We start from the raw sequence: 72,089 nt of genomic DNA on the forward strand, positions 1-72,089 counted from the left end.
AAATTTCATTCTTTTCATCATTTTGTACGGGGTATTTATACAAGGGTATACACATTTTTGACCCCAGCTATATGTAGATATCCAGTCAGTAAACATGACCAACATGAGTGATAGTGTTACTGAATCACACTTTACAAGTTACTACTAGCTTCTGTTTTGACTTCTGTAACTTTGCTGGAACAAATCTATTTCCTGGTATCTTATTTAATTACACTTTCATATTAGATTCTCCAGCAGTACTTGGAAAGTCAGAATAGGTGATAGAATTTTTAAAGTAAATCATGTGCTTTTATTTTCTTAATCCTTCAGTTATTTCCTGAGTTGCGTTCCATTTTTTTCATATTACACAATGAAAAAAAATGGGGGAGTGGTTTGATGTGGGATTTCTGGGAATTTCCAACTAACTCACCATCTTATAGGCACAACCTTCTTGGGGATTTTCCACCTAGCAATTGGTGCATATGATGTTTGTGATTGGCTGTTAAACTGTGAAGCACTAAGACAACAGGAAGGTCAACCTTACTTTCACTATAGACTGCAAAAACCTGCACTGAGAGCAACACTGTGACTACGCCTAGGTTAAAAAATGAAGCTGTTTTCTTTGTTTGTAGTCTGCATTCTGTCAATCTGTGCACAAGCGAAAGTATGTAAGTATAAATACAATGTCTTGTACTTATGTTTTGTCATTTTAGTAGGCACAACATTGTAAACTTAAAGAATTATTGAATTACATTAAAAGGTCTAATCACAAACAAGTTCAAATGAAATTTACAGCTTGTCAGAAGCTGTACAGAGGTTATTATGTTTATTACTAGTTTATAAGCAAAAAAAAAAAAAAAGGAAAGAAACGAAACTAAACACTAAATGTTCTGTTGAGTACCTTAGAGAAAATACTTCCTTGCTTTCACGATCTGCACTAGTAAGAAACTACAAACTGTATCCATGCCTGGGGTAAAAAAAAAAAAAAAAAAAAAAAAGACACTGAGAAATTATGGTGGAAGTATAGATAACATGTATATTGTTCAAAAAAAGTTTCTAATTTTTAATGTACTCAAGTATTAAATGTAAAACTTTTTACTGTTGTTATGTTAAGTAATGTCATGTTTTCGTGTTAAAACTAAAAAAAAAAATAAACAAAAATCTATGTAGGTTTGCTGGTCAGTCACATGAATAATGCTATGCAGTTTGCTAATTAATTAATCAGAAATACAATATACTGCAAATGACCAATATTTACCATTAGCTAGACTTTGACTCATTTTATACAATTCTTTGCTTATTCTAGCATGATGAAATGTTCTACTGAGGTAGGGTCAGGGGTGCTCATCCTCAAGTCCCACACTGCTATCTGTCTTCAAACAACATGGATAACTGTAGCTCTATTTATATTCTGTAGCATGAGAAGGTCACCGCAGATTATAAAATTGGCACAATTCTTGATAGGTTTTTTCCCCCACATTGATAATCTTGATTGGATGCTAAACTGTCATTGTCTGAATGTGAAGAGACTTCAGGGATTTGTAACAATTACTTTGAAGGTCTAAATTAAACTGTAAATAAGAAAGCATGCCAGTATTTCAGTAACACTTAATAATAATAATAATAATAATAATAATAATAATAATAATAATAATAATAATAATAAAGAAACACCTAAAATATCACAAAATAATACTTAAGTATAGTAACAAACTGCAATTACTGAATTATTTTCCACTCCTGAACCATGCAGTATGTATGGAGCATTGATTGAATGCTAAATCACCCATCTCTTGTTTATTTTCACTAGCCTCACCTAAAGTCCAAGTGTACAGTTATGGCCCTGGTGAATTTGGCAAGGACAATTACCTGATCTGCCATGTGAGTGGTTTCCATCCTCCAGACATCAGCATTGAGCTTCTGATGGACGGAACGGAGATTCCTAAAGCCCACCAGACAGACTTGGCCTTCACTAAGGGCTGGATGTTCCATCTCATCAAGAGTGCGCCTTTTAACCCCCAAAAGGGCAAAGAGTACTCATGCAAAGTCAGACACATACAAAAAACTCAGATCTTTGTTTGGCGTAAGTATTAGGTCTCACATATTCCTACAAACAACGATTTGTATTTATGCAAATTTATACACATGTACACAAATATTTGTATTTATGTATTTAAACAAAGTACATAAGTTTGTAATTGGACTTAATTCATTAAAAGATTTAAAATGTATTTTTTCTTTTAATTACTTTTTTATTTATTTTTTTGACTTTTTTATAATGATAATTACTTATCATTACTTTTTTTAATTATTATTTTATATTAAATAATAAATGACTCACAGGTCTTCTCTCCTGGTATGTTCTGGTATCTCCACAAGGATTTTTCTTACTGGGTTTTTTCCTTCAGACTAAACAGTATTGTTTTGTTTTGGTGCTTTTTCTCCAGAGGAAAAAAGCATGACACTGATTTTATCCACATAAAGTTCTATAAATGCTATTTAACCTGTGTCTGTAAGACTTACATTTTTCTTTCTTTCTTTTTTTTTTTTCTTGTTTCAGAACCTGATATGTAAAAGTGAACATGGATGACAGATGGTAGGTAATTTTGTTGTATGAGATGTGTGGAAATCTGAAGTTCTTCAGAGAAAACAAATATATATATATATATATATATATATATATATATATATATATATATATATATATATATATATATATATATATATATATACACACACACACACACACACACACACACACACACATACATCATGTTCCGTTGTAACATCCTAACCATAAGAGGATTTTAACTGCTTGTTTTCTTGTTTGCAGGGGAATGTTAAGGATATTATTCAGTGAATTCAGCTGAAATGGGGCTCAAGCACTGCGAGGCTATGACAGGCTGGAGGCTGGTGTTAGAGACAGTTTCACATTTTCGAACAACACTTTTAACAGTTCATTTACAGTGTTTGCTGATATTAAGTTTCAGATGGTCACTTGAAGGGTTACAGTTTTTCCTACTCATTTATCCTATCCTCTTGCACTGAAAAAAGAGTTGTTGTATATAAATGAATATTCATGCACTCAGGATGAATGACTTTATTCAACGTACTTTAAATAAGTCTTGTGTTTGTTTGTTTTTTGGCCTGAACAAGCCTAAACTCAAAGATATGTAAACATCCCATCAGTTTTGTGTGTTTGGGTAGCATCAAAATACTGCACTAACTCTGTGTCGCCTATAGAGGGAGGTATTTATTGATTTATTTATTATTATTATTTTTTAAAATTAGCCATGTATTTTCTCGGTAAATAATGTTAAATATTGACTACAGTTTACACATTTGTGTGGAATAAATTTGTAAAATATGTACACTATTAGACTTACATGAGAGTAATATGTAGGCTAATCATTAAACTGCCTTGGTTTGTAATTGTTCATTATTGTACATGTTAGGCACTGGTGAGGGAACATGACTGTCAAATAAAATCGGCTTCTTTTGACAGTGCTCATGTGATTTTTAAAAAAAATTTAAAAATTAAAAATAAAATAATTTTAAATATTCAAATATTCGAATATCATAATTGAGTGTTTTTTTTTTGTTGTTGCCAAATTACCACACGTCGATCAAAGTAACCCTTAAACTGTACTCCTCAAAACTACGAGAAGATACGTTTATTGTCACTGTACAAGTACAACGAGATATTGCAGGGTTGAGGCTGGTCAGTACCTGGATGGGAGACCTCCTGTGGAAAACTAAGGTTGCTGCTGGAAGTGGTATTAGTGAGGTCAGCAGGGGGCGCTCACCTTGTGGTCTGTGTAGCAGACTGTTTTACGGATGAGACGTTAAACCGAGGTCCTGAGTCTCAGTGGTCATTAAAAATCCCAGGTCAATTATCGTAAATCCCCTATTTGCCCTTCTTTATCATGGCCCTCTAATAATCCCCATCTCTGAATTGGCTACATCACTCTCTTCTCCACTAATAGCTGGTGTGTGGTGGATACGGATGCTCTATGGCTGCAGTCACATCATCCAGGTGGATGCTACACATTCGTGGTGGCTGATGAGATTCCCTCCCCATACTATGCAAAGCGTTTTTGAGTTTCTAGAAAAACTCGCTATATAAATGTACGTAATTATTATTATTATTGTGTAATTATATTGTATAGTATTCCACCAGCATTTGAATAAGTTTTTATTTGTATCCTTTATTATATATATATATATATATATATATATATATATATATATATATATATATATATATATATATATATATAAAATAAAGGATACAAATAAAAACTTATTCAAATGCTGGTGGAATACTATAGGCCTATAATAATACAAGGTCAGGAAGATGGTGGCAAAAGAATTCTGACATCTGGATTTTAAGATCGTGTTGTTTCTTTTTATTGTAAAAAAAAAAAAGGTGTTAATAATAAGCTCTTAAAATAGCAATTATACCATTGAAATTGCATATTATGTAAAAATGTGACTAGAAGCAAAATGCTTCCTAATACGTACAAGAATGGGCTAGTATTGCTAACTAACAACACAGAGCTTTTTGATTAAACAAACCTTACCAAACCTTATCCACACCTATAAGTTTCAGAAGTGCAGATGTGAGAATGCTGATTCACTGTGGAAGTTGGGTTACAATTGTAGTAACCCTCTGGCACCTCATTTACTTTGGGTTGCACACTACTTTCTATTTCTTACCCAAAGTCTTTGGTACAGTCATTTTCAGTTTATTTCTGGTGTATTTTGTTTCTGATATTCATTTAATCCAGCTATTTTTAGGTGCACCGTACTGTGTTCAAGTATATGAGTCTTGGTAATACTAGGCCTACTGTTTTTCAAACACTACCTTACTTATAACCACAAAACAAGGTTGTAAACAAACCCAAATTGTTTCTTTATTTTTTTCCAGAATTCCTTATGACTTTATGAGGTGGGTTTTAATTATGAGGCAGCTCCTTGGTAGTTTTCAGTCATCCAAAATGAAACAGTCTAAACAAGGTGACACATAGACATCTTTGGAACAAACTAATTATAATTATATTATAACTATTAAAGTATAAGATATTTTACAGTAACAGTTGTAATGATAAATATTTCTTATTGAACAGTCACTCATTATCAACAGTATATAAAGAAAGGTATATTTTAGCTACCTAGCTAACTTAGCCAAATGCTTTTGGGGTTTCAGTAGCTTGATAGGTTTGTTACCTAACTACCTAAGTTTTGGCTTGCATCATTTACAGATCATTATCACGCGTCATAGTTTCCTAAGAAGCATTTAAAACTGAAGAGACCTTATAAGTTGGACCATGGGTGTTCATCTGTCTTCATTGTCTCAGACACTGTAGTATAGTCTTACAGCAGGAAACTACTTTATTTTCTAAAATCCAAAATATTTCATCATCTAAGAATCTTAAAGCTCTTAAGACAATAAACTTGTTTCACCTTTTTAATTTATTTCAATAAAGTTTTCTGTTTAAAAAAACTTTTTTTTAAATTTATGTGTATGTGTATATATGTATGTATACACACACACACACACACACACACACATATATATATATATATATATATATATATATATATATATATATATATATGTGTGTGTGTGTGTGTGTGTGTGTGTGTATACATATATATATACATGAATACACACACATGTATAAATATATATATATATATATATATATATATATATATACGCGTGTGTGTGTGTATGCTTTCATTATCATTTCATTGTATGTAAATTTTACATTTTTGCTATATATTTGTATTGTCTATATCTTGGCATTATTTTAAAAAAGGCAATAGCAAGTGCGTCACTGTAGTTTTGCGGAAATGGGCGGGGCTTGGGTATTTCCAAATTTTTGCAACAAGTCCAAGATTCCATTGTTAGACGAGCACGCAGTGTTAAACCACAACACAATACAGATTTCGGCGCTTTCTGTAAAACATGTCTGGGAAACTGGAGCCGTCCACGTACCTTTTCGATGTGCCGCCGCTGTTAATGGAGACATTTTGTAAAGTGATGGACAGCGGCTTGGACAGCCTCGGATGGAGAGGTTTGGGTAAGGAAGGCGTGCAGTGCGCGCGCGCTCTCAGACGGTCAGTTGAACGCAGTCGGTTTTATCTGTTGTGATACGTGATGATCGCATGTGCTGTGATCCCTATCTGTCCAGCGGCTCGGATTCTGCCCAGCTGGCTGGAGGTCAGGTGCTCGGAGATGTACGCAGCTGCCGGGAAGAGCCCGACTCATGAGCTGCTCTGGTCCTGGGCTCAGCAGAACAAAACTGTGGCGGACCTGATGAGGGTTTTGGAAGAGATGGGACACTATCGAGCACTCGATCTGTTCCGTTCTCACGGTGCGTACACTTTATCTATGGATGCGTGTGTGCAAACACGGGAAAAATGGAACACGTGGTCCGATTTAAGAAAATATAGTTTGTATAGTTGACATCAAAACATTGCTTATGCTAAACTTAATGTAAACAGGTTTCTAATGACTAGATTGAATTACACTCACTGTGCAATTTCACACTCATCTAATCAGACAATCATGTGGCAGTAGCACAATGCACAATATAGGCAGATGTGCAGATACAGGTCAAGAGCTTCAGGTAATGTTCACATCAAACATCAGAATGAAGCAAAAGTGTGATCTCTGTGACTTTGATTGTAGCATGATTGTTGGTAGCAGGTTGAGCATTTCAGAAACTGCTGAAACTTGCTTCTGTCAGCCAAGAACAGGAATCTGAGGCCATCATGGGCACAGACTGTACAGTTGAAGACTGGGAAAGCATAGCCTGGTCTGATGAATCTTGATTTCTACTGAGGTACACAGAAGGTAGGGTCAGAATTTGGTACCAACAGCATGAATCCATGGACAAAACCTGCCTTGTCTCAACAGTCCAGGCTGGTGGAGGTGGCGTAATGATGTGGGGAATGTTTTCTTGACACGCTTTGAGCCTGTTAAAACCAATCATTCATCGCTTGAATGTCACAGCCTATTTGAGTATTACTACAGACATCGTCCATGTATGCATGCACAAGGGGCGGACTTTACCATTAGGCAAAGGTCGGCAATTTCCTTGAGCCCCAAGCTACCAAGGGCCCCCACAATGCCGCATAAACTTATAGTTAAGAAAGGTTTATGGTTAAGAACAGGTTTATGGTTAAGAACAGGACACACTAATCACTATAGTAACACTCACACATACGCTAGAGCAGGGGTTCTCAAATTTTCTGCAGCCATGGGCCCATTTAACTGTTAACTAATTTCCATTAACCCTATCAACAAGATTTATTTTACAAACATAATTAAACTACTCAAATATAATTATCATTGGTTAAATGCGTACAATCATATCTTTATCTATTTATTGCAGCCGTAGAGCTTTTTATTCCTGAACTTCTATTGCAAGAGCACATCAGGATCAAGCAGACATTACTTATAATCCCATTTGGTTTTGAGTTTGAGTAAGGTTTGGGTTAAATGGTTTAAATTCAGGTGACCAGTCACACAGAATGCATTTACATTACAGATTAATAGGCATAGGTGTTGTGTAAAAGATGATTGGTTGGTGTACAGTACAATATGGATTTGACTGGACATTTTAAATCTAGTTAATAAATCATGAAAAAAATAATTTTTCAAGGTTTGTTGTAAATCCTCCTCTGTTACTGTTCTAGCTATACACCGGTCCCCTTATTGATTTCTGTGTGTGTATTTCTGAAGGTGTTACTAGGCCAAGGGTGCTTCATTTTTACTTTATTGTGATTAGTTATTGTTATTTATTTATAATAATTACAGTACTAATTTAGCTGTGAGCGAGAGAGAGAGAGAGAGAGAGAGAGAGAGAGAGAGAGAGACGTAGAGCATGTGTTCTTTTTGTGTTCAGCATAAAACAGTTCTGAGGTTTTCCCTGAACTATTCTATATCTTACACATCAGTGGTATATGACCAATTAACACAAACAGTGGTTTTCAACAAGTTTCCCTTTACTGAGATATGAAGACTGGTATATTTGAATAGTACAACATTTTCTTATGTCTGTCTTTCTAAAACATTTACTGTTAAAAGTAATGGCGGTAGCATTCACATTATATAGTCGTTTGTTACATTGTAACATTGTAAGTATGACGTGTAAAGGTGCAACAATGGGATGAAATATTTGTATGTGGTAATCACAAATATACTACACATACAGTGGATAGAAATTATATTGAAAAATGCTGGAGTATTCCTTTATAACTGGTCTTAAGGTCTTAGGAAAGTATGGGTGAGTATACGTCTAGTGTTCGTGTAGTGATGTTATTGATAATACGATATTTATGTGTGTTCCTCTTGCAGGCTTACTGCTTCAGTGATAAATGTGCATGTCTTATCACTGATGCATTAATTACTGTGTGGGTGTGAACCCACTGGTCTTTTCATCAGACACACTATTTAGGTGCAGGACAGGGTTGAGGAATCTGACATAGTATGTGCAATGCAACAGATGGACTATAGTCAGTAATTCCACATCTACAAAGTGACGTACAGTACTGTGCAAAAGGTTTAGGCACCTTATTATTATTAATTTTTTTTAGTACAAACTTTGTTATAGTACAAAAAAACATTTTAGATTCCCAAACATTAGTTTTCAGCACAAAATTAATGTTACAGAAAAATGTTTGTATGTCAGTAAATAAAGCAGCATATTAAGTAAGATCCACTTTTCAGACAATAAACACAATGAAGGCTGCTGGGTTTTGCTGCAAATATAAGAAGCAGGTGAAACAGTCAGAAGTCTCCAGAAGAGCCATGACTGCTTCTGCAACATGCTCAATAAACCTTACAGCTCATTTCCTCCTAAAACTGCTCAAATTCTACCTGAGACTACAAATTTTTATTTATATTTTTTTGTCACACCAAATATTGACTTTGTTTCATTTACTACTGTTTGCTGGTCTTTACAGTATTTTTTTAAATGTAGAAACATTTAATTCCATTATTTTATAAGGCATCTTTGCTCTACAGCATTTCTTTGCCTAAAACATTTACACAGTACTGTATATAGTTGGTGTATTTGATAAAATAAGTATACTGTATGTGTGTAAGCATGTATGACTGAATACCTCAGTGTGAAAAAGAGAATAAATGTTGGAGGTAACCACAGGAAACAAGGCTGATTTAGTTTCCTTCGACCCCTCTTTGTTATGGCAACACTTTTATTCTTTGTTTGTGTTTCACTTCAATGTTGAATCTATAGGTACATTTCCTCTTTCTGTTTTTGCTGTCAGTCTGTCAACATGTTTGCAGACATAGTATGTCAGTTGTGTTTGTGATTGCTGTATTATTCTTGTTGAGTTGTTGTTTTTTTGACACTTGAGAAATTGAAGGTAATCTGAGCCTTTTTTTTCCACTGAAAATTTCCCATAGGGAGATTTCCATGCTGACTTATCATTTGCTCAACTAAAGTGCGGTTTAAAGCTAGATATCCTGTTCATATTGTATCCATGTGGCTGATATTGTCATATTGAAAAAAAAAATAATAATCAAACAAAAAGTTTCTCAAAACCATATGAATTAGCATTATTGGGCCAAAGTAGAGCTGCATTTAGTACCTAAGCACCGGAAATGGCATAGTGACAATACTGATTTGTTTGCATGTTTTTTCTAGACTCACACAAAGACACATCATATCCCTCTTCAGCCCAGAACATTTCTAAGGTAGTGATGTATTTGCAGTTCTACACATATCACTGTGTGTATTTTCAGGAAGTTGCAGCACATTTTCAAAAACTGTTAACTCAGACATGCACATGAGTGACATGCATGGTCTTATTTTATTCAGCCTCGACCTCACAATGAAGAACCAAACCTGGGTTCAGATCCTCACCATGAGTGTGTGTTTGATAAAGGTAAAATTCTGCATTTTATTAATTTTATTAACACCTTAAAGCATCATCTTTTGAAATGTTGCTCATAATCGCTCTGCTTATTACTCTAATAAGTAACTATAATTAAAATGACAGATGTGCTCAGATGAATTATAAGAGTGAGGAAGTAAAGTATAGATCTGCTGACAAGCCAATGTTTGAAAGAACAAACAAGTTGACATATGAGAGGTGTTTAATCCCTAGACCTTTCTTCCTCTTCCCATCATAGGCACACGACAGAAGGTTGTGATTACTTACTCAGAAGTCATAGAGGGAACTAGGAACTTCCATCACGATTTGAAAATAGGAGAAAGCACGTTTGCAGAGGTTTACCGGGGAAGACGAGGAAATGAAAGCTTTGCTGTGAAGGTTTTCAAGCAGGTGCTGTGGACTACCATTCTGACAACATGTGGGATATTTTATTTGGATACTCAGATGATTCAAGGACGCTGATTGTCTTGATTTTATAATTAGCATTTCATTTAGATGTGTGATGCCATATAATAATTATGTACTGAACATACTGTAAGTAAGAACAGCATTTATCAATACATTTATTACTATTAAGCATCTGGCTTCCTATCTTCTAAGTAAGATGTATTATTCAAAGAGACATAATACTCATCCCACATGGTGAAAGCATTCGTTCCGTTATTGCATATAGAAGAATATAAAAATAAACGGAATATATGGATTTAATGTTATGCCTCTTACTTTGAATATAGGGGAGCAAGCAGTCTTGGAAGGCTTTGTGGGAAAAGTTCAAAACAGAAATCGAAGTTCTACAGTTGTAAGTTAAGCCGGTGTTAATTTACTATACATTACACTCTAATTAGTTGAAGTGGGTTTCTGGTTGTGTTACAATAATCCCTTTTTTATTTTTATTCCTCATTCTCAGCTATGATCATCCCAACATCCTGGAGCTTTGGGGTAGTTTTTCAGAGGATGAGCGCTACTGTTTGGTCTGTCCGTTCATGTCTAATGGATCTCTGTTTCATAGACTGCATAATGAGGTAAATCAGTTATTAAACAAAGTTAATAACAGTGTGTATGTTGCTGTATCCATATTATGCGACTGACGTATGTGTCACTGTGGCCATATTCCTGATGAAGCTAGATGGACATTACTAGACAAAAAGCAGCCATTTTTTAAAACAATTATGTCTATATGTATCCAGTGTACAGATGTCATGTTGTAGTGGAGTACTATTTTGATTTACAATTTTAGTACACTCAGTAAAAACTGTAGCTTGTCACTGGGTGGTTCATTCAGTTGGGAAACTACATGATGATATTTCGACTGCTTGTGTATTTTTAATAATTACCTGATTTGTGCAGGTCAACAGCCACCTGTCTCTTTTGTTTTGATGATCCAAAACACACTGCCAACACGACAAAGGACTTTATCGGGGGAAAAAGTGGAAGGTTTTACTCTAAAACCTTCCACTTTTCCCCCCGATAAAGTCCTTTGTCGTGTTGGCAGTGTGTTTTGGACCATTGTCTTGCTGTTCCTCCCAATTAGAATGGATGCATTTCTCTGTAAATTGTCAGACAGGATGTTTCTGTAGACTTCTGAATTCATTCTGCTGCTACCATCATGAGTCTAAAATTTAGACCAAGTCAATCCCCAGATGTTAACGCAATTGAGCATGCATTTCACCTCCTAAAGAGGAGACTGAAGGGAGAAACCCCCAAAACAAACAACAACTGAAACAGGCTGCGGTACAAGCCAGGAAAAGCACTGTAAAAGAAAAATGCAACAGTGTGATGATGTCAGTGAGTCACCAGCTTGATGCAGTTATTACAAACAAGGGATAGGCAACCACATATTAAATGTTAATTTACACTAAGATTATCTGTTCCGATACTTTTTCTCACCTAAAAATTGGTGCCATGTTCTAAGTTGTTAAAAGCATCTAGATGTAAATATCAGGAAATGAAAGCTGAAATTCAGTATATAGCAAAAACAAAAGAAATGACCTTGCTGTTCCAAAACTATTGGAAGAATACGTGGGTCCTCAGTGACTTGCTTCAGTACTGTTTTTAACATGACCTCATTGATTTCCCTTCATGATTTGAAAGTGTAACACCCATGCCAAATAAAGTGCACACTTGAAAATAGGAAGTATGGTACTAAGCACAAATGTGCATAAAGTGATTTCCTTAGTGGCGCACACTAGTATGCTAAATATAGCCCAGTTTGAACATAGTAAGTCAATGCTTATAAAATATTTGACAAATATTAATCCTTTCAAAACAGTCAATTTCTCTGTCTTGAAACGGATCAGGGATTCCTAAAGAGGAAATTGTGAGTGCGGGGAGATAAGGGCCTGTTAAAAACCGTACTGAAACAGAGTGCAAGGATATGGTGTAAGGTTGAACTTTTGCCTTTAATTAACTTTAAAGCTGCACTGCATTCACATTCGTAGGTATGATAAGCAATAATTATATTTATTACTTTTTATCTGAGAGTGTATGTCTCTTTGGATGTGGTCAGCATGTCAACAGTATAGGGGACTTCGGTGATATATTAAGCATTAAAGTCTCTCATTTCACACAGGAAACCGAGAGGCCTTTGATGTGGCAGGAGAGACTTGACATTATAAAAGGTACAGCAAAGGCTGTACATCATTTGCATACCACCCAGCCTTGCAAGGTTATCTGTGGAAACATCTCAAGGTATTATTGAATGCTTAGTACAGCACCATCAGGTTGCATACACTGCTGCAGCTATTATACCATGTTACAAGTTTCAGTTCAACCCTGCAACTGTGTTCTGCAGTTCAAATATTCTACTGGATGAACATTTGCAGCCCAAGCTGTCTAATTTTGGAATGGCTCGTCTCAGACCCCACACAGTTAACCAGAGCTGGACCATCACCATGGACACAGGCCCCCGCAGCAACATGGCCTACTTACCAGAGGAGTATATACGTGATGGCAAACTATCTGTCAAATTAGACATTTACAGCCTTGGTATGGTGAGTTGGTGACCACACACACACACACACACACACACACACACACACTCACACACACACACACATGCACACACACACACACACACACACGCACACGTTGTCTTACTATACTTACAAGGCCCTTCCATTGACATAATTATTAATGCAGCTAATTAATCATCTAAACTAGACATCTAAATGTAAACCTAACCTTAACCTCAGTAACCAAAAGGTTACTTAAAAAAACAAATCTGCAGTTTTTGTTTAAAAAAACAAACAAACAAACAACCAGCCGTTATCAATCAAAACTGTTAGATACTCCTATCTTTGTTAGGACCTTTTGGGACATACACACATATACTGTCAAACAGTGTGTGCAAAATGAACAGATTTCTTGCTGTTTCCACATTTCAAATTTCAATACTCTTTTCAGAATGTGTATTTTTATTTTTATTTTAATTCACTGTATAATGAATTTTGAAAATGTGAAAGGTGATATGCTTTAGGAAGGTTGCATTAGTGCAAAAAAAAAAAAGAACAGATTTATAACCTTTGTTTTTACAGTCTAAATAATAACAGATACTTATTCTCCAAAATAATTGAAAATATTTTAAAAGGGTTTCTATTTTTTTTATTTTATGGGGAAAAAGAACATCTCTTTAAATTCCATATTTTTCCAGAGTTTCTAGAACTGTGCATAATCTTAAACTGGTGTGTAAGTGAATTAGAGTTAATAGAATATGCCAATTTGTTCTTTTGACCCCTGCATGTGTTATAGTGTCTATAGGCATTTGGTTCCAAACTGTACAACGCAAGCTAATTTTACCTGCAATTACAGGTAAAGTCAGCAACCTGTGATTAGTTATCCTTCCAGAGACAAAATGGGGTTAACATTTAAATTATATATTGATAAAAAAAATCAATCTTCATGTGATTCTCATTAAACAATACTTTCTATTATTATTATTATTATTATTATTATTATTATTATTATTATTATTATTATTATTATTATTTATACTGAAAACACTTTAATTACTTCCTATTTTGCTATTACTTCCTATTTAGCTATTGCTTCCTATTTAGCTATTCCTTCCTATTTTGCTGTCTGGAGGTTTTCCAGATACTTTCCAGTTTGATGAGATAGTGGTCTCATCAAACCCAAAATATTCACTGATTATATTTATGTTAGATTTTGTAGCATTCTTATGTACACAGCGTTATTCAGATCAGGGTATAATGTGTGTATTTATACACAGGTCATTCTGGAGACATGCACAGGCAAGAAAGTGATGCAGGAGACACCAAAGCAAACATTATTGGTAAGGCAAAAACATTTTCACTGACGATACCATAGTCAACTACGGTACTATTGGCACCTCTCATGAAAATGTGTGTAAATGAATAGCATGCCATGAGTGATATTTTGAGCTTGCTTTTGTATTGTATTTTGTAGTTTTATTTATTTATTTATTTTTAACCACTTTTTTAAAACATTTTTTTTTAATAAGTACTGTATTTTTCTCAGCAAAACACTGGCACACATACTCTTTCATGCAGAACGTTTTAAGCTCCTTTATATTCTTTGGTTTGTGTATGTGCACTCCTGTTTCCATTAAGACTATATTTTTAAATCTCGAGATTAAGATGGCCATTACAAAGCAGTGATTTGTGTCATGATGCAATCTTCCCAAGAGTCCACCACCATAATTTAAGTGGGTTTGGGGGATTTTCGTTGTGAGCAGCAAAGTCCTTATAGTCTTGTCAGTATGCTTATCTGTCTGACTGTTTAAAATTGTTTTTGCAGAATAATTTTTGTGATGAATTGTTCGAGAAGTCAATTAATTATTAAAATCAATGTGCCTTTTTGATAATTATTTTGAAGGGTGCCAGTAATTATGGAATTGACTCTACCGCCACTCCAGATAGAGAGATTTTAATACCATTTTTCTTCACATTCTCTAAGAGGGATGTGCTGAGTTTAGAGGCAGAAGAGAAGGGCTGTGTGGATGCCTGCCTGTGCTTTTTGGACTCCAGAGCAGGACAGTGGTCCACTACAGTTGCCCTCTGCCTGCTCCGTCTGGGCCTGGAGTGTACAAGCAGTCGAGCCCGAGCCAGACCAAGCATGGACAATGTAAATACACCATTTACGAGCAATGCACGTCATGCTTCTATAAATATCACGCATCCTAACAGTAAACTGAATGACTGCTGTTTGTCTGCATCTATTAGGTGTTAGAGAAGCTTAGCGAGCTTCTCCCTTTGCCTTTTGCCCTGGATGAGCAGCCACGGACCCTGGATGACACGACCCCACCTTTCATACCTCTCGCTGATCATAGGCAGACCTCCAGCCTGCCTGAAGAAGATGATGAAATGATGAAGCCTAAGCACCCTGAACAGTCAGAACCTCGAGAGTGTAGCCAGTCAGAGGTCATTTTTGTGGGCAAGAAGGATGGCTCTGTCATGAATGGAAGGAGAGAGGATGCAGCTGTGCAGTGCCTTCAGACAGAGTCCACCCCTGTATTGGATCTATACAGCAGCTGGCCTGTTGAGTGTAGCTGCGCAGCCGGAGCAGAAATGGGCTGTGAGGACTGTTGTGCCAATGGCTTTAGCCACAATCCATCATTCATCCCTCAAGGCATGTAATATGTTAACTGAGCTGCCAACAAAATATAATCATATGCTTTCTACACTATCACTAAGTAAACTGATCTTGTGTCTGTTTTAGAGATGAAGTCATTTAAAGCTGCCAAAAGACACCATACTATACCATGAAATGACATGACATAACATAATTTTTCTGATGCTTTTCCAGATGACAGAAGACAGACATCTGAAAGGACAGTTGAAAATCCTGCTAAAATGAGGCTTCGGTGTAAAATCCAGTTGTACAATCAAGGCTTACTCAAGACAGAGGAACTTCTTTCAATGACACAAGACTGATTCTGTCACTTTGTATTGTCCATATCTGGGGTTGTACATATTTCAGCAATACCTCAACACTTCAATTGCCAAACGATTTTTTTTTTGTTACATAGACCACAAACTCAGTTATTTAAGTTTCCAAATGCTGTAATAAATTAGGACTTTTTCAAAATATTGTATTCTATGATTATGCAAGTTTGTATATTTTAAAATATTGAGTATTTTGTCTATAAAACAGAGTGAATTTTAATCAATTGTGACTTTATTTGCCTCTCTAACATATAGACAGTTTTCACAAACCCTAGCCCCTACTACTAATTAATATTCATAAAGCAGATCCTAATGTTCATTCATATTCATTAGCTTGTTTATAGCCTTCACAAAGTGAGAAGTATTTTGCATGTCAATACAAGCAGATTTTTTTTTTAAATCCCTATTTTGTAATTGTTTTTATGTCAAACCTAAGCAGGGAAATGTGATTCATTACATAATGTCATGAAACCACAAGCTACATGATTTGTATGTACTGATAGTACTGTCTCACTGACCGTTCAGTGCTCTCCTGATAAAAATCGGTTCTGTGCTGAGTGAGTTGAGCAAGCAGGTTTTGTGTGTAGTGAACAGATGAAGGGTTTAATTTGCCTTTACAGCAATTCATCTGTCTTGGCTCATTTCTCCAGGCTTGGTTCATTTCTCATTTTGAGTATGTGTCAACTAATGTTAACTAGAGAACTGTCTGTATTGTCCAAAATCACATACTAGTGTAGTGTAATATTGTGTGAAAATAGTGCGCCACCCACTGTTACTTTGCATAATGGAGTAGCCTTCAAGTGGTGACAAAAAGTACATTTTACCAGCTAAAATTGACTTTTTGTCACAGCTAAAGTGAATGAAACTTTTAAAAATATTGATGTTAAAGAATTTGCACTTCTTAAAAGTAAAACATATGGTAGAAGATAAACAAATCACTTTACCTAGATTGTTCAAGCAGAAAAATGGTTCCCAGTTGAGTGACTGTTGACTCTGAGCTTGATGAGTTTCATACTTACAGGTAACCCTTTTTCTTTTATCTAGTGCATAAACCACAAGTTACACATTCTGTTATTTTGAGTCAGGACCTTATTCTTAAGCTGGTATAGCTTATTTCCTAATTAGGTTTACCCTCATTTCAGCTGGAATGTGTAATGTAATGTAAGGTAATGTGTTCACAGGACGGGGTGAGCTGAGTGAGCCAGCCTGCGTTGAACCTTTCCTCTGTAACAGATGACTATTTGGTCTGAATATCGAATGGCTGCTACGTGGTCTAAACAGTACCATGTACATTTACATCAAGGCTTGATCTGCAGGCCAACCTTCACCTCATGGAATGCTTCAAGCTCTCTCTCACACACACATGGCAAATTTAAATCGGCATAAAATGACTTTATTCGGATTAATTTGCTACTGTTTTATGCATGCTCAAAACTGATCCAGATACCAATCTTTTTTTGTTTAAACTTTAATCAGGAGGTCTGTCATAAACAGTTAAACGTAAGCTCTCTGCTCATGGTCATTGTTAATTGAATTACAATAATAGCAATGGTAAATACTGTTGGTTAATTGATAAATAAATAAGCACAAAATATTATTTTAAAAATATATATTTTAAACAATAAAGAGTCCTAATTAAAAGTAGACTAACACAAGCATGATCCATAATAGGAAAAAGGCTAATAGCCTTCAAAGGAAATAGCAAACTAAGCTTAATGTCAAACTGATATTAAATGCAACCCATAGTAATTAAACACCATTTAATTTCTCATTTTATTTATATTATTTCTCATTTCAATTTCTCATTTTATATCATTTAAAAAAATATATTTTATGAAGTTATTATAATATATTTTTTTATATTGTCGCGACGGACCGACAGCCGGCGCACATAATATGAAAGTCGCTCCTTCCCCGACCGCCGCACCGGCGCGAAGCGGACAGCCTCGTGCCAAACACACCATCAGACTGAAGGACCGTCACGGTGGGGCGGGACCGTCGACGCTACACCGGCCGGCGATTGGGGAGTCCGTCGGGGAAATTCCACCACTCAGGCGACGGCGGAAGAGGATAAAAGGATGCGCTTCCGCCCGTGCGAGGAGAACGGCTAAGAGACAGACTCCGTGCGCGCTCTTCATCAGCATAGAGGCACGCCAACCTTTAGCACGACGGTATCCTCTCGCTAATCGCTCGCGCTCGCTCTCGCTCTCTCTCTCTCTCTCTCTCTCTATCTCTCTCTCTCCGAAGATGCGAGTGCGGACGAGACCGCCGGGTGGTGAGATCGCGTTCGACGGTGGATGACGGCACGGGAAACCCACGCACAAGTCTCTGGAACCCCGACACGCCCTCGAGAACGTCACAACGCCAGCCACACCCCCACAAAAACCTCTCACACTCACACACCCTCACCTCCTCACTACAGACAGCTCCCACACAGACAAATAAAACACCCGTTTTGACTGCAACCTGCCTCTTGTGTCTCTGTCCCTCCCCCGGGCTAATTCCCCTACAATATTAAATAATTTATTTATAACTAAGCACATTTTCTGTCTGTACATTTTATTAGTTTTGTTTGTTTATAAGTTTTAGATTGGTTCCCCCAGTACAGTGTTGCCATGTCTGCTGCTAATATTGTGTTTTTTGGGGGTTTAAATCAAACCATGGAAACTGGAGTTGACTTTTCCAGTGATATCTGGACACCGTGAGTTTAAATAAAGTGAATGCGCTATTAAAGTTATTGAAGGAGAGCGGCAGTGTACTGTATGTTTACAGACGGAACCGTTGCTGCTCTTGATTATGATTTGGTGAGGAATTATTTCATAAATACGTTTGAATTAAACCCACCTTGTTGCATTATTATTAATTTACCGCTGACGCTACACGAGCAGGTCGCAGGTGCAGGTCATTTTGCGGGATCAATAAAAGATGGCGGTTTGTGAGCTCGGGAAGTTGAGAGAAGCAGGTGATGTTCAGTGTTATTCTCGTCATCATAATGGCTTCTCTGCAGTATTTACACAGTTGTTCGGTTGACTGAGGAGATGAAAAGCAGTGTGAAAGTAACTGTTGCTCGGTGTAGGTGCATTTTGGACTACCTGTAGTTTTTATCCCGATTGTATTGTACAACTCTGAACAGGTCACTCGCACCGGTGCGAATAAGTATTTATTCACAGTCGCACAAAATACTTTTCAGTCACAAACGCGAGTGAAATGGTCGCACTGTAGAGCCCTGTTTAGTAATGATGGATAATGTAATCAGTGTTTGTTCAGAGAATGAAAATAAAAGGGAATTAATAAGGCAAGGTTAAGGAATAGAAAGTGAAGATTTGCAGTTCTATATAAGGGACCTGTGTTGAATTATTTTATTTTTAATTTGGGTTCTGCCCTCTTCTTATTCACGCTCCATGTCAGTCGGAGGCTGTAATGCACCTAATTTCTATTACACAAGGTGGAAGAAGAAGAAGAAGAGGAAGCAGAAGCAGGACAACGTTGTCACGTGACTTGCAGTGCGGTAAATACGAACCAGGAAAGACGAAGCTGATTTTTTTTTTTTTTTTTACTACGTGGCGTTTAATGGAGAAAAGATTAAGTTATAACAATATGAGGGCCAGTAAATACGTGAAGTTGGTGGGTTACATTGTACCATCAAAGACGGACAACGCGGCTGAAGAGTCCGAAAACGACGAAGGAGAGGAAGAGCCAGTGCCGGAGTTTCTGGACATGAAGGAAATGGCCTCTGTCTCTTCTGGGGGATTCATGTCTCAGCAGTCTGTACCCGCGGCGGATGAAGGTGAAAATTTAATCTTTATAATCTTCATGTTGTCATTTAGAAATGACACGGGCATGACAAAGTAAACAAGTATGTACATATCAGTGTTGCATGAATACCACTTTAAACAGAGAAAAGATTTTTAAATACAAAGTTGTCATTATTGTGTTAATGTAACATATCAGTACTTGTATTGTTTGGCCACTCAACAAATTACATTTTTATCAAGTAAATAAAATTGCAAGTTACTTTTGGATAAGCAGGATAGGTATTGACGCCACGCCCTTAGGGCGAAGGAGATTATGCGCGCGCACTAATGCCGTTGCGCGCGCACTAGTGGTGTTGCGCGCGCACTAGTGGTTCACGACATGCAGAGACAATACAACTTTGTCAACCGAAATTTAAATTTCTCTTTGACCAATATAAAAAACAGATACACAGACAATACAGCACAAATTTTAAAACCAACAACATAACACGAAATAATGGATTCAGAGGAAATTAATGCCAACATTAAAACAACTACAAGTGTTCTCCTTTCACTTAGAGACTTAAAAATCATTTAACCATGAAAAAACATTCAGTATGTTGGTACTGGCAGATGGTACTAACATACTGCATGGTTGTGTGTGAATACAACTCTTGTTTCTACATATACCCGGATGTTAAAGGCATACAAATGCATATGCTCCACATATTAAACAAAACAAAAAACAAAATATGCATTGCATGGAGGCAGTTTCACATTACAGTTAAGACAATAAATTCTACCTAGTTAGTAGAAATACATGTTAAATTATTAGCATACAAAAAAAAGTTCAAGGGTGTGTTGTATTTATAAAGATACTGTACTCATTTACACTTGTTAAAAAATAAATAAATAAAGCACTGATACCTGCATCCGATGCCACATGTTACTACCTTCCTGCAGGTTTCATCTCCAACCAAAATCTAATACACCTGTTTTAGTTGATCAAGAACTTCTTAAAGCAATGATTAGACAGTGATATGGGCACGATTATGGTTCAGGAAGGTAGATGTCCAGGAACAGGGTTGGTGACCACTGGTCTAGAGAGTACATAATGATGCTAATGAACATATGACATGGCAGCGATCTGGGTGTATTACACATTTAATCACCGCAATCAAAGCAAAACAGATTACAAATTACAGGATCCTACAATACAAGTAACCTGATAAAACATCTCAAACATAAAACGAAGCAGGGAGAGTTCACTGCTAGCAGCACGCAACAGAAGCCAACACTGCAGCAAAAGCTGATTTATTTAAAAGGATATAACCATCTACTGTGTTGAGTTTACTCGGATGTTTTTGATATATTTTCCCCCCAAATGTTCTGTAGTTTTAACTCATTCTGCTTTGCTTCATGTCCAGTGGATTTCATGTTCCAGGGGAAGAAAGTACGTGTTAAGGGCCGATTTCCTCTCGGGAACCCATGGTGGGAGATCTCCTGCGGTGCCCAGCAATACTCCCGTAAACTGGTGGTCGATGGCTACCCTTCCTACAAACTCCGTAGAGACCTGAAAAATGGCTGCCGCACTTTCATGTCTCTCTTCCTGAAGGAGTGTGATGTGGAACCTAATTTTGTCACCCGGTTCATGCAATGGCTGCCAGAGGACAGATATGTGGACCTCATAAACATAGCGGAAGCTCTGCATGAATTTGGAGAGAATATCAAAGAGACAAGGAAAGAAGCTGATTATGTCAAGTCTAACATTTGGAAATCAGGTATTAGTAGCATGTTGTTGAAATGCCTGTTTTCTAACATGGTGCAATACTTTCTCCTCTGAGTGTTTTTACTCTTCTTCGACCGTAACAATTTGCAATGATTAAAAATTGCATGCATGTAAAAATTATTTTAATTTGCCAACATCTGCAAAACCAGTAACCAGTCGTTCCCTCAATTTTTCTTTACGTTAACGGATATAACAATGTCATAATCTTGTTCGTTTTGTTGTGTTATCATATAGATGCAGGTTTTCTTGTAAGAGCTGCCACCATCTATCCTTATATCATGAAATACTTGCCAACATTGCTGCCAGGGCAGTTTTTAAATCTACTGAAAAAAGGGAAAGCGGAAGAGGAGAAACGGCAGTCTAAAAATGATGAAGGAAACGGGGAAGGTTGTCCACAGAAAAATGATACGAGTCCCTTATTAGCCAGACTGGAAGAGCTCATCAAGACTGATAATGTGTGGAAGTTTGGCTTTGGCTATGTGAGTAAGAGTGGATATTGGGAAACCTAAATTGATATATGGGAAAACTAAATGGTGTTTTTATGGCACCACATGATATGGAAACACATCTCTTTGTCAGTCACATCATATCATGCTAACTAGGTGGGAGAGATGGCATTACTCTCTCCCATGTTAATCAGAGAGACACTAACCAGTCAAGTATGCAGAATTGGAAATGTAGTGCTTTCCTCCGAGTGTGTTCTGCTGCCTTGTACCGCACCGTGAACAGCCGTTTGAAAAGAAGCATTGACTGGCTTTACATGTCTTGGGGGAAGCACATGCTAGCTCTCATCCTTCCTGGGTACTAGCTGTTGTGTGAAAGGGAGAGAGCTAGCTAGTAGGAATTTGAAAATGACCAAATTGTGGGAAAACTGGGTTACCAATAAAAATTTGCTATATAAAAACAATGTAGTAAGTTAACACCCAAAGACAAACACAGTTGTTCACCATAACAGGTAGTTTCTTCCACCCTTTTTCCATAAAAAAATGCAGGCACACTTTATTACATATTACACAATCAAATTGATTCAACTTCCATTTAGATCCAGAGAATTATTATTTATTGTATTTTCTGATGATCTGAGTAAACCGTGTATCTTAATTAAACGTTTGACTGACTAATTTATTGTTTTATTTGTCGACAGATCATGTATAAAGAGTTCCGGTTAGTCAGATGTGAGACTAAATTGAAGGACTTTATGTCCTGTGAGTTATTCAGCAAAATGTCTTCTGAGCAGCAAAATGCCCTGAAGGTGTACAACGAACTTAAAGTCTACTGTAGTCAGTCTGGCCACACCTACATCGACCGGAAGGTTTTGGAGAAGAAGATGACGATGCAAGAAGAAAGCACTTGGGAGGCCGTGGCCTTCCTCCGCAAGCATGGAGTGCTGATCATAGAAAAGCAGAAGATTGCCCTGAGGAATCTCTACAAGTACGAGAAAGATATTGCTGAATGTCTCGAGCAGCTAATAGAGGGGGAACCATGGAAGATTGATCTGGATGTGAGGGAGGTTCTCCGCTCCGCAGAGCGTGAAAGAATGACCAACCAGTTTGCCACCAATTCATGTACATCTGCCTCAGGAAGCAAAGGAGAAGATAATGAGTCTGGTCTAAGAGAGTCTGCCTCAGGTGTGCATGGCCCCATGGATGAAGAACCTGTGGCCACCTCTATAAAGCTGGACCCAGACCAAGTGCAAGCAGCAGAGATGATGTGTGCCAATGCTGTGACAGTGATCAGTGGAAAGGGGGGCTGTGGCAAGACCACCGTGGTCAGTATGATCTTTAAAGCTGCCATGAAGCAACAGGAGAAGATTAGAGAGGATGATCATGACAGCACCAGGGAGGAGGGTGAGAAGAAAGAGAATAGCAAAGAGCCACTGGAGGTTCTTCTTACTGCTCCCACAGGTAGAGCTGCATCACTACTGACCAAGAAAACCTGCTTCACAGCTTATACCATGCATCAGGTTTGTGGTGTCTTCGTTTTTCTCACTGAATGTGTCAGAGTTGCATAATTAAACCAGTATATAATCAGTGGTTTTGTGCAGCAAATCAACAGAGCTAGCAGAACCATTACTCACGTCCACTCCTACATTATCGGTACAAACCTTTTTGTAGTTTTTGTGCGTCAAGTTCAGGTCTAATAAGTCTTGTATCACAATACTTTGCAATTCCTTACTTTAATTTAACCTAGGTTGCTCCACAACCTCTTCTCCTTCAAAGTTCATATTTTTTGTTTTACTTGGATGTCAAATTTTTTTGCATCTCCTTTCTCTTTTTTTTTCTTCTTCCTCCTTCTCCTTCTCTCCTTTTATGTTATGCAACAGATGTAATGTTAAGAAGTCTTAAGAGTTTTGTATTTTAGTCATGAAGTGTTTAAACTATATACACAACTATGTGTTAATTTGTGTCCTTAAAATTGTGCTTTTTAAAATATTTTTGTATACTGGTTTGGTTTGAGATACTATAAATGTTGCTATATTTCAGCATACTTTCAAATCACAGTGCATTTAAAAACCCAGTGAGCTCAAAACCAAACCAAGAAAAAAAAAACTAAGCAAATAAATATTTTCTGGTACTGATTTGATTTGTACTGTATAGAAATAGTTGGTGTCTATTTGTTATCATAGTTGGGTCTGAAAGTATTCAGACCCTATCAGCGCTTGCATTTTTTTTGCGTTAAAGACGTAATATAAAATGGATTAAATTGAATTTTTCATTACTCTACAAACAACTATACAAAAAACAATCCATAATTACATAGTGAAAATGTTTTTAAGAAATTGTTGCAAATTTATATATATAAAAAAAGAAATCTCTCATTTATACAAGTATTCAGACCCTTTATTCAGCACTTATAAAAAACACATTTGCCAATAATTATAGTAACGATTATATAATTATATTAAATTACAGCTTTAAATCTTCTTGGGTAAGTTCCTACAAACTTTGCACACCTGGACTTAGATCCTCTTAAACTTTGGACGGAGAGTGTCTGTGAACTGTCTTCTTCAGGTCTCTCCACAGATATTCAAAGGCTTTCAAGTCTGGACTTTCCAGCTTTATCTTGGCTGAAGGCTTTGGGTCATTGTTGTGCTGAAAGGAGGAACATCCCCCCCCCAGTCTGAGGTTGGGTGCCGGTTTTCTGATAGGACTTATCTGTATTTGGCTGCATTCATTCTTCCCTCAATTCTGACCAGTCTCCCTGTCCCTGCTGCTGAGAAGGGCCCCCATAGCATGATGCTGCCACCATCATACTTCATCATAAGGATAGTATTAGCCAGCTGATGAGCAGTACCTGGTTTTGCCTTGGAGTTCAGCCCAAAGAGTTTTTTTTTTTACCTCATCAGACCAGAGAATCTTTTTCCTTATGCTCTCTGAGTCCTTTTAATGCCTGCCATATGCATCTTACTTAGGAGTGGCTTCCATCTAGCCATAAAGGTGAGAGTTATGGAGCAGTTCTGTGGTTTTCCTTCTGACAGGTTCATCTGCACATGACTTCTAAAGCTCTGTTAGAGTGGTCATTGGGTTCTTGGTCACCTCTCTGACCAAGGTCCTTTTAGTCCGGTTACTGAGTTTGGTCAGACTGGTGGTTCTAATCTTCCATTTCACAATGTAGATCTAGGATTTAAAAAAAAAATTGCACAAAACGCACAAAATTTTCAAAAACTCTCAGGTGCTTTGTAAAACTTTTGCTAATCTTCTTCCATTTCACAATGATGGAGCCCACTGTACTCCTGGGAACCTTCAAAGCTTTAGAAATGGTTTTATACCCTTGGCCAGCTCTATGTCTCAACACAATTTAATTGCAGAGATCTGTGGCTCAGGTGGTAGAGCGGGTTGTCCACTAATCGTAGGCTTGGTGGTTCAGTTCCCAGCCCGCATGACTCCACATGCCGAAGTGTCCTTGGCAAGACACTGAACCCCAAGTTGCTCCTGATGGCAAGTTAGCGCCTTGCATGGCAGCTCTGCTACCATTGGTGTGTGTGAATGGGTGAGTGTGAGACAGTGTAAAGCGCTTTGGATAAAAGCATTATATAAGTGCGCCATTTACCATTTAGATCTACTGAGAGTTCCTTGGATTTCATGGCTTGGTTTTCAGTCTGACACGCACTGAATTATGGGACCTTTAAATACAGCGGTGTGCCTTTCTAAATCTTGTCATCAATTATTTTTGCATTCAACTTCTAGAGACATCCCAAGATAATTAAAGCATGTGAAATGCTTAGCTCAATTTGGAGTGCCTTAGCCAAGGAAGGGAACGGAAGGGGTCTGAACATTATCTAAATTAGATATTTCAGTTAAAATGTTTCTTACATTTGTTAGAATGTCTAAAAACTTGTTTTCATGTCATTTTCGGTTACTGTGTGTAGATTGATGGCAAAAAAACATCAGTTTAATCCATTTTAAGTTAAATGTGTGACAATAAAATGTGCTAAAACGGAAGGGGTCGGAATACTTTCTAAACCCACTGTACTGTATATAAAATTGTAATACCTCAGCTTCCTAGAGGAGATGCACCATGGTTAAGTATTTATTGACAATCCAGTACTTACTTGGTCTGTCCTTCTTTCCGCACTGATTTTAGGTCTTGTGCAGTTACATGTTTACGGAAAAACGACCAGGTGGGGAGCCAATAAACTGGAAGTTTGCCAACGTCCGAGTGTTGGTGGTGGATGAGGGCAGTCTTGTGTGTGTGCAGATCCTTTCCTCCATTCTGTCAATGCTCACCAAACATGCAAAGCTACGAAAGTTCATCATTCTGGGTGAGGTCAAAATAACTGTATCTGAGCTACAGTGATGTATGATCTTTTGAATGACCACCTTACAGAGGTGTGTTTGATAGCAAAATTGTTCCCTTTGCCTTTGTGGTTTGAGGCAAGTGTGTAATGATTTTGTCTGATAATAGGTGATCAGAAATTTCCATTATTTGCTAGATTCATTAGTATAGCTACAGTGAAAAATCAAAGAGGCAAAATTATAGACACCAAAGACGCCATGGCTACATTTTAGGTAAATGATTTTGATGAATATTATTGTATATTAATTGATGTGTCAGTGTAACATTTTTGAGTGTACATCAACCTGTAAAGGGAGTCGTAATAGGTTCTTGGTGGTTTTATTATTGAAGACTGCACTTCAATGCATCACATTATGGGGGTTCTTTTTTGGTAAAGGAGATATAAGGCAGCTGCCCAGCATTGAACCAGGAAATGTCTTCATTGACCTCTTTACCAGTCTAAAGAAGGTGAACTGGGCCATCGAAATGCGTACCAACCACCGTGCTGAATCGGAGCTCATTGTCCAAAATGCTGGATTGTAAGCTGTTTTCTATTGTCTAAAATGTAACAATAATAACGTAATAATAACTTGCATTTGAGTTTATCCAATGTAATCTTTATTAGATCATTTTAAATTCTAGTCTTTTCTTTTGCCCTTTTAGAATAGCAGATATGGGTGTTACTAAAAAGTTTCATAATCTAAACTATGATGCTACTGTGGAACTGGGTAAAAAACGCACACTACCCTCACCTGACAAGAGCTTCATTGAGATCCTTCTTCCAGAAAAGGAAAACGATGATGGTATGTACAGTAAAATGATCTTGACTTTCAAAGTTCTCAAAATATTATCTATGGCTTGTGTTCTATTTGAGTATTAATATACACTCCATGACCAATTATTAGGCAAATGGTATTTCTCAGCTTAATTTTATTGGTGAACAAATACAACGGTCTTAGTTGATCCTAAATGTTTATTTCACATCAAAATAGAATGTTTAACAAAGGGAAGAAAAAAAATCTTTCTCAGGGGAAATAATTAACATGCACAATTATTAGGCAACTAAATTCCACATAATTTTTTTTCACTTGTTTATTCTTCAGTCTTAAAGTATTATCTAACAAATAACTAACATAAAATAACATAACAATTAACTAAAAACAATTCTGGCCCTAAAGATCATGGCCTTCTTGAATGTTGCTGATTTCTTCCTGTACCATTGCTTGAAGAAAGTGTGTTCTAGAAACTGGCAGTAGGTTTGAGAGTTGATTTTCAATCCATCTTCAACCCAAAAAGGTCCAACTAGCTCACCATTAATGATGCCAGCCCACAGCAGTACCCCTCCTCCACCCTACTGGAGCCTCACTCAAACTTTACTCATTAATGATCCACCCACGGGCCCACCCATCTGGTCCATTTATTGTCACTCATTTCATCTGTCCATAAAACCTTTGTGAAATTGGTCTTCAGGTATTCCTTGGCCCAGTCATGACCTTTAGCTTGTGAGTCTTATTCAGTGGTGGTTGTGTTTTAGCTTTCCTTACCTTGTCTCTGAGCCATGTCTCTGAGCACTCCTGGAAGGTTGCAGTTCTGAAATATTTACATTTACATTTATTCATTTAGCAGACACTTTTATCCAAAGCAACTTACAAATGAGAAAATACAAGCAAAGCGATATCAAGCAGAGAACAATAAAAGTAGTGCTACCATACAAGATCCATTAATTGAGTTCCAGAAGAAGAAATATGGTGGCTCTGGAGGCTAATGGGTTCCTGGTAACCTCACGTTTTATTCTTCTTAAGTCTTTTCAAGGCAATTTTTTCTTCCTTTTCTTCTCCACATGTTTTTTTGCGACCTTGTTGAGTATTCATAACAAAGCGTTTGATTGTCTGGTGGTCACGCCGCATAAGGGCATAACCATAGTATGGACATTGGGGGGTCCAAACCCCCCCCGTTTGAATTCACGTTATTTCTGAGTGATAGAAGCTCCCAAAGCATGGGGAAATTGTGGCATGCTGTGGACGTCCTATGGGCAGATGTATTCTCTGCTCCATAACCTACCACACCAAGTAGAGGTGAGCTAAGATGTGTGCAGGCAAACCACACACGCTAACATTTAAACACGCAATCACGACTTTTAAACAAACTCAGAAAGGATGGCTACCTATGAAACTAAATTAAACACTATATACATGTTGTAAATACAATTTCCCCATGGATGCTTCCAAGCAATGCTATGCTGCCTGCATTGTGACCAGGTACCATTATTTTCCCAGAAGAGCAATGACTGACTTAGATGATCATTTTATTTTGATAAACTGAATATTCTGTTTGTGTAACTGGTGTCATTTATTATGTTAATGTCATCATGCTGTTTAGCCTTCTATGTAATAAGTGTACAACAGTATATAGTGGTAACCGGAAAAGTTAGCTATGTAAAGGGTACTGGAGTTTTCTTTTCTTAATTCTAAAGACAAACTGCCATAACTAGTTCTGAATGGATAACTACAATATGGCCACAACTCAGATGTTAGTTCCATATCTCTTGTTGCCAAGCTAGCACATCTCAGCATTATGTTGAGCCTTATATTTGTAAAATCACTTAGTTGTCCTTAGGCCAAATGTAGTGTAAAGGAACGAAATGCTGTGCAGCTTTCCTCACTTTCACTCGCATTTATAACAGACTGTCACAGCGTGAGGGTTCACAACAAACTCGGCGGGAGGATATGCAAGTGAATGTACCATTAATGGTCAAAAACTGGAACTGATGTTAGCCTAGCCTACTTCGTGGGTGTGCAAATATCAAAAGGTAATTGACGTTCTTAAGAACAAACCAAGCCATGGTATGATGCCTTCTATACTAAGCTAAGTTTACCTACTATTTAGGAATCGAGTTACTTACTGTCTGGGGAAAAAAAAGCTTGTATGTTCTGCTGCACTTTTCTACACTTGGCTGCTGTCTCCATTTCTTACAGGCTGAGCCGCTAAAATATATCAATGAACTTGCGTCGAGTATGGGCGCAACCAAGTGTACAATTGGGGGGGCACACACCTATTTTCCTTAACAAACAGAAATATATTAAAAAGGAATAGACATAAATAAAAAGAATAGATGAAGAAAAGACAGATCCGTTGGCAGGATTCATTAAAGGGGGACATATAGAAAATATTTTGTACTGTTTATTGGGGGGACAGATTGGTATTTCCTCAACATTTGGGGGACACGACCCCCACAAAGAATGCATGGTTACGCCCATGACGCCACAATAGTTTTGCAATCTGCAGTGTGCTGTATCCCTCTGATAGGCATGTTATAATTTTTGACTTTTCAGTCTCAATTAAATCTCTTTTTTTTGGCCCGTTTTCCTGAGGTGGAGAAGCTGCCTAATAATTATGCACACCTTATATAGGGTGTTAAACACTTTAAGCCACACCTTCCCTCATTAACCAATTAAACTTCACATGAAAATAATTATACCCTCTTAGCATTCAGGTATCTTTTATAATACTGACTTGCCTAATAATTGTGCACGAAGTGTCGATGGATAATATAAAATAAAATGTAAGTGGTTCAGCCAGAAACAAATATTATGTTCTTTACAAAGCACCTGAGAATTTTTGAACATTTTGTGCATTTTTAAAAAAATCCTAGATCTACAGAATTCTATAAAGTGTTTGCTGGGAGGCCCAGCACCAGGGCTGGAGGATCATGAGTCTTCACAATTTGTTGCCTTCAAGAGGTAAAAATGTATTACAGAAATTAGATGAAGCCCAGCATGACCAAAAGAAATGTTTCACAGAAAAGACTCCCACTAGGTTTATTATGTGTGTTAGGGGTTGGGGTGACATCAGATCAACATGGCTGTGCACACTGACCAGTTTAAAGTCCCCCTTCTCTACTTTTATAGCTGTATTGGCTTTAGATAAGTTAATATACAGACACAGCACTTTGTTAAATCTATAACATTTACATTTATAGCATTTGGCAGACGCCCTTATCCAGAGCGACTTACATTTATCTCATTTATACATCTGCACAGTTGAGGGTTAAGGGCCTTTCTCAAGAGCCCAACAGTCACAGTTTTGTGGTGCTGAGGTTTGAACATTGCCCTCTTAAAAGGCACTAGGAGTGCAGCATAAGTACAGAGGTTCCTGTGACAGGACTGTTCTCACACATGTTCTTATTAACAGGACTGAATGTGCTCTGATTAATGAGCTTTGCTGCAAGCATTACTGTAACCACAACACTAAGTAAGTTCATGTACTTTTAGTCAATGTTTGTCATTGTTGATGAGTACTGTTATGTATTGTTGTTATTAATGTATTGCATTTTGACTGTAACAGGATTAACTACATTGTAAAACATGCCAGTGTGTAACAATTTTATGGTCAGACCCAAGCACGTGTTTTCTGTCATTTTACTCCCATGTTCTTCACTCTATAGGACTCATAAAAACAAAATGAACTTTCAGATTGGCGATAAAGTATGTTGCACAAGGAATGGCTATGTGACTGATATAGACAAAAAAGATGAAGCCAAAGGCCAGGAGGACGATATGGATGGAAGCAAAAGTAAAAAAGAACGCTTGTGCAATGGGGAGATTTTCTTTATTACACAGGTATTGTGGAAAAACAGATTTTTTTTTTTTTGTCCATTGCAACATAATTTTCTGCAGAAGATAATATTCCTGTTATCTTTAAACAGAAAGCTGTACACAGTTAAATGATTTTTATTTCAAGCAATTCCTCTGCTTCAGTATATTTGTTTATGTAGTCTAGAGTTATTTAGTCACGTAGGGTTCTTGGTCATTTTTTTTGGCGTTTGCTGATTGAACCAGGAATTGCGTATGTGATGTCTGATTACAGGATGTGACAGTAAAGGAAGACGCTGCACGGAGGTGCGTTAAATTGAGATACCTGACTCTAGATAACAAGCAGGGAGAAAAGCTGACTGTTGAATACAGGGAGCTAATGAGACAGTGTAAACTACGACATGCCTGGGCTCGAACCATTCACACCTTTCAGGTACACACCACTTGCATACATTCTTACCCTTAATCACTTTAGTTATGCTTCCTCCATGCTGTTGCAAATGCTGTTGTGACTTTATTTTTACACTTTATTTCTTATTAGTGAGATTTACATGTCAGAATTTACATTTGTCACTATTGCTCTAGATGCTAAAAATTACTAGGTCACTAAAGAATTAAAGAACTGCTTTCATTATTCAAATAAGAACACGCACATATCCACTTTACTGCTTAGATTCATCCACAAAGTGTACACTTGATAGCTGTTTTAACCTCTATACCTGCTTTATGATTATCTCCTGTCAGGGCTCAGAGGAAAAGACTATTGTGTATGTTCTTGACAGTGGCATCCCTCAAACTTGGAAACACGTTTATACTGCAGTCACACGAGGTCAGAGCCGTGTGTATGTCATAGCAGAGAAGGATGGGCTTGAGAACGCTATCCGAAGACACGTCATCAAACGCAACACACGACTAGAAGGCCATGTTGTAAACTTGTTACATGAATTAGGATTAGCCGATAAAGATTTTCTCAGTCAGGCAAGTCAGTCTCAATTCAACTCGCCAAAGCGAGGTTATGGATTTCAGACTACTCAGTCTACACATGAGTCATTGTCAAGCCCAGGTCCATCCCAATCTTACCCTGGAATGAGGAATTTGAAGAATGTGACCTGTCAAAACCTCACTGATCCTGGTAGTATGTTTGGCGACCTCAGTTCCCCCAAATCAGCAAGTCCAAGTCCATGTAAGCGAGAGAGAACCATGGACAACTGCACCATGCCATCCAAACAAATGAAGGTAAGAACACTGTAGGCGCACACACACACACACACACACACACACACACACACACACACACACACACACACACCTCATTAATAATAGCACTGAGTGCCCAGAGTGGCACAATAAGAGTTTGCCATGTCATAGAGAGAGATTCAAATTCTGACAATACATACCTATGCATGGCTGGGTTCTCCAGGGTTGGTGCAAGGATACTCTCCCCCTTGTTCATTAGAGCAACACTAGAATAATGGTCTGTCAAGCTCATGTATACAGAAGGCGGCAGTTAGTGGTTTCCTCACAGTGTGTTTGACTGCCCTGTGACCGTGCATGAACAGCAGTTCAGAAAAGATGCAGTAGCAGAGAAATCATGCTTCACCTTTCCAGACTGGTAACTGTTGTGTGAACTAGATAGTGAGTGGGCATTGGAAATGACCAAACTGGAAGATAATGGGGTAAAAGACACAATGTATTGAGAAAAGTATGCGGACGCCTGACCATCACACCCATATGTGTTCTTGAACATCCCATTCTAGCTTTTAAACCTGTCTTTGCTGTTACAAGATCCTCCACTGTTCAGGGAAGGCAAAAGTGTTCAGTGGGGATGAGTTCAGGGCCTGCACCATCCTTTGCAAACCATGTCTTCATGGACCACTCTTGATGCACATGGACATTGTCATGCTGGAACAGGTTTTGACCCTTTAGTTCCAGTGAAACTTTCTATGTTAAAGCATACAGTGCATCCGGAAAGTATTCAGAGCTTCACTTTTTCCACATTTTCTTATGTTAGTCTTATTCTAAAATGGATTAAATTGTTTTCTTCAAAATTCTACAAACAATACCCCAAATGACAACGTGAAAGAAGTTTGTTTGAAATCTTTGCAAATTTATTAAAAAAAAAAAAAAGTCACATGTACATAAGTATTCACAGCCTTTACCATGACACTCAAAATTCAGTTCAGGTGCATCCTGTTTCCACTGATCATCCTTGAGATGTTTCTACAACTTGATTGGAGTCCACCTGGGAGAGTAGTCAGGATCGAGGGAAAGATGAATGCAGCAATGTACAGAGACATCCTTGATGAAAACCTGCTCCAGAGCGCTCTGGACCTCAGACTGGGGCGAAGGTTCATCTTCCAACAGGACAAGGACCCTAAGCACACAGCCAAGATAACAAAGGAGTGGCTACAGGACAACTCTGTGAATGTCCTTGAGTGGCCCAGCCAGAGCCCAGACTTGAACCCGATTGAACATCTCTGGAGAGATCTGAAAATGGCTGTGCACCGACGCTCCCCATCCAACCTGATGGAGCTTGAGAGGTCCTGCAAAGAAGAATGGGAGAAACTGCCCAAAAATAGGTGTGCCAAGCTTGTAGCATCATACTCAAAAAGACTTGAGGCTGTAATTGGTGCCAAAGGTGCTTCAACAAAGTATTGAGCAAAGGCTGTGAATACTTATGTACATGTGCTTTTTTTTGTTTTTTAATTTTAATAAATTTGCAAAGATTTCAAACCAACTTCTTTCACATTGTCATTATGGGGTATTGTTTGTCGAATTTTGAGGAAAATAATGAATTTAATCCATTTTGGAATAAGGCTGTAACATAACAAAATGTGGAAAAAGTGAAGCGCTGTGAATACTTTCCAGATACACTGTACAAAGACATCCTAGGAAACTGTGTGCCTCAAACTTTTTATCAGCAGTTTGTCCCACATATGGGTGGTGTGATGGTCAGGTGTCCACATATTTTTAGGCATATAGCAAAAAACAACCACCTTGTATTCTGCACTGTATTTACATAAAGCTGCAACATGAAATGATGTGATGCTTTGTAATCTACATTTATGATGACAATACGATGTAGGTCCAGTTTTGTCCTGGTGCAACTCTAGCTTATAACTCTTTGCCAACTTTCCAGGTGGACACACCACTGGGCTGCTCCAAGCTACAGTCCCTGTCTCTTAACAGCATCACTCCCAGACAGCTCTACCCAAAAGCTCCACAGTCGCACCAGGACCAGTGAGTGCATGAGCAAGAAACGTCAGGAAGAGCCTGACAAATACCTTGTTTGTTGTGACATGCCGAAGGTCAGAGTGGGACTTTGTGTGCATTGCAGCATTTAAGGTGATTCACCTTTAAACTAGATATAGATATGGCAAAGTACAGAATGCCATTCTGTAGTTTTGTGGATTTCAGTGTGTTTTACTTATTGAGTGTCACAAGTCAAACAATATTTCATATTCATGGTGATTTCAGTGCAGTGAGTATTTCAAGATAACATTTCAAATGCATAAGGTGTGTATTTTAGTTTTCATATCATGCATGCTGTAGTGATTTATAGCATGTTATTATGTTTTATTTTTGTCAGGGTTTGCATACAAATACTTGCTCCTGCATTACAATCTAAAGTGAACAAATCATGGAAGAATCTGGCATATATGTACACAACTTATAATCATAACTTTCTGCAACTTTCTGTCCTGTAAGTAATTGATTTCCTTAGTTTGTCATGTTCATAATCATTGTGTGTGTACATTAGTGCTAATGTACATTGAAATAGAAATCCTGTAATTGTCTAATACTCACAAAAAGGCTATGTTGACTTTGTTAAAAATATTTGACATGAGCGTTTACATTGTTTGTGTGAAATCAGAAACCCTAATTAATTTTTTTTTAAATTTAAAAATTTAATTAAATTTTAATAAAAAAAATTAATTACATATTTAATTTAAAAAATATATTTTATTTGCTTCATGCATTGGTATTTTGTTTGAATTTACTGTGCAGGCTGCCACCGCTTCACTGTCAGTATTTATTCATGAAACAGCTAGAGCTGCAACTAAAGATTGTTTTCATAATAGATTAATTGGAGGGGGGTGGGGACAAAATTTCAATACCATTTTTTTTTTTTTCATTTATTTAAAATAAAATCCACAAACTGAGTGTTAAAAATATAAACTTCAGACTAAAACTTTACATTAAACAATTGTTTGTTTGTTTGTATATTTTATATTATATATGTTTTATGCACAAAATTATCACAAAATTAATAAAATCTCACTTTCACTGCACCTCATACTTTGTATTACTCACTGCCTTTAGGCATATTTTTGTTATTTATGTTTACTTTGATTGTACCGTTTTAATTAGACATTACATATCTTACTTCCGCTCCCACTGTTTATCACCATGTCTACCATTGTGAGTGAGGAGCAACGCGGCCTCGTTACTAACAGATTACTTATAGATCGCTCCAGTTATAATAACACGGTTTATACTGCAACCATGCAAATACAGCATATGATTACAAGTAACCTGGTTTAAACTGAACCTCTTAAGCAACTCGTACCAGATTCCCCAACCCCTTGCACTCAGTGGAGCATTTTGGATATAAACAGTTTGGATATAAAGTTTGTGCTCGTGCATCACTGTCGTGCTTCCGTGCTATACAAGCTCCGCTTTGTAAAGTTTGCAAGTTACAATGTTCTTGGTGGCATTTAATATAAAATGCTTTCCTGCCTTAGAGGACTTGGGTCGCACTCTTTCTTCCTCAGTCACTTGACGATTACGCTTCCGTCTGATGGTGACTGAATGGTGAAGAAACTCATGGTCGTTGACTCTGGGTATTCTGCTAAAGCTATCGGCATTGTATTATGTGTGTTTTACATTATGTGCCATCGACTGGGAAATGGCTTATACGTCCGGTTAGTAAAAAAACCCGCTAGTGTTCCATTTGAGACGATATTACCCTTCTAAAATTCATATACTAGATGGTAGAGGGCATAGTCTAAGTGTATAGTACATCATTTGGGACACAACTTTGGTCTATACTCTCTGATGCGTGTTTTCGAAACAGAAGTAACGCAATGAGTAAATGTACCCCGTGCTGCACGCAGACCAACTAATCGATAATGAGATTTATTGACAACGATTTTCATAATCGATTTATTATGAATTTTATCGATTAGTTGCAGAAACGTGCCATCATCCTTAGTAACCCAGGCCGTTCTCATTTGAGGAATTCCTTATTAATGAAAATGTTTAAAAGAGAAAGACTTAGTAGTAAGATTAAATTCTTTGTGAAAATAGCCACTGGTCTCTCACACATGCTTAAAATTCCACTTGCATTAAAAAAAGAAGCAACTGTAAACATAACCCACACTCCAGATTCCTGTTACATTGCCAGTTATATTTATACTTAAATATAAATAATAAAATAAAATAATAGTGACTTATTTTAATGTATCTCAGTTTTTATGTCAAAATCCTTTTTTTCAGACTCTCAGATTTTAAACCTAGTGTTATTTGGAATAAGAAACTGGCTATGAATTTTATTGCAATGTAGCAATTTGTCATTTTCTCTTTCCTGTGAAAAACTGAATAAACAAACCCAAGTTTTTAATTCTTATGCTGTTTTTTTCTTGTACCATTTATTTCAAGGAAAGAGCAATTGTTCCTTCATTTAGTCTTTCTACCTTCATCCATTTTACTCTCATTTGTGACACGCCTGATGGTGATCCTGTTGTGGTAATGCTGCTTGTTGTCTCATCATCTGTTGTTTCCTTGAATGAAACATGTATACAATGTTCCTGTGTAAAGAGATTTAATACATGAAGTTGCCAGGTCGTGCACTTTTTAGACGGTCCCTTACTGACTCCATTACTATAAAGCGCTTATGACCTGCGTTTCTGAAAGATTAGCTTCAGCTGGCTTTAACGGGAGAAGCTTTTATAATATGATCAGTTGTACTTCCTTCTCTGTCCACTCTGGAGTATGAGAATACACATTTTGTCCTTTTTCTGTGTTTATTTTTTGAGAAATCGAAAAGATGGTGTATTTTTATCTGTCCAGTAGTCTTCGAACTTTGTTTTCGTCGTCGACTTTTCCTTTTCTTTTTTTGTAAACAAGCCATATTGTCACTTTACTAATTAGACTAGAAATGGTAAACGAAATGCGAGGGTGAGGCAATTTTTTTTTGTATTGTTTATTGTAAATAAAAGGGGGTGGGGGGGGGGAGAGTGGTTACAACGTTAAAAGAGGTTTGTTACTCCATGTTGCCCTCTAGTGGAACAACAGAAACTAGTTCTTTTTCTTCTTTTTTAATCTTTCAATTCCATTAAAGAAGACGGTTAATTTAGTCTAATTTGACACCCATGTCACAAGATATACTGTGCGCTCTCAATTATTAGCTACGTGCCTTCACACAAACTGTACATTTCAATATGTCAGATGACTGCAGTGTGTTAAAGCAGGTAGACCAGGTTATCTAATGTTATTAAGAAACCATGCTGGAATGAACAAAGAGTGAACTTGGTGTCTTTGTAGCACATTAGAGTACATAGAAATGGGAGAACCTTTGGTACAGTATCATGCAAGAGTTTGTATCCCATGGTTTTTGAAAAAGTACATGAAAACAATGTTGATATTATTTTGTATTTTTATCTTAAGGCCACGGTTCTCAAAGTGGGGTCCAGGAACCCCTATGGGTCCCTCAAGCATAGTCAAGGGGTCAGTAATTCTAATTTTGCTATAGTGGTGGACATCACAGCCGATCATTACCAAAGGTATTATGCCTAGATAATGTCAACTGGAGACTAATAATTCTATAAAAATGGGTTCTAAAAAAAACCCCAACAACTCTTGCTCCAATAAACAGGCAAAATATTATTGTACACATATTGTTTGTGTGTGTGTGTGTGTGTGTGTGTGTGTATATAAACACTTAAATGGGTCATTGTGTCTTAAGATACAATAGGAAAATAAGGCAAATCTGTTAAACATAACTTTTGTGAAACACAATTTTTTCTTCCACTCACCTGTATATGAAACACATTTGACCTTTTAACTCTTTGAATCTGTTTTTTAATTAAAATAATAATTTAAAAAAACCCCACAACTGATAAAATAATGTAATAAAAATAGTTTGCTGTCTGATTACCAGCTTTGTGAAATTACATAAAATGTTAAATCAATATTAAACGAACCTAATTAATTAAAAACAAAACAAAACTAACAAACAAAAAACCCACCGTTGTTATTTGCACTACCGTTTACACTGTAATCAGGTTACATTAATTCCGAGAGGCTGCTCTCTAAACACGTGACTCTTTACGCCCGTGAAAAGCTGTGAAGTGATTGGCTTTGGGTCTCGTGACGTCATTTTGTCAATCCGCAACCAGGAAGTAGTTTGGTGTGCGCTATCAATGTCCAGAAACAGTTCTTACTACACTCATTTAAATACTACTACTAATAAATAAACCATATTGTTTATCGTTGTTAATCATGTCCGACAGAAATCCCGGAATGGATCTGGGTAAGTGTCTTAATCAGTTTGTTGTTATTTTCTCCCCCTTACTAATGGGGATGCCATCTGCACGTGATGGTGTTTTATTCTATAGAATGATAGATGATGGGACTATATGATAGATGTTGTTGGGGATAATAGTAATGACGACATAAGTTTTAATTTAACCTGTATACTCCTTGGGTGTAGAGGACCCATTTCAATTTTAATAAGTTACACATGACCTACAAAAGATGGACTATTGGACTTGGACTTATGCTAAATACATTGGATAAATACAAACCACTCCATCTTTTATGTGTATATATATATATATATATATATATATATATATATATTTATATATATATATATATATTTATATATATATATATATATGTGTGTGTGTGTGTGTGTGTGTGTGTGTGTGTGTGTGTATGTATATGTGTATTTTCAAGACTATCTCAAATCTTAACACCTATCCAATTAATTAACCCCCCTAAACATTGGGACTCCAAATAGCTATACAAAGGCGAGACTGAATCAGAAGTGACTGGTTAGTGTAAAAGTTGCATATCTATATTTTCCTCTTCGACAGATCTGGAGTGGGTGTCAAAGGTCAGAGTGAACACTCAGGCTGTGCTGAAAAGGGCCCAACAAGTTCAGGGCCGCAAGGTGGCCAAGAAAGAATGGCAGGTAGGCGAATGCTAACAGACTGCAGGACCTGAACTAAGTTTGTATTTGTGAGAAGCACGTGACCCAAAAGAATCGTCCTTTACAGGCAGCCTGGCTCCTGAAGGCTGTGACGTGCATCGACCTGACGACACTCTCTGGTGATGACACGCCATCTAACGTCCACCGATTGTGCATGAAGGCCACGCGGCCAGTCCGCTACGACCTGCTGCAGAGCATGGACATGCATGATAAAGGTTCATTTCCCTGCTGTTTAGAAGTGTTTATACAGTATTGCTTACATTTATTAAAAAAAGAGAAGGACAAATTGCATGCAGACCATCCTGAATCCCACGAAAGAGGTATTAATGGTGGAGTGATTTTAAGTCTCTTTACACTCCAGCAGCTGTCAGTAAAATATCAGCTCATCAGAAAGTTTCCAGTCTATATGGTGCCCTGGACAACAAACAAATTATGTGCATCATCAACATACAACTATTCAGGACAAGGAGCCGTCTCTTCTTGCCTGTCAGTCATGATGCCTGACAATTCCCACTTGCACTAGCATACAGGCATTCTAGCCTTGCTTTTTGGGACCATGGCTTTGAAGGGTACACTAAAAGGATGAGGTGTATTTGTTGAATTTTTGAGTTTGAACATCGCTGGTACCAACTAAACACCAACACAAAACAATTTTTGTTTAATAGCTGAACATTCTGGCTTCGTGAGACATACCTCAAACAAGTTAAATGAAATTATTTTAATTAATGACATATTTTTTTCCAGATGAAGTAGAGGGAAAAAATGATAGAATCACTCAACGTTGAGGAAATAATTATGGAATCATCAACAAAAAAAAAGATCACAATTAGTACTTTGTTGCTCCTCCTCTGGCTTTTTTTTCTTTAAGGCATGGACTTCACTAATGAAAAACAACATTCTTCATCAAGCTGGTTTAAACTTTCTTGCATAGCATTTGACAGATCAGTTTTGCAGGATGGAGCCTTATCATGGACCAATTTTTTAAATTTCCAATATAAATTTTCAATGGGATTGAGATCCAGACTGTTTGCTGGCCATGTCATTGAGCTGGTCTGCCTTTCCTGAAGAAAAGCTTTAACACTCTTTGCTCTGTGGCGAGATGCATTATCATCCTGAAAAATGACTTCATCACCAAACCCATTTTCTATCAACGGAATTAGAAAAGTGTCCAAAATTTCAGTGTACACGTGTGCATTGACTGTGGAAGTCTCCCCTGGTCCTTTACCTGACATGCAATCCCATATCATTAATGAGTGGGGAAATTTGATTTTCTTCAGACAGTCATCTTTATATGTTTCATTAGAACAGCACCAGACAAAAGTTCCAGCATCGTCTCCTTGGCCAAAGCAGATTCATGATTCATCACTGAATATCACTTTCATCCAATCATCCACACTCCATGACTGCTTCTCTTTAGCCCACTGTAACCCTGTTTTCTTCTGTTTAGGTGTTAGTGCTGGTTTTCGTTTGGCTTTTCTATACGTAAAACCCATTTCACAGCTGATTGGGAACAGCCAACATCTTTTACCACACCTCGTGCTGGATTTCCTTCTAGAAGGAGTTTTTATTTTTGTGTTTATTTTTTTCTATGAAGTAAAAAATTTTGGTGAGCATCCTCTTAGTGTGTGTGTGTGTGTGGGGGGGGGGGTTAATAAGAGTGCTAAACATCTGGGATTAGACTTTTGTGTGGATTCTGCAGGCCTTTAATTCTGATTTTTGGTTACCAGTCTAAAAGACAAATAGGTGTAAAATAGCAATCAGTTTAGTTGGTAAACTAAGAATGCACTGCAAATGCTAACGATGTTGGTACACCTGGGTGACTAGGAACAGGATCTTGTTTAACCATGAGTTCCTGTTTCACAGGGGTATAAATATGAGGTAACACATAGGCCAAATTCCCTTAGTCATTCATAACATTGGGTAAGACCAAGGAATATAGCTGTGATCATCGGCAAAAGTTTATTTTGCCCATCAGGGCAATAATTAAGAAGCTCCAGTCAACTGGAAATGTTATGAATCATCCTGGAATTGGACATGTGTCTATATTGTCTCAACACACTGTGAAGAGGATGGTTCGAGTGGCCAAAAAATCTCCAAGGATCACAGCTGGAGAATTGCAGAAGTTAGTTGCGTCTTGGGGTCAGAAAGTCTCCAAATCTACAATCCGAAGTCACCTACATCACCACAAGTTGTTTGGAAGGGTTTCAAGAAAAACGCCTCTACTCTCATCCAAAGACAAACTCGAGCATCTTCAGTTTGCCAGACACTACTGGAACTTCAAATGGGATCAGGTTCTATGGTCAGATGAAACCAAAATAGAGCTTTTTGGCAATAAACACCAGAGGTGGTTTTGGTGCACATAGAGAGGTAGTTATATGGAAAAGTACATCATGCCCACGGTTAAATATGGTGGTGGCTCTTTAATGTTTTGGGGCTGTTTTTCTGCCAGAGGACCTGGACATTTTGTTAGGATACATTGCATCGTGGACTCAACTATCAACAGATATTAAATGAAAATCTGACTATCTCTGCCAGAAAGCTTAAAATGGGCCATGGTTGGATCTTCCAGCAGGACAATGATCCAAAACATACATCAAAATCAACACAAAAATGATTTACTGTCCACAAAATCAAGGTCCTGCCCTGGCCATCCCAGTCCTCTGACTTGAAACCCATAGAAAACCTGTGGGGTGAACTGAAGAGGAGAGTCCACCAGCATGAACCTCAAAATTTGAAGGATCTGGAGAGATTCTGTATGGAGGAATGGTCTTCAATCCCTTGCCATGTATTCTCCAACTTCATCAGGCATTATAGGAGAAGACTCAGACCTGTTATCTGGGCAAAGGGATGTAGCACAAAGTATAGACTAAAAGGGTGCCAATAATTGTTGCACACCTATATTTAACAAAGAATTTTTTTTGGATAAACCTGTGTTTTGTTTACAATTGTTTGATATCCATGAGAGCAGAGTATTTTTGTGAATTATTTTAACAAAAGATCAAAAGGTTAAACGATAAAGACAATTTTTCATAGCCTTTTTTGCTCATATTTACCAAGGGTGCCAATATTAGTGAAGGGCACTGTATATGGAGCTTTTCCTGAGTAAGCATTGTGCATATGTGTTTTTACAGGTATTACAACAGCTGCAGTGTGTGTTTATCCATCTCGTGTGGCTGATGCAGTAAAATCTTTAAAAGCAGCCAATTCCAGCATACCTGTTGCCTCTGGTGAGTTCCTAACACTGAAAATACACCATAAAGGGTATGTCATAGTCATGTAATGGAGCATTCAGTCCTGAAAGTGCCCTAATTTAACTTCCTGTGTATTTCAATCCAGTGGCTACTGGGTTCCCTGCTGGTCAGACTCCACTAAAGACACGCCTGGAAGAGGTGCGTATGGCTGTTGAAGACGGGGCAACTGAAATCGACATCGTCATTAATCGGACATTGGCTCTTACTGGACAGTGGGCAGGTGTGTATTTCTGTTTTGTGCACTGACCTTCAAATGCCATCAACCCCGTGTTCTTGATTTGTAAGTCAGAACATTTTTCATGGGTGGACAAATAATAAATGTATTAGCTATCCCAGTGAGTAAGCAAAAGCTCCAGTGTGCTGCACAGTCCCATGTTTTGGTTGCCTCGAAACCTAATTGACCAAAAGAATTGTACCTAACATAACAATACAGTATGTTAGCTAGTTATGATCGTGCAACACGTTGTGTTTGTACCCTCGAGAAAATGTCAGTGAGCAAAACTTTGGCGATTGTTTCCATTATGAGCCGTGTGCGATTGTATCCTGCGATGGGTTGGCACCCCATCCAGGGTGTCCCGTGCCTCATGCTCCAAGTTCCCTGGGATAGGCTCCAGGCTCCCCCATGACCCTGTGTAGGATAAGTGGTACGGAAATGGAAGGATGGATGTTTAACTGCAAGGTGATTACATACATTAGTGTTACATAACTTTATTTCAGTGTTTCCACATATCTGCATGTTCCTGATTCTGAAAAGGTCATCCATCATCCGTGCACACATTCATTTGACTTGTCACATTTCTACAGTCTGTGTTCAGTCAGATTATGCCTTGGATGAATCTGTAGTGTTGTTATAGCTACAGCGCTACAGCATCAAGATGCATCACACTACCATCACACTCGGGGCAGCTGTGATTCAGGTGGTAGAGCGGGTTGTCCACTAATTGTATGGTTGGTGGTTCGATTCCCGGCCCACGTGACTCCAAGTGTCCTTGGGCAAGGCACTGAACCCCAAGTTGCTCCCGATGGCAAGTTAGCGCCTTGCATGGCAGCTCTGCTACCATTGGTGTGTGAGTTTGTGTGTGAATAGGTGAATATAGCGCTTTTATCCAAAGCGCTTTACACTGTGTCTCATTCACCCATTCACACACACACTCACACACCAGTGGTAGCAGAGCTGCCACGCAAGGTGCTAACTTGCCATCGGGAGCAACTTGGGGTTCAGTGTCTTGCCCAGGGACACTTCGGTATGTGGAGTCATCTGGGACGGGAATCAAACCGCCAACCCTACGATTAGTGCACAACCCGCTCTACCACCTGAGCCACAGCCACCCATCATGCACATGTCTTATGGCTTTGCTTTTAAACTACAGCTATGCTGTTGAAGTGTAAATTCAGTCATGATAGATTTATTCTGGGTGGAGAATTTAAAGTAAAGGCAGATTTTTTTTTTTGGCTTCCGCAGAGTTATATGATGAGATCCGGCATTTCAGAGAGGCATGTGGTGATGCTCACATGAAGACCATCCTGGCAGTAGGAGAGCTGGGCACTTTCACCAATGTCTACAAAGCCAGTCTCGTGTCAATGATGGCAGGTAAAGAACTGATCATTTTAGATCTATAAAAACTGTACACTTTTCAAATTCCAGTCCTCAAGAACAGTACACTCTAAGAACAAAGGGTACTAAACTTTACCGTTAATTGTTTCTGGGTTGGTACCCTAATCTTTATACCTATAAGATGTATCTTTCAGCTGGATATGTGCATATAATGCACTTTTAAAATGATTTAAGATACATAATTGTACCATAATAATTGATTCTTATAGTAAAGCTTTACAGGTACACTTCATGCATTTCTAGGTAAAAGATGCATACAAAAGGCACTTGAGGGTACCATGTCAGCAACAAGAAAAAGTAAAGATTAGTACCCTTTTTCTGAGAGTGTACTGTTGAGGTCCTAGCCGAGAAATGGAAAAAATAATGGTAAATGGTGTGCACTTAGATATCGCTTTTTTAACTTTAGCGGTTCCAAAGTGCTTTTTCACCGTGTCTCATTCACCCATTCACACACACCCTCACACACCAATGGTAGCAGAGCTGCCATGCAAGGCGCTAACTTGCCATCGGGAGTAACTTCGGGTTCAGTGTCTTGCCCAAGGACACTTCGGTATGTGGAGTCATGTGGGACGGGAATCGAACCTCCAACCCTATGATTAGTGGACAACCCACTCTACCACCTGAGCCACAGCTGCCCAAAAAAAGGTCCTAAACTTGATCTATGAGGGTCTGCAGCATCTAAGATTGAGCCCTGCACAGTGCAACCCAATTTTTGCCAGTCAGCTCAAACATATGAGGAAAGAAACGCACTTAGTGGACTAGTTCCTTTGTTCAGTATGTGGCAGCCTCAATGACCGATAGGTTCTTGACTCTTGAATTTTAACCCAGTGTGTTTCCTATCAAGAATGTTAGGCTACAAGTCAACAAAAACTGAAAAAAATTCACCCTGTTCACATCCGGCATTAACATCCTTATCGCGAAGAGTGGTGTGGGCTTCCACCAAAAGTAGTGCCAAGCGCCAAGTTTCTTATCAGACTAGGGAACTTCCACAACATGCCTCTTGGCAAACTACAAACAAGATTTTATGTGGATTTTCTTTTTCAATAATGGCTTTTTTTTCCCCCTCAAAACTCTTCCATGGAAGGCCTCCTCACGGTTGTGCTATATTCTTTCTACTTCAGGATATTTAGTTGTGCCCTGATTGATACTTTCTCAGTACTTTGTACCGTACTTGTTTACTTCCTTGGTCTTCATGAAACTGTTTGTGTAGGTATGTTCTCTTACAATCTCTGGGGCCTCCCAGGAACAGGTGCATTTATATTAAGATCATGTGGCATTTTAATTACTCACAGATGGACTCCGTTTCAATAATTATGTGACTTCTGATGGCAACTGGTTGTACCAGAACTAACTGAAAGGTTTCACAGGAACAAGCATGAATACTTGGGCATTACTTATGCAAACTTTTTATTTTATTTTTGTAAACAAATTCTTGGTTAAGTTTCTTGGTTTTTAACAAGGAGTAGGAGTTAAATCTAGGAGTAAGTCTTAAGCATGATGAATGACAGTCACTGAAAATCGAGAATCACTTTAAATCGATCAAGACATGCATGCAAATCATGTTAAATTATTTGTAAATAATTTTGCATTCGAGATTGCTTTTTCTCTCCACATAGTATTATGGGCTATTTTTGTATACTCATTTGTGTATGTCTCTTTCAGTTCAAGGTTGTAACACTACACAATGTGCAAAGGGATTGAAAACTTAAGCAAGGCTCTGTATACTGCAATGAGTTACCCTGCCCACTGCATGGTGCTGTTGGTTAGCTGTTGCATACCTACCTTTTCTCCAGATGGCCAATCATAATGACCAATATACCGAACGCACACACAGAGCAAGCCAGCGACTGTGTGCTTAAATAGCCATCGCCCGTTAAGCCGATTACTGTACCCAATTGTCAGTGGTGCTGATAGGGATCATTATTAAAATGCATTGCTTTTGTCGCAGTGCTCACTCCTTAATCTCTCCTTGTTCCTATGAATTGCGTATGAGGTTTCTGAAATTGAATGATAATTTCGCCTATTAATCTGCGACGGCGAGGCTATTTTACTCCCTCGCTCGCCAGCATTGTACCCCCGCACTGCTGCAAATGAATAGAGCTTCATTACTGTCGGCTGCGTTTAATAACCGTTATCCATTATGGTGTAATTAAGACTCCCCCGAACGAATCTCAAGGATTACGCCAGTCTGATGGAAAGGGGGAGTGAGAGAGGGAGCGAAAGAGTGCAGAGGGTGAAGAGGAAGTGTGGAGAGGAAGGAAGAGCGGGGGGGAAAGAGTGGAAAAACACATAGAACATATCCCTAATGAACTGAAAAATGTTCATCTTGTCCTGTTTGGTAATGAACAGTCATTAGACATACGGCAGGGCAGAAGGGTGGGGGTTCAAAACCGGTTCACAGTTTGTGGTTCATCTATTAAAATCGTCATTTTATCTTCTATTTTTATCAGATCACTGATAAACCATAATAGGCTGAGAAGGAGAGGAAGGGAAAAATGAGTGTTCTTATTGATGAACACGCTCACGCCCTGTGCACTCCGCCGACGGGAGCATATGTTCTTGTCTGGCCCGGCGTGCTTTCAGGACTAATGTCCTGTCTGGGTGCAGAACCAGACGGCCCTATAAAACGCCAAAATAGAAGCGAGTTCTAAAATTGTGCATCCTCACTCCAGATTTTTCTATTCCTGTAGCTCATTTGAGCCTGCCGTACATGCTGCGAAGTAGCTCTCTCTCCCGTTTTACTGCATTGTAATAAACCCCAATAGCCACAAGAGACGAACTCTGATCCCAGACCAGATGGTCTGTGAAAATCAAAACTTTAGCCTATGAGCTTCTTATTACTGCAGAATAAACAAACTATATACAAACTAGGGCTGCACTATTAATTGTTTTTAAACCAAAATCACGATTTGAAAGGGTGCGATTTTCAAATCACAAAAGCTGCGATTATTTCGATTAAGGACGCACAGATCGCAGCACAGATCAGCAGGAGTCAGATTTTATTTAATCACGTGACGAGAGTGAGACGAGCTGACTGACAGGGAGAGTGAGGCGAGCTGATGGACAGGAAGAGTGAGGTGAGCTGACGGACAGGAAGAGTGAGGCGAGCTGATAGACAGGAAGAGTGAGGCAAGCTGACTGACAAGACGATGGCGGAAGATGTTTAATACAAGCGATTTTGTCATTGTACTGTTTTGTAGTTGTGTTTTTCATTAAGAATAATAATGACACCACCATTCAAGCGATTGCTGCCCCCGAATTACCACAAATTTGAAGGCGAAAGTGAAATGTGCACGACCGCACAGACATTCATAAGCGATTTAAAAGCGAGGGGGAAAAGAGGGGAAACCGCCAGTGGGATTCGTACTTTCCCATGGACCATCGCTTCTGGATTGAAAGATGCGCTAGCTGACTGGGGTCTGAATGAAGAAGGCCAGGTGTGCATCACCACAGACAATGCAGCCAACATAATAGGGGCAGTGAAAATAAATGGATGGACCAGGCTTCAGTGTTTTGGTCACAGACTCCATCTTGCTATCGGTAAGTGTTCATATATAATATAAATTTTTATAATCGGAAATTATTCATATAGAATCCATAATCATATATGTGCCCTTTATTTAGAAAAAAAACATTAGAATTGCAACGCTAAAATATATTGGTAACACTTTGGTAAAATTCAAACTGTTAACATTAGATAATGTTGAGTATTTAATTTACATATAATAACAATGATAAATAATACTACAGCATTGGTTGAGGTTTGTTAATAATATAATTTACTGCATATACTAATATGTTTCAAATTTCAGTATTCAGTTTGTTTTAAAGAACTATGTATTATGAACCAATATGAATTATTAATGAACAGTGGTGTATGTGTATAAATTAACATTACCTTAAATAAATAAATGCTGTAGTTATTTGCTTGATTTGTCATGACAGATGTTTGCATCATAGCAGTTTTATTTGGCAAAAAAAAAAGTGGTTTTAAATAAACAGCAGCAGTAGGTTTTTTTTTTGCATTGTTTTGTGTGTTTATTGTAGTGTTAGAAGATAAATTTGTGATTATGCTCGGTTTTTCCCAAATTTCTCCATCTGGGGATTAATAAAGTATTAGCTTATCTTATTATCTTATTGTCTTATTTTATCTTTCTTTGATGCTGTGCAAACCACCACAACAAACCTGTAGCTCTTTTTTTAAAAAATAATAGTAAATCGTAGTTTAAATCGCAAATCGCAATTTTGATCAGAAAAATTGCAATTAGATTTTTTTCTCCCATTCGTGCAGCCCTAATACAAAACATCCAAACCTAAAAGCTTATAAATAAAAAGAAATATGTAATGAAAAGAAAATAGCATAACTAATTAAGTTCTTGGTGGTTAAGGCTCTGGGTTACTGATCGGAAGGTCAGGGGTTCAAGCCCCAGCACTGCCAAGCTGCCACTGTTGGGCCCTTGAGCAAGGCCCTTAATCCTCTCTACTCCAGGGGTGCTGTATCATGGGCGCATGTATTTCACTGTGCTTTAATGTATATGTGACCAATAAAGACTTATTATTATGATAAAAATGTAACATTATAGACAAATGTGTGCAACAGGAACCAGGGCTGGTATGCATCAAGCTTCTGAGAATTACTCTAAAATAGTCTTAGACATGTACTTGCGTCTGAGCAAATTCGTAGTTAAAAGCTGGGAGTAAAATGTGTTCTAGAAGTTCTCAGAGCAATAATAATTCTGTAAATACAGAATCAGTTTAAATTGGTAAACCACGTCCCATTTCCATAATACGAGCCAACAGAAGTGCACAATAAGTATATGCAAATCATGTTGTATTTTATGTTTATAATAATAATAGAAGCATATTTACAATCCACTTATTACATCGTGCTGTTTTACATGAGATGAAATGAACAGAGCGACCAGATGAGGACATGCTGCATCTGAAATGATTGTTCCAGTAATGTGATGTTTGCATTGTATTTGATTACTGATTAAATAACAGGATAACTGCATGATCGTGACCTGGCATGTTTCGAGGTCTGCATCATCAATCAGTTGATTGTCTTTCAGTGCGCAGATGACTGTGGGTGCATGTCTTTTCTCTCTCACTGCTGCAACTGTTTGCTATGCTTACCAGTTTGAAACACCTGTAAAGCACTCTTAATAGTCAACAGGGACAGGTCTAGGGTTTTTATTTTCCATTGGGGGAACAAGGGGGGTACAAAGGGTATTAACTGGGTGGCCCAGCTGAGGATAAACATGTGCAGTGGTCATTTTACATGACTCCATGTTACCATTATATGCTGTATTACCAATATCAATGCAATCAAGTTATATGATGAAGCCACTGTGATATGACTTAAGAGATTTCTAATTAATTAAATTGCAACTCTGAACAAGCTTTTTACTGTAAGACATTTGCCTGTCAATGCTTATACTTCTTCTCATTGAACCAGACAAACTCTCACTCACTCACTTTCAGTGATTGCTTTTCCTGCTCAAGGATGCTGTGAATCCTCTCAGGACAACATGCACACATACATTCACACTTAGGGGCAATTTATCTTGAGCAGTCAACCTACTGGCATGTTTTTGGGAGGTGGGAGGAAACCGGAGAACCCAGAGAAAACCCAGAGGGACACCGGGAGAACGTGCATAGAAACTCCACATAGACAGTAACACAAGCTGTGAGGGTCCATCAGACCACCCTTTAAACCAGACTTCATAGTTTCAATAGAATTATACCACAGCTTAATATTAATGCACAGGTTCTAATATGCAATCTTTTCTATAGTACCATCTTAATCACATCGACTTGTATTGTAGATGTTCCACATAATCTAAGATTAATAATAAAGAGATTATGAAAATATGCCAATATTTAACAAATAAATCTATATATATTTTTTATCTGGTTTTATTGTTTATTGGAAGGAGTTGAACATTTTTGGAAGGAGTCTCCAGTGTCAGCGCTTTGTAACTTTGCAAGCGTTCTTCCACAGGAGTCTTTAGTGCTTTGTGGTTTCTTGGTCTCATCAACTTCACTATAACGTATGTTATAAAAGGGACTTGCTTTCTGGTGCTGAAAGGTGTACGCTTTGGGTCATTTTGCCAACTTGCTTTTACTTGAATCGGTACGAGTAGAACCAAAATGCCTCCGCTTTCAGAATTATTGAGCAGTTATGACCTACTCTGAGAGGCGTGATGAATGCTGTCTGTGTGGAGATACACGTGCCCATGTGGGTTTCCCAAAACAACATGCCAATAGGTAGACTTGATGCTCTAAATTAACCCAAGGTATAAATGTGTCTGTGTGTGTGTGTGTGTGTGTGTGTGTGTGTGTGTGTGTGAGTGAGAGAGAGAGAGAATGAAAATGAATGTGTGTATGCATGGTGCCCAGTTATGGACTAGCTTCCAATCCAGGGTGTATTCCTGCCCTGCTCCCAGATAAACAAATAAGCATTATTTGCTTAGAAAAATTTATGTTTAAAAATGCAGTTGCAGGATACAAGCGTCACTCATGTCTTCTCACTATCCACTAGGATCTGACTTCATCAAAACTTCTACTGGCAAAGAGTCCGTTAATGCCACCTACCCAGTCGCCATAGTAATGGCCCGGGCCATTCGAGACTACTACTTGAAGACGGGTCACAAGGTAGAGTCAACGAGGGAAGGCTGTCCGAGCCACTTCACCTGTTCTTTCAGCTTTCCAGTACAAGATTGAAGCATTACCTGTGCGTGTATGTGTGTGTGTTGCAGGTTGGGTTTAAGCCAGCGGGAGGTATTCGGACAGCGCAGGAGGCCTTGGTGTGGCTGGTACTAATGAAGGAGGAGTTGGGTGACCAGTGGCTCACTCCTAACCTCTTCCGCCTGGGAGCCAGCAGTCTTCTCGGAGACATTGAACGGCAGGTGGGCTCTGTTCAGATTACACAGCACAGAACTCTTTGCAGCACATGAACTCATCAGTAAACATTACCCTCACGATTAATTTTGTGTGCAGATTTTTAATATTGTGTATTTTTTACATCAAAGTTTGAGTAGCAAAGTGCTGTTTTCATGATTTGCTAAGGTCACAATAATTCACTTACTGAATTACTGAAATGGTGATTTTTTTTTTTGTACCTTAGTAAACCCAGTTTGTCCATAACTGCCAGTGGGTTTGAAGTTATTTAGAGGTTTTAAATGATTCTAGATGACTAAAACACAAACACTAAAATGCTTTATTTTTATTTCGAATTAATAAAAGGACTCTTCTAACCATGGAATTTTTTGAACTTCACAGATTTACCACTATGTAACGGGACGCTATCCAGCCTATCACGAGTTGCCTATGGCCTGATTTCTTGAGATCCTGTCCATGTGACCAACGAGACTCAGGACCTGTTCCAATTAGCCAATCACACCATGAAGAAAGCCTCCATTGAAGTCTTCAGGGAAATAAAGTTACTTCCTAACAAACATTAAGTGTGTTTTACAGATATGAAGATCATGCTGAGTGCAGGACCTTCCACTGCCCTTGCCTTGATTTTGTAAATGAGTACTTCATTTTATCATTAAGTCATTTCATACTGAATAGAAAAAACGTATTTGAAGGGTATTATGTGAAGTTTATCTAAATCATTTTAGCTAAAGAAGATTTTTTTTTTTTTTTTCAAAATGAATTTAATAAAGTCCAAATGACATGATGTATTAATGTTCTACTCAGTTGATCAGTTTTCACTTTTTCCACTTCCACTGCATACCACTCTTATGTTTCAAATGTTCAATCCCACTGATAGCTAACCTCCTTGAGCATCTCCTAATCTGCACTCGGGGTCGCAGCATCACTCGCAAAGGGATATATTATTTGACTTCAACTGAGCTGATTTCATTAACTCTGCACGGCTCGTGTGAAGTGTGTGTTGGGGATTAATTAAAGGGGTTAAGTGAGTTTAAATGATCGGATCGAGCTGCACACCAATTTGGGCTTCATTTGAAGACGGAGGAACGAACTTTCTTCTCTTCCCTCTTTCTTCTTTAATTAAGATATCTCGGGCTGTGCCCTTGACTGGAACTGAGGATAAATGAGTGAATTAATTGTGGAATGGAGAATGAGCCTGGAGATGGGTTGAAGTGAGGTAAAACTTCAGGAAATGGAAGTATATTGAGGCCAGCATGACCCGAGAAAGTAGGAGAATATAATAAGGGATGAATGTGGATACATACATATGAGGCACTAGTTAGAAGTGGTCATTGGCGTCTTAAAGGTCTGTGAGATCATTTTTGCAAACAGAGCAGTTAATGTGATTAAACAGTAAAGGTGAATAAATGACAGCTTAGAGAACACCTACATGTAGTTGGAGAGGTGTTTGTTTTAATTGAAGCGAGGTACCGAATGATGATTTCAAAGTTCTAGTATACTGACCACTATAGCAGACCATTGAACCAAGATTGATTGAGATATATATATATATATAAAATTTCTATTAAACAGGAGAAACTATGATTGCATTGGAAGATAAAATTATTATATTAAATGCAATAACTAATAATAATAATATTATATTATATAGTATTATTATTATTATATTTTTTACAGAGCCCTCCATACATTTGTCCACATTTCCATAAGCTCGACCCACTACAAATAAAACCTCTACCTAACATACAAAAAAATACTATAGGTGCATAAAATTAAATACACAACAATCCTAAAAAGTCCAAGCTGCTCTTATGATAATAACTGATGTAAATTTATATTTTTGTGTCATGATTGTTTTTTGTAATGTTTAATTAGATTTTTGCTTTCTAACACATCAGAAATTCCATAAATTCCTTCAGGGCTATAGTACAGATTTCAGTTTACAGTTGAATAGCTCATGTACTCTGTCTGCATGCAACTTTCCTACGGTGTTTCGGCCTAATTATATATCTAAAGCTGTAAAGAATCAAATATTTGCGCATTTGACATTTTTCATTGTTTTATAATATTTGAAACATTTACAGGTTCAACTAAAATCCATCTTACTTATAACATTCAGCAGCTCCCATCTTCGAGTACCACTGCTATATATACACTATTCATTCTATTTTATTTACATGTTGATTAGTAAAGAAGTAATAGCAGCTTGGTGGACAGGTCTCATTTAGACTAGCTGTGCAGTGTATAAGGCCTCAGGAAAAAGCTGCATCAGGTTGATGAAGCACCACAGCGCTATGCGTCTCTCTCCACCTCCCAGAAGCCGTGACAGATTAGCTGCACTTACATAAAGGCATGTAGATCATCTGCAATCTGGAGCTGTGGTCTGCACCAGCATGCTAGATAAGACTGAAAGATTGAGTCGGCCTCCAGATTGATTCCACCCTCCGTAGAGAAAGCTCTTTCTGTCTACTCTCTTTCTCTCTCCCTGCTTCTCGGCTTTTCTCTCTGTCACTCGCTGTCTTTGAGGCCTTCTATCATTCTATCACAGGACTTGCATGGCCTGTGGTTATGAGTTTTCATAAGCTGATGATTCTCTCTGGACACATTCACAGTATAATTACTGATTTTCCACTCCTGTGTATTGACCACAGTGGTGATGTCATCTTATAAAAACTAGCACCACTGCACAATCTAGGACAAAATACAAAAGAAAAAAAGTGTATGGGTTGAAATGTATGTGATTCCAAACCGAAAACCAAATAAGAGATTTCCCCCCCCCCTAAGAAATGCACAAGATTGATACTTTTACAGATGTGTTCATTTGTCATATAAGTCTAATTTGATTATGGGGTCACACAGTGAATGAAATGTAAATTAATTAAGCTTCCAGGAAACAGATGCCATAGGGAATAGCTGAATTACAGTTGAATTATTCATTAGAATATGGAGCTCTGGTGCTTGGGGCACAATTCTGCATTTGATATAAATCATTATATTTGACATATAATATTGCAAAATCTTAAAAATGTTGTGCTCAACTATTTTATATGTCATTAGGAATATTATTACAAGATGGTAAAGTATCACCTAAGATGATATACCTCATCAACTACTACATATAACAGAGAAAGTCTGAAACTCAGACTTAGCTACGTTTTAATCTGGTTTTCCAAGAGGAAATAAGTACACTCATGCCTTTGTACTATATTATTACAAACTACATGGTAGCGTCATGCTCTTTTTAACAGAGTGTCTGGATCTGTCAACTGACCAGAGTGGCTCTCACTCACTCTCTGACACATCCCTTTGCTCAGACTGATTGCTTTTCTGTTGTTTTATTCATCAATGTTTTTAGCCAGAGAGCGGATGTGAAAAATGGTGTGGTCCGGGAGGTGTTTCCACACCAAAAAGCTGTTTGTAATGAGACACTAGTCACATGTCAACTACACTCATTACACACCAGGTCTAGGATTTGTCATCCGGAGGCTCGGAAGACAAGATAGGGAGACGTGTGAGATGTCAACTTTCCATCAGTTATAGCAGTCCACTAGCTAATTTTTCTTGGACAGACACACTGTGGTCCTTGATGTGAATGATGGAGCACACACATCATATATTTAACACATGTTTGAAAATAGGTCCAATAACACTGAGAGGCTTAAAAAAGGAAAGGCAATATTTCAGACCGAGGACGTGGTATAAAATATGTAGGACTAGTCTAACTTGTATATTCTTGAGAGGATGTCATTCTTTTCAGCTGGCAGGCCAAATCATTAAAATACCACAAGATGTTGATAAATAGTATAAAATGACAAATGTGTGAAACAAAGTGAATGAAAAAAATGTCATGAGTGCACTTCAAAATGGTGTCAGACTCCGTGCTAGAATCTATGCATAATTGGTAACATGATGTGACACAGCCGGGGTGACGTATTTGACAATACAACCTGACAGTAGGAGTTGGGATGTGATGCATGATGACACGTGCCAGTTTGCAGACTAAATATGGTAACGGGATTTAAGCTAATTTGAGTAGACGTGTTAAGACAACCAGCGCAACAGTTTTAAGTCCCAGAATGCTGTCTATTCATCTATCCTACTATAACATAAAATAATAATAAAAAATAATAAAAAACTTAATATACATAATTAACCTTAATTAGTTTACTTCCTAGAAAGCACTTTTTATTTGGTGCTAACTGAAATCTGCCCTGTGATATTTTGGCTCAGCCACAGGTGCTTAAGCTTTTGACTGGAGCCAAGAGAATTCAGGAAGGCGAAATTGTTGCCAGATCTGCTTGTAAAAAAAAAAAAAAAAAAGTCTTGGTGAGAAAACTGCAAAGCAACACTAGTTAGAAAAAAAAACAAACAAAAGTGCAAAGATTGACTTTCAAAGGAAAGCCAACAGTAGCAGCATCCAGGTTTTACACCTGACTGTTTTCTCCCCAGTATCAGTTGGATTGCACTGGAGGTTTGACCTTAGCCCTCAGTCATGGTGAATTTCACCTCACCAGTAAGGTCACACACAGTCATTCTTTGTCTAACGAACACAAAGCCCAGGTGAAAAGCAGAGACGATAATTGGCTCTTCAGCTGTAATGATATTAATGATGCAATTAAAACAAGAGCTTGCTTCTTCTGGGAGATGGAGAAACAGGTAGTGATGGCTGCTACCCAGGGACTTCACTAGTGTCAGTCTAGCGCTTCTGATGCTGCAATGATGCGCACAAAAGCAAAGGGCCAGAGCAAGAGCGTGCGATGGCTCGCCGCCGAGCGTCTCCTGCCGTGCACACTTGTCTTTGAGTTCTGACCTTGACGCCTAGTTCCCCAGTGACAGAGAAGAGATGGAATACATGTATTCGAGATCAAACCGTCTGCTCGGGAATTCACCTGGCTCTGAAGTCTCTCCCTCCGACGGGCTGCACCGCAGCTGTCCTCGTCAAGCACACTGCTGCAAATTAAGGATAAATGTTAATTAGCTTCGATTTCTCTCAAATCTGCAGCAGATAAATTATTTGTCATTGACAGATCGGTGGAGTATTTATTGTCCATTAGATCCTGGCATGCATGAATTGAAAGTGATTTTAACTCCTGCTGTTTGCCAAAGAAACAAGCAAATGTGGCCCTACGAGAAACATACAGCAAATAAAAGTCTTTCTTCAGGTCTAACCTCCTTGTATAAAATATGGCTTTTGGATTATAATACTTCTATTTCTTGAATTTTACCATCCATAACCTGAAAACAGGAAAAGAACTGGCTCTGGCTGATGTACCGCTACACATATGGTCTCCTTTGCATTGCTCGTTGATTAATGAAAAGATGTCAAATTTGACAATCTGTGTAATCTACCTGAAAGTCCTTAGCACATTATCTTCAAACATCGTCACTGCGCCTGTGAAATGGACATCTCTGATATTGCTGATCTGCACCACTTGCATTTGCAAGGCTGCGCTTTACACACCAATTGAGTTTCCAAAGCACAAAATGCCACAATCCCAGAGCAATCGATACAGAAATATCCTTCTATGCTCACAATAAATGAAATGCTACCGCTCGAGGATGGGTGGGGTAGGGGATGGCGGTGTAGGCGGTGTAAGAGCCTCACTCCCAGATTACGACATTTGATGGATGCTCCAAAAACACGGCCGTGATCCTTATTGATCCTCCTTTTTCAATCAGGGTGAACATAATTATCGGTTTGGCTTCCGTCTCCTATGGGGTGATGAGAGTAATCCAGAAAATTCTTTAAAAAACCCAAGGTTAAATACCACAACTCAAACCAACAAACTATGGTGAACTTATTGAATAGATTATATGACTTTACAGTCATATAAGAGCAACGAGAATAATGACCAGAATATAGATTGCTAGCATCAATACATCAATGTCTGGAGATGTGGTTGTTTACAGGCCTCAATCTTTCTGATTTTATATATACATACATATATATATATATATATATATATATATATATATATATATATATATATATATATATATATATATATACACACACACACACACACACACTTTTGACTGTAACACTTGTGCTTTTTCAACATTCCATTCAAGATTTAGTCCCCCTTTGCTGTTATAATATTCTCCATTCTTCTGGGAAGGCTTTCCTTTAGATTTTGGATCGTGGCTGTGGGGATTTGTCAATTTGGCCACAAGAGCATTAGTGAGGTCAAGTACTGATGTTGGGTGAGGAGGCCTGGGGCGCAGTCGGCTTTCAAATTCATCCCAAAGGTGTTCAGTGGGTTTGAGGTCAGGGCTCTGTGTAGGACAATCAAGTTCTTCCACTCCAACCTTGGAGCTTGTTTATTCACAGGGGCATTGTCATGCTGGAACAGGTTTGGGCCTCTTAGATCCAGTGAAGGGAAATTGTAATGCTACAGCATACATATACAAGCCTATACAATTGTGCGCTTCCAACTTTGTGGCAACAATTTAGGGAAGGCTCACATATGGTCAGGTGTCACCAAACATTTGGCAACATAATGTATTTGACATGGAAATAATATAGAATTTGACACTAAATGAAATAATACCTTTAGTCTGTTCTAGTGATTCACAAAGAAATAATTACAAATTACCTGCTAGGTAAATTGACTATAGGTGTGAATGTGTGTGCATGGTGTAGATTTTCTTTACACGTGTCTAAGACTTTTGCATAATACTGCATAATTCTTGAAGAAAATGCTATTATTTAAAAATGAGTTCTCATGGCAATGATTTTTGTTCTAAGGAAAGAAAGTATTTTCTAGTACTGTTTGAGAGAAAATGATGATTTGTTGTGTGCAATGTTTACTTTCTCAATACTCTTTGGCCATTCTTTTGAAAGGTGCCAATAAAATTGGTTTCTTTTAAGCATTGGTTGGAGGAGTCTCTTAATTGTAATGCAATCAAAAGTGTGAGGGATCTGCCAGTTAATAGGAGATATAATAATTGTTTGGAATAGGGATTCTCAGCGGACTCCTCTGAGCGTGTTGGCAGGCGTTTGAAGTTTGAAGTTTGCCCTGACATTGGAAAAACTCAAGGGCAGGGGGGATGGGGAGGAAACAGAGCCTCTGAAATGAGACAGGAATAGAAAAATAGTGAAAGTGAAAAGGGGGGGTGGGGGGGAGATGGAGGCAAGTCAACTTCAGAAGTCATAAGTGCCATTTTACTTTGAAGTCAAAGAAAGATATGAGTGGTTTGGTGCACTGAGCAGGCTCTTTGTGCATGTGTGTGTGTGTCTGTGAGTGTGTGTGTGTTTGTGCAAGCTCAGGACTGGGCTGGTTCGAAACTCACAGCTCTCATTAACTATTAGAGCCCACTGTTGCCTTGAGAGACTTCAGTGAGGCTCAAAAAGCCTGCGATGCTCAAGGACCCTGGGTATGACCTTGAGCATCTCTTAAAAAAATCAACTTTAAAAAAAAAAAAAAAAAAAGATCCACCGCTCATCACCTTGAGAATCATTCTACAAGAAACAGAAGCGAGGAGGCGAGGGACACCTCTCCCTGGCTACACACAGGTGCACTGCCCTTCATCCCATATGAAGAAAAGACCACATATGAATTCGTTGTAGCTTTAACTACACTGAAAACGATATCAAATGGTGTAATGCCTGCGAGCCTGCCCTCCAGCGAGCGCCATGTGCATGTGAGGATGATTGCCTTGTTGTGTCCGCTAACTGCTAGAACATGCTGAGCCTAAGCTGCAGGGATGCTGATTAAGGCAGGATTGCCCTTAAGCTTCAAGTGGATGGTTCTTAGCTCCTTTCACTTTAAATTGGTTATATGTAGCACAGACTCAGTCTGTTAGAAACGACATGCTTCTTGCGTGTAACATGAGGCGCATGGACAATCAGTATGGGTATAATGCAAAATAATGGATGGCTTGAAAATGACAAAAAAAAAAAAAACAGAAATACACAGAAAGATACTGGAACACTTTGACTCACCAAAAAAAACCCCCCAAAAAACCCAGCAAACCACAATCCTATAAAAACTTGTGGGGTTATTTGTGAGAGAAGGTGAAACATCAAAATAGTCACTGCTAAACCCTAGCTGAATTGCCAGTCCAGTCACTTTAAAAGAGGGTTAACATTAATAATACACAGGTTGTGCTATTATTTAGGCAAGGGGAGGTATAACCAAGGGTTACCTGATAAAATGGTTAGTAAGAGCAGTAGTCATCGAATATTTCATATATTATTATAGGCTTTGGGGGGCACGGTGAGTTAGCACTTAGTGGTTAGTACATTTGCCTCACACCTCCAGGGTTGGTAGTTCGGTTTGCATGTTCACCTCATGCTTCTGGGGTTTTCTCCAGGTACTTCCAGTCCAAAGACATGACTGACATTTCCAAATCTCCTGTGGTGTTTGAATGGGTGTGTTGGCACCCCGTCCAAGGTGTCCCCCGCCTTGTGCCCCAAGTTCCCTGGGATAGGGTCCGGGCTCCCCGCGACCCTGTGTAGGATAAGCCATATGATAATGATAATGAGTCTTTATTGATCACATAAATTACAGCACAGTGAAATTCTTTTCTTTGCATACCCCAGCATGTTAGGGAGCTGGGGTCAGAGCACAGGGTCAGCGATGATACAGCGCCCCTGGAACAGAGAGGGTTAAGGGCCTCGCTCAAGGGCCCAACAGTGGCAGCTTGGCAGTGCTGGCGCTTGAACCCCTGACCGATCAGTAACCCAGAGCCTTAACCACCAAGCTACCACTGCCCCATTTTATGGAAAATGGATGGATGGATTATCCAAAAAAAATTTAGCTTTTGAGGAAATAAGGCTGAATATCATAATCCTAATGTACAAACAAGCAGTGGTTTAAATATATGTACTAAGCATGTGAAGTAAATCATGTTCTCATCCTCAGACTGTTATAATCTGCTTATTCTGAATATCCTTTCAACACAGTCCTGTTTGCCTTTACTCCTCTACACCTGTATACTGTAATTTATAATCCCACTATCCGGTGTCACACAGAAAAGGATGAGTTCCCTTTTGATTCTGGTCCCTCTCATGGTTTCTTCCTCATGTCATCTCAGGGAGCATTTCCTTGCCACTGTCACTTCTGGCTTGCTTATTAGGGATGTGAATCTAGACCTGGATCTCTGAAGCTGCTTTGTGACACTGTCTGTTGTTAAAAGCGTTGCACAAATAAAATTTTTAATTAAATACAAACTTTTTAGTTCATGAGCTGCACATGCACTATTCTTATACACAGAGAGCAAGAGAGAGAGAGCGAGAGAGAGAGAGAGATTGAGAGTGAGAGAGAGAGATAGAGCGAGAGAAAGAGAGAGAGCGAGAGAGAGAGCACAAGAGAGTAGCCTAGTTAACAGCAAAACTGTAAAGATTCCACCCAGGAACAAGGGGATAAATTATGGCAAAAACTAAAAGTCATGTGAAGCTTCCTTGTGCATCCATGTGACAGGCAGCCAGCGTGGTGGGGAAAATGTCACACGGTGAAAAGGAGGCCAACCCACCAGACAGTCAAATGAAGAAAGGCAACCGTCATGATGGAACCATGAGACCTTTTCATTCTATTCCCCAACTTGTATTAAATCTGAGTCAAACTGTAAACCATTAAACAATCAGATGTCAAGATGGGGAATATAGGGGGAATATATGGTGAACATTTTTTTTCCTATCAATCACAACTGGCAGAATTGTCACTGAATCTTTTTGAAGATAGTGGTGGGAAGAATCCGGGGACCTAGCAAGCGAGTAAATAAAACATGGCACTTTTTTTTTTTTAAACTTCCTCCTTCTTTGCCTCTGTTGTTTAACGGGGAAGCTCCTACTGATCAAAAACACATTAGCATAAACTAATCAATCAATGCCTCAGTCGCCAACTCACTCCTTTTCATCACTCAGTGGATGGAGGTCAACGTTGTGTGTGAGCAAGCAAGGTCCCTCCATGCAGCTTGGTGCCAAAAAATCCTTGCCTGCCTTTCTCATGCTGTGCCATGTCTACTCAAATCATCCCACATCTGTTTTTTTTTTTCTTCCTTTCACTCTTTTCTTGTGCATGTTCTGATAAATTCCTTCTTTTGAGCTCTATTTATTTTCAGAAAAAAGAGAAATTCATCCATTGTGAGTTTTATTTTTTCCTGTAAATGGATGTGAAGGCTGAATTGCTGGTGACCTTTTAAAATTGAAGATGAGTTGTGTGAATAGCAGGCTCATAGAAGAGGAACATGCGAGTGAGTTAAGTATGTCTCTTTAGTCTATTCCAACCTTGAGTTGAATGCCCCTTGCTTTATTCCGAAGCACAGATTCAGACAATAGGCAGTCTTCATAATGTGCCGTGTCCACTGTCATCATTCCTGGGACTACTGCATTAACCGCTCTCTGACATGGAAAGTACAGTGCTGTTCAAAAGTATTTGGTTTTCTGCATTTTTGTGCATGTTCTTTTGTGTCACTTCGGAATAAAAAGGATTTAAATGCTTGTGGCTCGCTTGGTTTGTGTATAACACTGAGTGTGAAAATGAACTGACCCTCCAATGTCCACTCATACCGCAGAGGAAGAGCTGTGGGAATATTGTTCTGAATGCTCCAGTCTGAAGTGGAACAGTGCTGTGCAGTATAGACTTGACTCTTGAGACACAAAATGCCATATTCCAAAAATAAGATTATAAATAACTTCTGAAATGGTCTTGAAATTGGGCCATTTCAAATGCTCTGACCTTTCACTAAGGCACAGATACAGTAGATCTATATAATCTGAATGCATATAATGTAGCGACTGTAATGGATCATTTCGTGGAAAATTTTACAAACTGTCAATCATTAAGTAAGATTCAGAAGATTCATGGAGACATGGTTCCTGGGACATAATTTCAGGCGGGGAGTCTCACACTCATCCAGGCCACCCCATACACCCACAACAAATTTTTGAAACCACTGAAAACCCTACTTTTTTCTTTCCTAAATTCAGTTTATTACACACAGTACGGTCATCCCATTAAAAAAAAATAAACAAGAAACCTAGAGGTAGTGAAACAGTTCTAATTTATATCAGCGTATATGCTGAGGCTGCCAGGCATTTAACAAACACCAGAAGTGCAAAGCTGCCAGTAACTCTCTACTTTTCACTCACAAAAGTACATTAAATGCAGAAAAGAGGTAAACAAAAGACACTTTTTTTTGTTGCCATTTTTCATGTACCTGATACTTCTTTACCAGATCCAATGATATGAACAGAACCGTCTCCACATTGATGGAAAATTATAACTTTCTAACCTCACTGTAATTTGTGAGCACAGAATCTAAATTTCTTTTAGTTAAAATTAAAGTATCATATAACATTGTTTTTGTTTTTGGATTTTTTTTTTTTTTTTGTAGACTTACAATACCTGAGATTTAACCATATTATATTTCATACAAATATACTAAAGCATATGTAATTTCTCTTATTACTGCACAGAGCCAGTGCCAGATTGACTCTCTCCATCTTATTGTGAAAAATAGGACAAAGGTTTTCTTTTTCATCCTCACATATGGGAAGACATAATTTTCTAAAGTGCCTAAATATCTGTTAGTACAATACTAACTACATCATGACAATATCTTTTTTTTTTTTTTTTTTTTTTAGAAAAATCCTAATATTGAACATGATATTACCTTTTATGACTTTATGATAGCTTGGAACAGTGTTTGTTGTTGTTTGCCCTAGCTGTATGTGTAATTTCAACATTTAAAACAACATGGAGGGCTCCCTAAATGTACTGTACATAAATTTGTCTGCTAAATTGCATAGTATTATAACTATACAGTAGATAATGCTGTCCTTTAGCATATTTTGAATAATGATAATAGTGCTAACGTTTGCTAGAAGTGAAACTGTGGTTAATACTTGATTAGCTAAGTTAGCGAACACAAAGCTGCAGTATTAACAATTAATTTTCGCTGCTTATTTTTAGAGGGTTTTCTTTTTGCATTGCCTTTCCCTCTCTGCTCCACCGGGCCGCTTCCCATTCATCCTGTCTCTGTGCAGCGATGACTGTGTTCCAAACCGTTGGCCGGAGCTGAGGAGAATGGTAGCATTGCAAGTCAAAACTAACAGATTCATAACTTATTATCGATTTATCATCAAATGCTGAAGTCGGAAAGGATCGCTTGAGTACATAGGACATGAAATAATATAAAATTATTAATAAATTCTATTAAATTATGAAAGATATCAAACCAAAACAGCAGGGCAGCGGGCCAGATCAGTTGTCAGGCCACTGGGAATTTTTACAAGCACCACTGACTGCACTTGTTTAACATGATAGACAACCTATAAAGGTGGCTTATTCAAAATGAGTGCTATATTTGTATATAACAGTTTTGTTTGCTTCTTTATTTCCTCTGGCGTAGGTTTTCCTTTCGCCTCCTGAAACTCTCATAGAATTTTTAATGGTTTTAATGGTTATAATAGGAGTTGTATTGGTTTTAATGGAAACTGTAATGGTCCCTGTGGGTCTCTATCGGTTATTTATTCCCTACTATTGGTGGCATGTTATATCTAGTGGATACCATTAAGAAGCAATAAAAGGTAATGACAATAGTTTTAATGGTTAGATAATGGTTTGTAATGGGGTTTGTAGTGGAAACTATTAGAATTTCTGTGATGGTTTCTATGGTGTTTTTTTCAGCAGGGTTAAAAAATAGGAATGGAGCGAACAGGAAGTACATACACACAACGGTAAGCTACAGACTACAGGATTCAGGAGACATTTGCTTTGATCACATCTCAAAAATATCTTACATAGTGCTCTGCATATATTTTGATATTATCCGTAATAGTAATGCCACTTTGAATTGAGTAAACAGCAAGCCAAGTTGCTATGGGGTAGTGTGTTGACAGGCAACTGCCTCTCTAAATTGATGTTAGCAAAGATGAGACAACCGCGTGGGCAGAGGCTAGCTTTATTTAGCAACATTAAAATCTGTAAAGTCCATTTTTGCTCTCTTATCTTATTTCCAAGCGCCATTTTGTTATTCTCACTCCACGTGGGCTGGCTCTCTTTGCAAAAATGCAAATGAATTTAATGTCGAATGACAGGGAAAGTTAACTTTCTTGTGTGTGTGTGTGTGTGTGCATGGCAGTTCCTCCCTTTGGGAGGATGGCGAGCTGTGTAAGCCGTGCTCTAATTCTGTCATTGTCAAAAGTTTTGACATAATAAGCGATTGTTTGCGTGCCTTTGTTCAGTGGTGATTTACAAAGGGAAACAGCATGGCTCCTATTCCTTTAAGGCATGATTGGCACTCCTTATGCTAAATATCATAACTTTTACTGTCGCCGTGTGTTTTTTAGCACCTCTTTCATCTGCTGTGGATCCGCAGGTGTTTACCTTAGCGAAGTGGCCCGCTTCGATAGCTGAGAGAATTCTTTCTGCGATCAAAGCCTCTGCGTAGCACTCAGTGTTGACTCTCTTGCTTCCTGCGCGATGATCAAGCACTGTGTTTTGTTAAAGGGCCGTCCCTGACTCTCCCAGCATTTGCCCATAACACTCATCATATCTGCGTATTTACTGCCAGACGCATGTGTGTGTGTGTGTATAGCAAATGAACTGCCAAGTTGAATGACACACGCTGATACAGAGCAGGATTCCATCATCTTACAACTTTATCAATACAAGCTACATTGATGGTTCCTTTCTCTTGTTAGATAAAGCTATACAGTACTTACATTCATGTCTAACATGGAGGAGTACGTTTAAAGGAATACTACAATATTTTTCATACTTATTGCTATCTACTGTATCTGTAGTGTACAGTATATGTGACTACCATTAATCCTTTTTACATACCGCTTACCCTACACGTCACATGGGAGCCTGGAGCATATTTCAGGGAACTCGGGGCACAAGGTAGGGAACACCCTGGATGGGATGCCAACCCATCATAGGGCACACTAACACACATTCACACACTACAGACAGGTTGGAAACGCCAATCAGCATACAACACATATCTTTGGACTGGAGGAAACCGGAGTACCCGGAGGAAACCCCTGAAGCACAGGGAGAACATTGTTGTGGATAAAAATGACATGAAATAAACATGAGGGAGACCTAGTATGAGTAATATGTAATTTTATTGATAATTCACAGGACTGGTGGGTGCGTAATCTTGAGGAGAGCGATAGGGGGAAGAAATTGGGGTGTGTCCTGGGGACATGGGATAGTCAGCAAAGGTGAAATAAGAAGACGACTGAGAGTGGGGCGGGCTGACAGGTGAGAAGAGGGAAGAATGGTCAGAGCCCAGATCAGAGAAGGTGACACCATCCTCAGACTGAAAGCTGGAGGGAGGTTCTGTCTGTGTAGAGGCGTCAATACACACATTCACGGGGTGGATTCTGTATCGGGGGGGGTTTCATTTCAATTTCACTGCATTTCCAATTCCAGAGGGGGTGCTGCGAAGAACGTTAAGTAGCACCATGATATCAGCAGTGAGATGCGCGAGCTGATAGTGAGTGTCCAGATCCAGATCCAGTAAAGGAGAGAAGAAGAAATGACGACGGGCACCTAGACACACAGAAGTGGTATTAGGCAGATATTGACGAATTGGACTCACACTTTAAGATCTTTTAAAGAGTAACACACTATGGTTTATTAGTCAAAAAGTAGTATAAGAGCTGAGGAGTGCAAACACACACACACTCGCGTACAGTCAAGGGCGGGCATGTACACATAACACACACACACACACACACACTCTCTGTCTCTCTCTCTCCCACACACATAACATTATAACTTTATAAGAATAATAAAAAGGAGTATTAAGATATTATAAGGGTAATATCTTATAATAATAAAATATATACTCTTTATAAAAAACTCTTTATAAAAATAAAGAGTAGTAGGATATGTAGGATAGTAGAAGGGTAATATAATGATATTATGAAGTAGGAAGTACAGTAAACCATTTTGCAAGCAGTATAACTATATATAAAATAGAGATATAGAGCAAATATGAAAATAAATTATAAACCAGAAATACAGAAAAATGTAACACTTATAATTCAGATGGTGAAGATTCTTGTCTCTCAAGGAAGGCCTTAATTTTAAGAGAAAACCATGAGTAGCCATTTATAAGGGTAGCTGAGTCAAGCTGCCCCCCCCCCCCACGAGATAATAGTGAGACCAAGGTCTCTCTAAATTGTTTTGTCTCTCTCCACTTTTGAACCTAATGGTAAATTGGAAAGGCCTCTTTCAGAACCTAATGGTAAATTGGAAAGGCCTCTTTCAGAACCTGATGGTAAATTGGAAAGGCCTTTTTCAAAATATAATGGTAATTTAGATGAGCTCTTTTTCAACCCTATTGGTATTGATATCTTAGTCTTTCTGAAATATATTGGTTATCTACTGTGTAAATACAGTATAAATACTGGAGCTTGAGCTCCGGGTGTCAGATCACTTCTGAGAATTCTCATCGGTGTGGATCTTGTGTGGTGGAACGGAACCAATAAATCTGGACCCTTGCTTCTTCTCACTCAGGGCTGGTGTCTTTTTTTCTATCTCCAACTGGGTTTACAGATGTGAGTATTTGCTTCCATGTTGAATTTTAAGTGTTTTTGGGTAATAGGCTAAATTTGGGCCAGCAACATGCAAGCTCCTAGGGCAGATTTAAATCCCCAGCCCCAGAGGGGTAAGGCAAACATGCTAACCCTGTTTACACTAGTGTGTTTTTGTTTAAAAACGCATAACTTTCGCTATGGTTACGCTTGTCGTCTACACTACTCCGGCGTTTTTGACTCTCAAAAATGGAGACTTTTGGAAATGCCGAAGACCCCGTTTTAGTTTGAAAACTCCAGGCTTCAGTGTAAACAGACCAAAATGAAGACTTTTGAAAACGAAGGCGTGGCTTCGACCACATTCGCCCCCTGATTGGGTCTTCTGGATCATTGCGTATCCTTCCCTGATTCGTCAAGCCCCTACCATATGACCATTACGCCATCTTGATCGTATACACAACAACATGGAGACTGAACTGCAAGCTTTGCTGGCTGTCGTCATTCTTAGCAGCCATTGTGCAGTTAAACACTGCAGCTGCCTACATGAGCAAGAGGCAAGCTTTGATTAGAGCAACTGGCAACAAATCTCATTTCAAGTGGCGTGAGCCCTACATGGACCGCTGGTTTGGACTAGCAACCAACTTCCTGTTTGCTAAGACATGCGTAGTCAGTTGTGCAGTGTGGACGGAGATCGTTTCTGAAACACAGCGGAAACGCCAGTGTGGATGAAGATCGTTTTCATTTTAAAACGCTGTTTTAAAACAAAAACACACTAGTGTAAACAAGGCCTAAGCCACTGCGCCCCTACGCGACTACCACAGAACAATAACACATTCAGATGTTTTCTTTCTCGAGACTCACTTGCTAAAGTTGGGCTTACATTTTATGAGCAGAGAAATGATGCTATTTGACTACAGCTCACACTTCACAGCTCTTGACGCAATGCTGAAAATCACATCACAGAGTTGTTCACACTGTACAGTACCTCACAATGCAGGTGCTCACACCTGTTCTAAATGTAAACGCCAGTGATGCCACTAGTACCCTCAGTCTAAAAATGTTGACAAGTAGACACGTTTAGTTTGGCAGTTTTACGCACTCAAATTTCTAAAGAACACTTAGGATGCTGTCGCCACTGTTCAATTAGCGCCGCTTCAATCACCTGGATGTTTTTGTGATCTTTTCCTCTCGGTTTGCCTTTGGATTCAACCTGTGCAACCTAGACCATGTGACTATAGTTACCAAGCAACTACACCACTCAGATTCTCTGCAGAACTCTTTCAGTGGTTCTTCATTCAAAGGTACTTGTAAATTAAGCCCTAAATCTGTAAGTTTTAATTTCCTTTTTTTTTTTTTTTTTTTAAATCAATCGTCCATATGCTGCAGATTCCATGGATAGAGATTAGATTGTAAATACTACAGCATACTTTTAAGCGTACTTTTAAGCTACGTCCCACAGTAGAGAGCAAAAACTGTTGTGTTTACTAACATCAGCTTATTGGTGCCAAATGTTGAAATTTCTCAATTCCTCATGGTCCTGAAAAGGGATTTTAACTGAATTGTCTTTGTTTGTAACTCGTATAAAAATAAATAAATAAATAAATAAATAAAAATGAACAAAACAAATGCCAGCCAAGTCACTAACAGTAAGCTAACCCTGAAAAGTAATTTGACAGCTCAGCAACAATTAACAACTAGTACTGATCACAGATCCATTTTGGTGCCTATACAAGGTTATGAACACCTAAAACCTAACACAACTAAACATTAACACCTAACATAACTGAAATTGCAATATAAGAAAGAGTCTAATATGGGATAACAGTAAGGGTTCGTAATATATTAAGCCAATTTCCTTTCCAATGAAGACCATAAAAACATAAAACGGTAATTAAGTGAAATTTTTATGAAGAAGTGGATATTAGCCTCTTCTTGAACCAACCTTAAAGTGAGCAATTTACAAGTAAGGTTCATGAAGCGCTTCACAACATCGTCACCACTTTTCTGCAGAAGGTCAGATAAAAAAAAGTTTCCCTGCTTACTTTGTTCATACTTTCCTGTTTTCTTTTTTCTCAGCAACTAAAATCTGAAGGGATTCCCCCCCTTCTTTCTATCTGAGAACTTCTCCAGTTTCATCAACGCTCCTGACTGACAAGCATCATTACGGATAAAATTATCTTGGTAATTATCCTGCTGAAAAGAGATGTATCTCCCTTTGTGAGGAGGAGGATAAGGAGATGGAGCTACATCAGGGAGATGCTTGGCTAGAATAAAGTACCCTAATGAGCGCACGGCCTCCCGCAGAGCACTGTGGCTCTCGAGCAAAGTGTGCGTTTTTCTTTTTTTGTGCATGGTAAATGGAAACGGAGCAGCCGCCTGCTTATGCCAGCCACTTAATGGGGGACCTTGCCAGCTGCAATTATCTTAATTTGTAGCCCCCGGGCCATGTCCAATATGAGGTCCTCCACTCAAGACTAAGCCTCATAAGCGTGTACATAGTAATACTGTAGAACAAATTAAAACTTCTCTACCACTAAAGTTGAAGCTAATCTACATGCTTGTGGCTCACTGCTTGATGTAGGTGTATACTTCCAACATAGGATACAAATGAAATCACCTGTATTATACAACAACATTTTATTATTATTATTATTATTATTATTATTATTATTATTACTACTACTACTACTGTTACCTGGCTTTGTAAATGGACTTAAAAATAAATAAAATAAAATATGGAGGCACTGTACAGTATTAGCACACTAGAATTATGCTTCTCAAAGGGGATAAAATACACACTTTTTGTGTGTGTATTTTTGTTACAGTGGTGGAAATCAAAACCCACCCTCATCAGTTATTATATTTATTATTAACTTCCAACTATCGTTATCAGCCTTTTTGACTGGTCAATTGAATAGACTCGATAATCCAAAAACAAATATGGCTGTAAATAAAGCCAACTTGAATATGATAACAATTTTAATAAAAATGTGTTCTGTGAATAGAAAGTTCAGAATTAAAGGATCTACAATACGCCTCCAATAAACTGCCAAAATATCATTGTACACATTCAAATTCTGAGGATATTATTTGAATAGATGGAATATGTTCATAAGACCTGTGGCTGTAAAATGTATTTTAGAGTTAACAGGGTCATTGAGTGCAAAAGGTTTTAGTACATCTGCTGTAATTAATATCTACAATTCAGCAGAACATGATGGACCATTTTAAATCTGACCTTTAATAAGATCTTAACAGTAATGAACCATATTTAAGTACAAACAGAGAATAAACTTCCAAAAAACCTTTAGCACCAAGATATTGGAGCTTTAAAGAGATGCCATCGTTTCTTTACAGGAGTGAACATCTTTACAGCATTCATCTGTCCCATGTTTAATGATTTTGTGATTTATTTTTTTATAACCCTCTGATCTGTACCATTCATCTATACAATCATGTTCATCTTTTCTAACTGCTGGTCAGGGTTGAAGTGGCCAATCCATAAGCAATCTACCTACGACACGGGGAGAATGTGTAAAACTCCACAAAGACAATAACCTGAGCTCAGGTTCAAACCGGAGACGCTGGAACTTTAAGGTGACGACGCTGACCACTGTGCTAATCAAACATTCATTTCAATTTAAACCAACACGCATTAGGAAACTTCCCAACCTGAAAAGGTTAAACATCTGGTTTAAAAATTGTCTAAAACTTAAACACACCAACTCTATTGTGTTCATTAGAAACTCATATTTTGTTCTCCTCAATCCTCAAAAATTTCTGCTTGATGATTAAAAGAAATAGATCAATATGGAAAATCAACTGTCCCTTGACTTTACTGATTTATTCAACCACAAATGATACGACACTTTTGACTCTAAAACCAAGGTATTTGTTCTCCAATATATGCCTCAGAGATTTGTTTGTTCCATTAAAAACCCACCTTTATATTCCATGTACAGTTAACTGTATCCAAGATTACCTTGACAAGGGGCACATATTTTACTTAAATGAATCCTATGTTCACACAGTTCTTTATATTCCCTCACCAATTTAAATCATACTGCCTCTCAGGGAAAACACAAGGACACGCAGTTATATTCACATAAAAGGAGGAAAGTGAAGCCGGATGCCATGCTGATGGTTCATTGTTTGAGAACGTTCTGTTTGTTCCTTCTTATCTTTCAACCTGTCCTCTGTGCTCAAGAGGTGAACTCTGCATACACATAACCACTGGAGATAGGAATAGTTAGTCTCTGATACAGTTTCCTGACATCTTATACTACATTGGGTGGTAATGTCTTTCAGTTTCATTTATCTGACCTCTAGATCCGTGTAGACGTTTCTTTCTTTCTTTACTATAACCTCATACTGATTTTAATTGCCTTGAAACGCCATTGAATCATGAAAAGCTTGATAATTATTTTCAAATCCAATTAAAATAACAAATCTCCTGTAGTGCACATCACCTTCACTACATTTTTTAGGGAATAAAACATGCCATATAGTACTTTTTCGTTCTGGTTCTTTCGTTTACCTCATTGAGGGAATCCTTAAAGTTTTTGTGCACAACCCTACGACAAATACAACAACAAACCCCTACAACATAACCCTTAACCATCTAGGTGCTACAGTATATCCTATACTACAGTAATACACATGTCCACACTTTCTACACCACAGTTCACCCAATGAAGCTGTGTCCAAGTTCTTCCTCACACAAAAAGAGACGTGTCTGAAGGAGAATTTGAATGTGTGTGTGTGTGTGTGTGTGTGTGTGTGTGTGTGTGTGTGTGTGTAAAATGCCCTGCATTGGTGTGATGCCCATTCGAGATATATAGGCTCCGGACCCACCATGACCCTGAACATCTCCCATACCGCTTATCCGACACAGGGTCACGGGGAGCCTGGAGCCTATCCCAGGGGACTCCGGGCACAAGGCGGGGGACACCCATGACGGGGTGCCAACCCATCAAAGGGCACAATCACACTTACACACACTCACTTGCACGCGCTCTCTCTCTCTCTCTCTCTCTCTCTCTCTCTCTCTCTCTCTCTCGCGCTCACACACTCTCACTCTCGCTCACACGTTCTCGCGCTCGCTCACACTCACATCCATTCACACGGAGGGAAATCCCAATCAGCCTACAATGCATGTCTTTCGACTGGGGGAGGAAACCGGCGTACCCAGAGGAAACCCCTGAAGCACAAGGAGAACATGCAACTGGACGGAGGAAAAAATCAAACCCCCATACCCGGAGATGCAAGGCAAACATGCTAACTAATATGCCACCATGCCCCAATAATGTGAAAGTATTAATGCATTATTTATCAGTATGAAAAACAGTTGTGTGATGAATTTTACAGTTAAATCCAACAAAGTGCTATAAATAATATTTACCTTGGAATGTTTGGAATCTGCTTTGTAATTGTTGAAAGGTATGGTTTCTTTTCATTAAAGAACTTCAATATCTTCTTATAAAATTAATTAGATGTAAAGAGCTTGCGTGTGTATGCGTGTGTGTGTGCGTGTGCGTGTGTGTGTGTGTGCGCGTGTGTGTGCGTATTTGACCATGGACAACAACTGAAAAGATGGAATGTGTTTAGCTATATAGTCCTTGAGTTTAAACTGTAAAAATTAATCACTGGCTCAACTCTATGACATTGTAGCTAAACTCAACTCCTTTATAATGAGACTTGCATGTGTTGTATGTAACTGCAACCATGAGCTGTATTACACTGAATCATATTTCTTTGGTGTACTGTTCTGGTATTTCCATATTTTGACCTTTGCTTGCCTGTTTGGATTTTTAAGAATGCATTTGTCTTTTATAACGGTGACAGTCAGTGTTCTGTTCCCTGTCATGGACTCTGAT

The 72,089-nt window shown here is 38.3% G+C and overlaps 3 protein-coding genes across 3 annotated transcripts; all 3 read left to right on the forward strand.

Annotated features, from left to right (window-relative positions):
* Positions 1 to 5,840: 5,840 nt before the first annotated feature.
* On the forward strand, positions 5,841 to 17,314 carry irak3 (interleukin-1 receptor-associated kinase 3). The gene is made up of 13 exons (XM_053650715.1): positions 5,841 to 6,068; positions 6,180 to 6,362; positions 9,663 to 9,712; positions 9,837 to 9,903; positions 10,151 to 10,302; positions 10,647 to 10,711; positions 10,820 to 10,934; positions 12,482 to 12,600; positions 12,704 to 12,902; positions 14,141 to 14,203; positions 14,848 to 15,015; positions 15,114 to 15,519; positions 15,697 to 17,314. The coding sequence occupies exons 1-13, from the start codon at positions 5,954 to 5,956 to the stop codon at positions 15,822 to 15,824; spliced, it is 1,830 nt and encodes a 609-aa protein (XP_053506690.1). The 5' UTR covers positions 5,841 to 5,953; the 3' UTR covers positions 15,825 to 17,314.
* Positions 17,315 to 18,565: 1,251 nt separating this feature from the next.
* Positions 18,566 to 36,127, forward strand: helb (helicase (DNA) B). Its single transcript, XM_053650714.1, has 13 exons — positions 18,566 to 19,623; positions 20,998 to 21,351; positions 21,594 to 21,838; positions 22,504 to 23,322; positions 25,944 to 26,121; positions 26,533 to 26,674; positions 26,799 to 26,938; positions 29,788 to 29,875; positions 30,327 to 30,386; positions 30,580 to 30,754; positions 31,002 to 31,160; positions 31,472 to 31,963; positions 33,867 to 36,127. Exons 1-13 carry the CDS (start codon positions 19,257 to 19,259, stop codon positions 33,969 to 33,971), a joined length of 3,324 nt encoding a protein of 1,107 aa, XP_053506689.1. The 5' UTR covers positions 18,566 to 19,256; the 3' UTR covers positions 33,972 to 36,127.
* Positions 36,128 to 38,129: 2,002 nt separating this feature from the next.
* dera (deoxyribose-phosphate aldolase (putative)) lies at positions 38,130 to 51,513 on the forward strand. Its single transcript, XM_053650716.1, has 9 exons — positions 38,130 to 38,261; positions 38,830 to 38,927; positions 39,013 to 39,160; positions 42,077 to 42,172; positions 42,282 to 42,416; positions 43,659 to 43,787; positions 50,356 to 50,468; positions 50,573 to 50,722; positions 51,096 to 51,513. The coding sequence occupies exons 1-9, from the start codon at positions 38,231 to 38,233 to the stop codon at positions 51,150 to 51,152; spliced, it is 957 nt and encodes a 318-aa protein (XP_053506691.1). The 5' UTR covers positions 38,130 to 38,230; the 3' UTR covers positions 51,153 to 51,513.
* The last annotated feature ends 20,576 nt before the right edge of the window (positions 51,514 to 72,089 follow it).

This window comes from Ictalurus furcatus, chromosome 19, assembly GCF_023375685.1.
Source record: "Ictalurus furcatus strain D&B chromosome 19, Billie_1.0, whole genome shotgun sequence".
NCBI lineage: Eukaryota > Metazoa > Chordata > Actinopteri > Siluriformes > Ictaluridae > Ictalurus > Ictalurus furcatus.

What these genes read in the sequence shown, in the direction of transcription:
- dera (XM_053650716.1), top strand. Translation starts at nt 38,231, where the DNA reads ATGTCCGACAGAAATCCCGGAATGGATCTGG. An exon ending in TCTTACTGGACAGTGGGCAG is followed by an intron (nt 42,417 to 43,658) that starts GTGTGTATTTCT and finishes TGGCTTCCGCAG; the next exon opens with AGTTATATGATGAGATCCGG. An exon ending in TCGGAGACATTGAACGGCAG is followed by an intron (nt 50,723 to 51,095) that starts GTGGGCTCTGTT and finishes TGAACTTCACAG; the next exon opens with ATTTACCACTATGTAACGGG.
- irak3 (XM_053650715.1), top strand. Translation starts at nt 5,954, where the DNA reads ATGTCTGGGAAACTGGAGCCGTCCACGTACCTTTTCGATGTGCCGCCG. An exon ending in CGATCTGTTCCGTTCTCACG is followed by an intron (nt 6,363 to 9,662) that starts GTGCGTACACTT and finishes TGTTTTTTCTAG; the next exon opens with ACTCACACAAAGACACATCA. An exon ending in CACCAAAGCAAACATTATTG is followed by an intron (nt 14,204 to 14,847) that starts GTAAGGCAAAAA and finishes ACATTCTCTAAG; the next exon opens with AGGGATGTGCTGAGTTTAGA.
- helb (XM_053650714.1), top strand. Translation starts at nt 19,257, where the DNA reads ATGCACCTAATTTCTATTACACAAGGTGGAAGAAGAAGAAGAAGAGGA. An exon ending in AGAAAAGGAAAACGATGATG is followed by an intron (nt 26,939 to 29,787) that starts GTATGTACAGTA and finishes AAAAAATCCTAG; the next exon opens with ATCTACAGAATTCTATAAAG. An exon ending in GAACCATTCACACCTTTCAG is followed by an intron (nt 31,161 to 31,471) that starts GTACACACCACT and finishes ATCTCCTGTCAG; the next exon opens with GGCTCAGAGGAAAAGACTAT.